Raw genomic sequence first — 67,018 nt, forward strand, 5'->3', positions numbered from 1 at the left:
AAGGAGTTTCCGACTGAGGTATAGAATTGGGTATTCCTCCTCCCCAACCATCTGTGATAGAACGGCCCCCAACCCTACTTCTGATGCATCCGTCTGTAGGATAAACTCCTTGGTGAAATCAGGGGCTATCAGTACGGGGTTACTGCAGAGGGCAGTCTGTAGGTCTGTGAATGCTTCCTCTGCTGCGTCAGACCATCTCACCAGATCAGGTCCACAGGCTTTCACTAGGTCTGTCAGGAGGCTTGCCCTTGTGGCAAAGTGGGGATAAATCGTCGGTAACACCCCACCACACCTAGGAATGCCCGGACTTGTTTCTTGCAACTTGGTCGGGGCCAATTTTGGATGGCCTCTAACTTGTTCACTTGGGGTTTTACCAGACCTTTTCCCACAATGTAGCCAAGATATTTGGCCTCTGTAAACCCTACAGTGCACTTGGCAGGGTTTGCTGTAAGGCCAGCTCGCCTGAAGGTATCGAGGACTGTCTCCACCTTCTCCAGGTGTGTTTCCCAGTCTGGGGTATGAATGACCGCATCATCCACGTAGGCAGCAGCATAACTGTTATGCGGGCATAATAGCTTGTCCATGAGGCGCTGGAAGGTAGCTGGGGCCCCATGTAGTCCAAAAGGGAGGACAGTATATTGAAAAAGACCCTCTGGTGTAGAGAACGCAGTCTTTTCCTTTGCATCTTCTGCAAGGGGAATCTGCCAGTACCCCTTTGTCAAGTCTAGGGTAGTCAAGTACCGGGCATTACCCAGACAGTCCACTAGCTCATCTATGCGAGGTATGGGGTACGCGTCGAACTGGGATACTTCGTTTAGTCGCCAGAAGTCGTTGCAAAATCTTGTGGTGCCATCAGGTTTGGGCACCAGCACGATTGGGCTGGACCACTGACTGTGGGATTCTTCGATGATCCCCAAATCCAGCATTTTTTTTACTTCTGCTTTTATTTCCTCCCTTTTTGCCGCTGGCACCTGATAGGGCCTCATTGTTACTCTGGCCCCAGGGTTCGTGACAATGTGGTGATATGTCTCGGTTGTTCGACCCGGTTTCGTCGAGAACACATCTCGGTTCCGGAAGATCATCTCAGACACCTTATTCTTCTGGTCTGGTGTTAAATCGGGAGACACTCTCACCTGTTTGGAAGGTTTGTTTTCCTGGGTTAGGTCTTTTTGGACCGTTGTGCATGCCTCTTGTGCATGCCAGGGTTTCAGAAGGTTAACGTGATAAATCTGTTCTTGTTTTCTGCGTCCTGGTTGCCGCACCTTGTAGGTTACTTCCCCCACGGGTTCAACCACCTCATAGGACCCCTGCCATTGGGCCAGAAGCTTGCTATCTGCCGTGGGTACCAACACCATAACCTGATCCCCTGGTTGGAACTGTCGCACTTTTGTCTGGAGATTGTAATGGGTTCGCTGGGCCTTCTGTGCCTTCTCCAAATGTTCCCGTACAATAGGGGTAACCCGGGCTATCCGGTCTCGCATCTGCATTACATGCTCTATTATATTTCTCCCCTCATTGGGTTCTTCTTCCCAGATCTCTTTGGCGATATCTAGTATGCCATGGGGGTGACGTCTGTATAATAACTCGAAGGGGGAAAACCCAGTTGAGGCCTGTGGTACCTCCTGGATAGCGAACATAAGGTAGGGTAGTAGGGTGTCCCAATCCTTCCCATCCCGACTTACCACCTTCCTTATCATAGCCTTGAGGGTTCGGTTAAACCTTTCTACAAACCCATCAGTCTGCGGATGGTAGACCGAAGTTCTCAGGGTATGTATATGGAACAGCGTACAGAGGTCCTTCATTAGCTTCGACATAAATGGGGTTCCTTGGTCGGTTAATATCTCCTTTGGTAGCCCCATTCGGGCAAAGATCCCCACCAGTTCTTTGGCTATAGTTTTAGAGGCCGTGTTCCGCAGCAAGTAAACTACCAAGGAGTAACGTTTTTGTTGTTGGGGACGGCTTCTGGGTAGCGAGTAGCATAGTCCAAAGAGTAAAGTTGGGACAAGAAGGACGATCACCAGATAAACAACGGATAGAATTGTTGCAAAAATTACCAGTCCCCACAGATGTAGCTACTTTAAGGTCATTTTTGGGTATGAGTAATTTTTCCAGAGAATTTATAGAGAATTATTTAGAGAAAGCTAGTTCCCTGTATAAGTTATTTTAAAAGGGTAATAACTGGGAATGGGGAATAGAACAGAAAAAAGCTTTTAGGCAGCTCAAGAAAGCATTAGCACAAGCCACACCTTTAGCATACCCAAAAGTAGGACAACCTTTTGTGCTTCAATTGGCTACTACTAGTACTAGAATGAGTGCTGTATTGAGTCAAGACCATGGTACAGGTCTTCGACCAGTGGCATATGCCTTCAAGGTTCTGAATGAAGTAGAACAAGGATGTACTCCTTGTGAAAAAGAGGTATTAGCCTTGGTTTGGACTCTGCAACATTGGGAGTATTTAGTAGGACTATCCCCAGTGCTTCTTAAAATATCCCATTCTCCTGTGTCTGTGTATGTATGTCTTAGCAGGAAAAAATAATGATGGGCATGTATCTAGTATCTATTAGATTAGCAAAATGGAAATTAGCCTTGCTGAATAAAAATGTAACAATGGAAAAGGTTCCAAGTCTATCACCAGTTCCTTGTGGCTTCATAATTGAAGAGGAACAACATGAATGTCCCTTATCAGAGATTCCTCCTGAAGGACCTATATTATTCCAGGGTAGAGCAATTCTAAGTGAGATCATGGATAGAGTAGATGTAATTTGGTTTGTGGATGGGTCGAGCTTTTACGAGAAAGGCAAGGTATACACGGGGTATGCAACTGTAAGGATATTTGATGAAAAGGTCTTCAAGGGACAGTGTTTACCTCATTCAGCACAGGCTGCTGAAATTGTAGTTCTAACAGTAGCATTGGAAAATATGCTAACAGATGAAACTGTGGCTATTTTCACAGATTCTGAATGGGTCTTAATGACTATTGTAGATTGGATGCCTCAGTGGCAAAAGAGGAGCATAAAATCAGCAGATGGTAAATACATTGTTCATGCTGAAAAGTTGATATATTTGTGGGAATTGGCACAGCAAAGGACACAACCAGTATTAATGGGAAAAGTGAAAGCTCATAAGAAAAATGTTGAAGGAGCTCAGTGGAATAAGAAGGCAGATGAACAAGCGAAAGAAGGAGCCAAGGAAGGGATAGTATGGCAGCCACAACTCCAATCGATCCCAGAAGCTAAGATAGAAGGGAAAGAATAGAACAAATTGATTTAGTAGCTTTACAAAGAAAAGACCCTGAGTTACAAAAATTGGTGTCAAAAGAAAGACACCAAGGATGGAAAATCTGGCAACATTAAATCGGATTGGTATTAGCAACCAAAACAGAAGAAGATATGTCTGTATGGATAGTTCCAAAAGAAATTAGAACTGTAATGATCTCACTGGTACATGATAATGGGCATATGGGAATAGATAAAACTCTTGATAGACGGCAAATGGTAGGTTGGTGGCCAAATATGAGGGCAGATGTAGAACAATATGTAAATAATTGTTTACCCTGTGCAGCAAACAATGCAGATACTAAAATAACAAAAGGACCACTAGGATATCAGAGACTAGAGGGTCCAAGGGCTAGGTTGAAAATTGATTTTATTGGTCCACGGGCAAAAACTGCAAAAGGAAAGCAGTATTGTTTGGAAATAGTGGATCCTTTTACTAAATGGGTGGAAGCAATGCACTCAAGAAATAATAGTGTTAACTACAGCTAGAGTTCAGGTGGATCAATTTATTACAAGATGGGGTGCCCTTAAAGAAATAGATTCAGATCAGGGACCTCACTTTTCCTAGACAAATTAGAGGATTGGGCCAAAAGAAACCTGATGAGGTTCAACAAGGACAAGTGCAGAGTCCTGCACTTAGGACGGAAGAATCCCATGCACTGTAACAGACTAGGGACCGAATGGCTAGGAAGCAATTCTGCAGAAAAGGACCTAGGGGTTACAATGGACGAGAAGCTGGATATGAGTCATCAGTGTGCCCTTGTTGCCAAGAAGGCTAATGGCGTTTTGGGCTGTATAAGTAGGGGCATTGCCAGCAGATCAAGGGATGTGATCATTCCCCTCTATTCGACATTGGTGAGGCCTCATCTGGAGTACTGTGTCCAGTTTTGGGCCCCACACTACAAGAAGGATGTTGAAAAATTGGAAAGAGTCCAGCGGAGGGCAACAAAAATGATTAGGGGCCTGGAGCACATGACTTATGAGAAGAGGCTGAGGGAACTGGGATTGATTAGTCTGCAGAAGAGAAGAATGAGGAGGGATTTGATAGCTTCTTTCAACTACCTGAAAGGGGGTTCCAAAGAGGATGGATCTAGACTGTTCTCAGTGGTACCTGATGACAGAACAAGGAGTAATGGTCTCAAGTTGCAGTTGGGGAGGTTTAGGTTGGATATTAGGAAAAACTTTTTCACTAGGAGGGTGGTGAAGCACTGGAATGGGTTACCTAGGGAGGTGGTGGAATCTCCTTCCTTAGAGGTTTTTAAGGTCAGGCTTGACAAAGCCCTGGCTGGGATGATTTAGTTGGGACTTGGTCCTGCTTTGAGCAGGGGGTTGGACTAGATGACCTCCTGAGGTCCCTTCCAACCCTGATATTCTATGATTCTATGATTTTTTATAGGAGAAATTACAAAAGGATTGTGCAAGGCTTTTGGCTTTAAATAAAGATTGCATATAGCTGGACATCCTCAGAGTTCAAGACAGATAGAAATGACCAACAGAACAATAAAAAACGCCCTAAGGAAAGTGGTAAATCAACAGGGTAAAGATTGGGATCAGAAACTACCGCTAATATTGATGGCCATTAGGGGAACCATAGTGTTAAATGGCGTAACTCCGTTTAAAGCTATGACAGGAAGAGATATGAGGTTGCCTGAACAATGGTGTGTAATGGGTACACCCCCAGATGGATTACAGCCTAGGGTGTTAACAGAGCACGGATGTAAAAATTACTAGAATCTATTGCTGAAATACATAAACAACTAGCAATAGCACTTAAAGCAACAGTTCAGCAAACGGATAGGAAAATGGGACCAATCCTGCAACTTCAGGAATGGCAGATCGGTGATAAGGTCATGTATAAACACATAAAAGAAAAAGGCCATGTCCTAAGCTCTATTTGGGAAGGACCAGTTAGAATAGTCAATAAAGCAAGCCCTACAGTATATCAATTGGATATTCAACAAGGAAAAAGAAAGGTGTCAAATTGGTTTCACTCATTACTATTGAAAAAGTGGAAGGGAAAACAAAATTAGATATAATAATATCTCTCATTATAGGATAAGAAAAAAATAAGATGGGAAAAATGCAGAAAGAAGGAGTATTGAACGAGATGTGGGATGAGGAAGATTGGTACCCATCTGCAGCTTCCTCTACCTGAACTGAGCAAGAGTTAGATGAGTTCCTGGAAAATCTGCCTGTAGTGAGTCGGTGTGGCTCCCCTCCTGCCCAGAAGAGGGAGCCCACGTGCCGGCACCAGAGTGGGTGGGACCACCACCGCCTGTCCCCGCCCCCCGGAAGTCAAGGGGCGGGACAGGAAGTATAAAGGCCGGCCGCCAGAGCTCAGTTGGCGGCCAGCCACCACAGGGAGCAGACGTGCGGCCGGGAGCTCCCGGCCAGGAGACCGTCGAAGACCCTAGCTGGCCTGAGCTACCCCGGGCCCGCTACGAGGAGGAGCCGCCGGAGCCCGTTCACGCCCGCCACTGGGAGAACCCCTGGGAACCGAACCCCGCTAACCCTGAGGGTGAGACTGGACCCGAACCCCTCAGCCCCTGCTGCTATCCAGAGGAGCCGCCTGAGGACCATTGGCCGGACTTCCCGGCAGAGCTACCAGACTTGCCGCCGAGCCCGGGCAGAGAGGAGCCCATGCAGGTGGACTGGCCCGATCCCGGCGCAACGACCGAGGTAGGCTGTGAGGGGGATCACGGAAGTAGCCCGGGGGTAGCCGACCCCGGTCCGGCTGCAACTGAGTGTGAGCCTATGTCAGTGTGTTGCGGCCTGGAAACCCCACTGACCAGCAGCGGCAGCAACCGCTGTTAGGGCCCCGGGCTGGAACGCAGTGGAGTGGGTGGGCCTGCGTTCCCCCCCTGCCACCCTCCGTACGGGGGGCAGGCTTCCCCCTCACCCAACGCTCGGCTACAGAAGCCTGGGCCTTGAACTATTTGCCTGCTCAGCCCCTGCAACAAGGGCCTGAGCCTAACTGTGTTTGCCCCGCCCTGATCCAGGGCCTGGCCTCTGAACTATTTGCTCGCTCAGCCCCTGCAACAAGGGCCTGAGCTAACTGTGTTTGCCCCGCCCTGATCCAGGGCCTGGGCTCTGAACTATTTGCTCGCTCAGCTCCCTGCAACAAGGGCCTGAGCTAACTGTGTTTGCCCCGCCCTGATCCAGGGCCTGGGCTCTGAACTATTTGCTCGCTCAGCTCCCTGCAACAAGGGCCTGAGCTAACTGTGTTTGCCCCGCCCTGATCCAGGGCCTGGGCTCTGAACTATTTGCTCGCTCAGCTCCCTGCAACAAGGGCCTGAGCTAACTGTGTTTGCCCCGCCCTGATCCAGGGCCTGGGCTCTGAACTATTTGCTCGCTCAGCTCCCTGCAACAAGGGCCTGAGCTTAACTGTGTTTGCCCCGCCCTGATCCAGGGCCTGGCCTCTGAACTATTTGCTCGCTCAGCCCCTGCAAACAAGGGCCTGAGCTTAACTGTGTTTGCCCCGCCCTGATCCAGGGCCTGGGCTTTGAACTGTTTGCTCGCTCAGCCCCTGCAACAAGGGCCTGAGCCTAACTGTGTTTGCCCCGCCCTGATCCAGGGCCTGGGCTTTGAACTATTTACCCGCTCAGCCCCTGCCATAAGGACCTGAGCCTAACTGTGTTTGCCCCGCCCTGATCCAGGGCCTGGGCTCTGAACTATTTGCCCGCTCAGCCCAGCAAGCAAGGGTCTGAGCTAACTGTGTTTGCCCCGCCCTGATCCAGGGCCTGGGCTCCTGAGCTTTAACTGTGGTTGCTCCGACTCTGCACCAAAGAGACGGAGTTTCAGGACTAACTGACTGCTTATTCCCAGAGTAGTGAGTCGGTGTGGCTCCCCTCCTGCCCGGAAGGGTCGAGCCCCGGCTAGGACCTACTACACTGCCCATTCTTGAACCAGCTAGTCAGAGTTCAAGGGTGGACCAATCATCCCAAAAAGCTACAGTTTTTCAAACAGAAGGATAACCCTTGAAAGTTGTAACTTCGTTAGGAAAGGATCAATGTAGGAGACCAATTGCCCTGATGAAATTAGAGAGAATAAAAATATTGCAGATAGGCTATCTAGACACGGGATCTTCATAGTCTGTGTTGAAAAACATAAATAACCCCTCAGATTTCTTACCCTGTATTTCCTCAGATATAGCTGAAGTGTGAGGAATATTGGGAATAAAAAATGAAGTTCCTGTAACAATCCCATTGAAAGTGAATATAGGGAATAAGGAAATACAAAATATACATTTTGGAGTTATAGAGTTGGGACAGAATGGGACTTGAAATAATAGGCATGGACATTCTTAATGCATTATGATGTACAATAGATTTATATAAGAATATTCTGTGGGCTAAGTTAAAAGAATATTGTCAATAAAATATATGTACATACAAATAAAGTAGAGATTTGTTTTTATTATTTTTATTTGATAGAGAAAGAAAAAGGGAAGAATAGAATGGATAATTAAAATGGCAGCTTGGTTTAAGGAAATCCTGAATATGGAGGAAGATGAAATGGGAGATTTAATGGATGATGAAGAAATAAGAGATTTATTGAATGTAGCTTTGCCAATAGATGAACTTATAAGACTAGAAGCAGCAGTGGATGAAAGAGATACAGATGAAGAAAATGGTATTGAGGAAGAAGAAGAAAGAGCTCCCCCTCTAATTGTGTCCCAGATATATTTAGATCAGTACCTGAAACCGATGGCTCCAATCCAAATTACTGAAGTAGAAATTGAAATGCTCTGCTATATGGATACTGGGTCATTGGTTTCGATAATAAATACAGCAGTAGATATGGATATTATACGATATATGTCAGGGGATATGTACACACTTACGTGACTATTGGAAAAACAAATATTTATTCCCTTAAGCATTCCTCTATCTATTGACATAGATATTCAACAAAAGAATTCTGAAAGAACTCAAATGTGAAATTGCGGAACTATTAACTATTAACCTGTCCTTTAAATCAGCTTCTGTACCCAATGACTGGAAGATAGCTAATGTAACTCCAATATTTAAAAAGGGCTCTAGAGGTGATCCTGGAAATTACAGACCAGTAAGTCTAACATCAGTACCAGGCAAATTAATTGAAACAATAGTAAAGAATAAAATTCTCAGACACATAGAAGAACATAAGTTGTAGGGCAAAAGTCAACATGGTTTCTGTAAAAGGAAATTATGTCTTACTAATCTATTAGAGTTCTTTGAAGGGGTCAATGAACATGTGGACGAGGGAGATCCAGTGGACATAGTGTACTTAGATTTCCAGAAAGCCTTTGACAAGGTCCCTCACCAAAGGCTCTTACGTAAATTAAGTTGTCATGGGATAAGAGGGAAGATCCTTTCATGGATTGAGAACTGGTTAAAAGACAGGGAACAAAGGGTAGGAATTAATGGTAAATTCTCAGAATGGAGAGGGTAACTAGTGGTGTTCCCCAAAGGTCAGTCCTAGGACCAATCCTATTCAACTTATTCCTAAACGATCTGGAGAAAGGGGTAAACGGTGAGGTGGCAAAGTTTGCAGACGATACTAAACTGTTCAAGTTAGTTAAGACCAACGCAAACTGTGAAGAAATTCAAAAAGAGCTCACAAAACTAAGTGCTTGGGCAACAAAAGGGCAAATGAAATTTAATGTGGATAAATGTAAAGGAATGCACATTGGAACAAATAACCCCAACTATACATACAACATGATGGGGGCTAATTTAGCTACAACTAATCAGGAAAGAGATCTTGGAGTCATCGTGGATAGTTCTCTGAAGACGTCCATGCAGTGTGCAGCGGCAGTCAAAAAAGCAAACAGACTGTTAGGAATCATTAAAAAAGGGATAGAGAATAAGACGGAGAATATCTTATTGCCCTTATATAAATCCATGGTACGCCCACATCGTGAATACTGCGTACCGATGTGGTCTCCTCATCTCAAAAAAGATATACTGGCATTAGAAAAGGTTCAGAGAAGGGCAACTAAAATGATTAGGAGTTTGGAACAGGTCCCATATGAGGAGAGATTAAAGAGGCTAAGACTTTTCATCTTGGAAAAGAGGAGACTAAGGGGGATATGACAGAGGTATATAGAATCATGAGTGGTGTGGAGAAAGTGAATAAGGAAAAGTTATTTACTTGTTCTCATAATATAAGAACTAGGGGCCACCAAATGAAATTAATGGGCAGCAAGTTTAAAACAAATAAAAGGAAGTTCTTCTTCACACAGCGCACTGTCAACTGTGGAACTCCTTGCATGAGGAGGTTGTGAGGGCTAGGACTATAACAGGGTTTAAAAGAGAACTAGACAAATTCATGGAGGTTAAGTCCATTAATGGCTATTAGCCAGGATGGGTAAGGAATGGTGTCCTTTATATGCCTCACGGCGCCGTCCTCCCTGCAGAGGAGAGACAAGTTCCCGGTGACTGCACGGCCCCTCTTTCAATCAAGGGGCAAACCAGCGCTCATGGCGCGTCGATCCCCATCCTTGGTGCACCTCTTCCTGGCACGGCCCACCCATGCAGGGGAGCCGCACCGATCCCCGGCCTCTTGGCACTGCTCTCTGGCAGCCCAGGGCACCGATCCTCTGTTGTCCTCCTACTCTGAGACCTCAGACTCTGAGGCAGAGCACTATTGCTCCGATAGGACCAGGAACAGGAGGTCCAGATCCCGCCACGACCACCAGCCCTACTCCGCAGTGGCAGCCTTCGACACAGTGGCCCTTTTGGACACCCTGGGCATATCAACAGAGCCAAGAACAGGTCCAGGGCCCAAGGTCCAGGTCGGCGTTGGTGTCCTCAGTGTCCTTTCTGGGCCCCCCCCAGGCAACGCCAACACCACTGGTAGCAGCACCGCCGACAGAAGTGCCGACACTGCTGTTGCCCCCTATAGGTCCGGCACCGATCCTCCCATCAGCGGCACCGCTGGCGGCTACAGCATTGATTCCACCAGCGTCGACGATATGAGCACCGCCGAACCACCAACTTCAGCACAGCCTGCCTCGGCACCGATGTTTGCGGCCCCCGCGGCACAGCAAGCTTTGGAATACCGCGTACTGTGAGACCCATGGGGCACTGAAGGGAGTGAGCAGGGCCCGCTGCCAGGCCTCTCCTCATCCTCCCCAGATGAAGCTGTGGCGGGGATATCAACGGCCCCAGCTCTGAAGGATAACAGGGCACTCCAGCAGCTCTTACGTCGTGCTGCCCAGAACCTGGGCATACAGGCGGAGGAGGTGGTAGAGGAATCCGACCCAGTCATCGACATCCTCACACCCTCCAGTCCCTCTCGCCTTGCCCTTGATTATAGAGACAACAAAAACCCTGTGGCAGACCCCTGCATCGCTGGCCCCTACAGCTAAGAGGAATGAGAGGCACTACTTTGTCCCTTCTAAGGGATATGAACATTTATACACTCACCCACTCTTCAACTCCCTGGTGGTTGATGCAGCCAAATAGCGGGAGCACCAGGGCTACCATGGCCCGTCCCCTAAGAATAGGGAGGCAAAAGGACTCGACCTTTTCGGCAGGAAGATCTACTCTACCGGGGGACTACAGCTCCGCATTGCAAATCAACAGGCCACTGTGAGCAGATACACACACAACACTTGCGCTGTGATGGCCAAGTTTGCGGAGCTGTTGCCACAGGACTCTCGTGCAGAGTTCTCGGCATTGATGGAGGAGGGGAGCTTCCCTACAGGCGGCATTGGACGCAGCAGATGCGGCCTTATGTACAATGGCCATGGAGGTCTCTGGTCTGCTCCATGAGGTCCAGCAAACAATCCAGAACCTTCCCTTCGAGGGTTCGGCCCTCTTTTCCAATAAGACGGATAAGAGACTCCATAGTCTGAAAGACTCAAGGGCCACCCTTATATCTTTGGGGCTCCATACTCCAGCCACTCAGCATAGGCATCTCTGGCCACAGTCTCCCTCAAGTTTCTACCAACCCCAGAGTTGCCAGAACACTCCTCATAGGAGGAATAGGAGCGGTAGAAGGAGGCAGCACCCCTCCTCAGGCCAGGGCCCGAGCCAGCCCAAGCCAGCACCTGGCCCCAGACCATCTTTTTGAATGATCAGTCGAGGATGGCACACCAGTACTACAGTTGGATCCATCCTCTCTTACCTTTTCATCCCAACTATCCACTTTCTACAGAGCATGGTCCCGTATCGCCTCAGACTGCTGGGTGCTCCTCACGGTAGAGAGAACATAAGAACGGCCATACTGGGTCAGAACAAAGGTCCATCAAGCCCAGTATCCTGTCCTCTGACAGTGGCCAATGGCAGGTGCCCCAAAGGGAATGAACAGACAGGTTATCATCAAGTGATCCATGCCCTGTCACCCAATCCCAGCATCTGGCAAACTGAGGCTCGGGACACCATTCCTGCCCATCCTGGCTAATAGCCATTGATGGACCTCCATGAACTTTAGTTATTTTTTTAACCCGGTTATAGTCTTGGCCTTCACAACATCCTCTGACAAGGAGTTCCAAGGTTGACTGTGCATTGCATGAAAAAATACCTTTTTGTGTTTGCTTTAAACCTGCTACCTATTAATTTCATTTGGTGACCCCTAGTTCTTGTATTATGAGGAGTAAATAACACTTCCTTATTTACTTTCTCTATACCACTCATGACTTTATAGACCTCTATCATATCCCCCCCTAGTCACCTCTTTTCCAAGCTGAAAAGTCCCAGTCCACACCCCAATCAGGCCACGGCTGGCCCTATAAGAGGGCTGAGGGCCAGAGAATGGAAGACACTCTCTCTTTAGCTTCAGAGAGAGAAGGACCTGGCTGCATGGGAGCTGAGAAGGGTACCTAGGGTGAAGCAGTGCTGGGGAAGGGGAAGGGCAGAGGGAGCTGGGGACCTCCAGCCTAGCAAAACCCCAGGTTGCAGGCCTAGTTAAAGGCCTACAAAAGGGTACTGGGGTTGCAGAGAGGCAGCCCAGAGATAGGCAAAGGCAGCAGGTCCTAACCCCCTTGCCGATGATGAGTGGTTTTACAGACTGCAGTCTACCCCAGGGAGCGGGGGTTAGATGATGACTGACAGTAGTCACTGAGGCAAGGTGGGGGTAGAGGTTTGGGGGTTCCCCTGGGAGGGGAGACCCAGAGACAGTGGGTTGCTGCTGGGGGCAGAACCTTGAAGTAGAGGGGCACCGGGGTCCAGGAGGGACACAGGGGCCAGCGGCAGGCGAGCCACCGGCCTGCAGAGGGCGCTCTGGGCTGGAAAGAGCTAATTCCCGAGACAACCAGCAGGAGGTGCCACGCAGTATTGGGAATAATAGTATGCTGAATAAAGTTTATTTTATTTTTCGAAGAATTACTGCCTGAGTATCAATCCTTCGAGCGGAAGGCTGTATCCGTGTCCTCCCAAGGGTCAACAGAGTTAGTCTGCTCTAGGGAGTTTTCCAAAATTCAGAAAGAAACCCCTGGTAAAATCTTGGCAATTCCTCTAGGGTAGGTCATCCCCTTTCACCAACCAAAAACTGACCAAGTGAGGACTGAGTTACTAATATAGGCAGGCAGGCCATTGTAGGGGTGCCTTGAGTCTGATTTTGGGGGGAAACACTGCTGGAATTGATGATGCAGAAAACCACATAAATGTGCAGAAGGAAGTAACACATACCCTCGTCCCGGGAGAGAGCCCCACAGTCATATTTCACAAAGAGAAGCAGCAAGTAGGGGAGAGAGCAGAAAGTTATATAGCCAGGAAGATGTTGGCACTTGGGACAGACAAATGTCAATAATCCAGATTTTGTAGCCCTTCCATTTAGACAGTCCTTGATCCCACGATTCTGTCCCATGATTCATATGGCCCTGGTGAAATATTGAGGATAGGGCATCGCAGGCCTCTGACGTACAAAAAAGATGTTCACCCTCTTAACAGGAAACCTGACAAGGTGGCCATAATAGCCCCTCCATGTAACACTCTCGGAGAAGGCCACAGAGGAAGAGAAAGAGGAGACAGATCTTATAAAGGCAGGATCCTTGACCGAAAAGGGGGGAGATTTGGAAATGGTTCTTAAAATATGTGTCAAAGGAAAAGGTAGACAAACTGTCTACCCCTAACTCCTAGCAAAGCTGGCAGAGCATGAACTGGCCAAGCATAAAGGAAAAAGTCCTAATGTGCCACCAGTTGTCATCCTATAGGGAGGCTGGATGCTCCGAGACTCCCCAATTGTGGCACAATTGAACTCCAATGGGTGGAGGACAGTTTATGTGGAGTTTGCAGGAGGGGCATTTGATCAAAATGTATTGGTAGATTCAGGTGCCACTTATTCCTTAATCTGTACCCAAAACTAGAACCTGTTTGGACCTCCAGCTGGAATTAGAACCTTACAGCAGTTTAATGTGGCAGAAACATTGTTCTCTTTTGAAGGAAAATCCCATATAGTGTGGGGACAAAGAAAACTAGGGACAATTCGCTTGATGGATATGGGGGCGGGGGGAGGAATCCTAGGAACAGATGTTTTGAGGGAATTGAGAGTACTGGTTGATTTTGCTAATAGGATTCTGTGGGAAATGCCTCCTGACACATCCTGGGAGCCTATGGAAATTTCAGCAAGCTATTGAATAGCAGCCCTTAAGGCAGTGGTGGGCAACCTGTGTGGCCTGTGGGCCGCATGTGGCCCACGAGACATGTGACAGCCAATCAATGTGCTGCTACGGTTCAATCGGCACACCCCACAAATTCTTGGCATGCAAGCACAGTTAGCCAAACTACCCTATCCCGAGAGACCGTCTTGGTTTCGACACCGGTGGTCTTGTGTGGTTGTGCTTTTTTATGTTATTTTTGCCGGTAATTTAATTTGTCCCTAATTATATAATGGATCACTTTGTGTTGAAAAGGCATGATAAAAAAGGAGAATCAAGTGCAAAATCAAAAAGTACAGAGGAAGAAGTAGCAGCCAAAAAGAGTAAAATCAGTGACGAGGGCAGAAGGGTAAAAGAGAGCTGGGAGATGGATTATTTTGTTATTGAACAGAAAGGGAGGCCATTTTGCTTAATTTGCAACGAGGTAATATCAGTTCTAAAAAAATACTACATTAGGAGACTTTATGAAACATGCCATTCCTCTCCTGTAGCAAAATTTCCGTTAGGTTCTGCCTGATGTGCTCGACAGCTTTCAAATCTGAAGAAAGCCAGGGAAATGCAAAAGCAGGTACTTAGACGAGCATTAAATGAGAGGGATGCAGTGACCTTGACTAGCTTTCGTATTGCTTGGTTACTTGAAAAAAATGGAAAGCCATTCTCACATGGCGAATTAGTGAAACAATGCATCATCGAATCCTCAGATGTTTTATTTGATGGGTTTAAAAACCAAGTGGAAATTATTAAACGTGTTAAACGTCTGCAACTCAGCAGGCGTACTGTGAGTTGCAAAGTGCAAGATATAGCTGCCGATCTGTCAGAGCAGTTTTTCAGAACTGTACATTCAAGTGTGGCTCTCAGTGTAGCGCTGGATGAATGCAAAGATTTTAACGACATTGCTCTGCTCTGCATATGGGTTTGTTGTGTTGACAGTGATCTGAACGTGACAGAAGAATTTTTAGATCTCTAGGGAATACATTGCCAAGCATAGGGTTCAGTATTTTTTTTGAGGCATTTACTGATTTTTTCAAAGAGCACAAGTTACCTTTGGAAAAAATGGTATCAGTTACAACAGATGGGTGCCCCTCCATGACAGGAACACACCATGGCTTTGTGGCTTTGTTGAAAGCTTGTGTATCTGACATAATTGGTGTGCATTGCATAATACATCAAGAAGTGCTCGGCGCTTAACTTGACAAGGAAGACAGACTGAAAGGTGTAATGGACAAAGTGGTACAGATTGTTAACTTCATATGCGCTCACCCCCCTGCATCACTGTCAGTTTGTGGAACTTGTGGACCAAATTGAAACAGAATATGGAAACCTCATCATGCACACTGAAGTGCGCTGGTTAAACCGTGGTAAATTACTGGACCGCTTCCTGGCACTTCTACCAGAAATCAAGCAGTTTCTTACTCAGAAATCTCAAGTGTACCCAGAGATAGAAGAGGAAAACTGGATTTTGGATGTGGCATTTCTCGTCGACATCACTAGCCTAGGTTGTCCATCATTGCCTTAAGGCATCTGAAGAACTGGAATGTCCCACTTGGACCCCAGAAGTTTTAGCAATTGCAGAAATACACCAGGAGGTGTGGGCCAACAATTAAATAGACTGTCCTAAAATTGATGCAGCAACCCTAGTCACAGGCCCTGATCTCCCACATCAGAAACAGTACAGGTATCCCAAGGAAGCAGGAACTAGTCTAAAAGAAAAAATTGACAGATTTTTAAGTCAAGGAGTTTTAGTGGCACAGACAAGCCCCAATAACATTGCTCTATGGCTGGTCCTTAAGCATGATGGCAAGACTTGGAGACTCGTGGTAGACTTTCAACCCCTTAACTTGGTTACCCTGCCAACAGCCCCCCGGTGGTTGAGTATCAGGTGGTGATGGCTTCCACTGTAGGAATGGCCTAGTGTTTTTGGTATTAGAGTTGACCAACACTTTCTTTGCTACCCCTTTACACCGGGACAGCTACTATAAGTTGGCTTTCACCTTTCAGGATAAACAGCTGTGTTTTGCCAGGGTTCCCACGGCCCGTAGTAATGCCCCAATTATTTGCCATGCTCACGTAATCAAGATGTGGGAGGGGATGCCTGTGATTTCTTATGTGCATGATATCCTGGTCTGCACTCAGACCAGAAAAAGAGAATTTGGAGGTACGGGACAAAGTATTGCAAAAGATTTAGGATCTGGGTTTAAGGTAAGCCCAAAGAAGGTCCAGTTGTGCTGCCAGCAGGAAAATTTCCTCGGCGTAACCCTAGGACAAGAAGGGCACTCCCCTGACCAACAGAGGGTTGAGCTGATACTTAAACTCCCAGCCCACACAGACGTAACTGCTGTTAGATGCTTGTTTTATAACCGTCTCTCCAGGAGGAAGTGGGGGGAAACAGTTTATGTCTGTTTTGTGGCTTGATAATCTTGTTGGCGATGTGGTCCTGTGGGTGGTATGACTCATGTCTGCTGCTGTCTGGGGTCTTGCAAGTCTATTCTGGCATGGGTGTGCCAGATGCTGTCATAATCAAGACCTGGGAGAACTGCATGGAAGACTGTGTAAAGTGAACGATATCCTTGACATTACTCCAAATGCTAGCTTTATTTTTGGAGAAAGGCTCACTCTTGTAGGCACTTTGAATGGATATTACCCCACTTAAGGCTAAAAGGCCTGGATAGAATAAACATCAGAGAGGGACCTCAAAGTGCATTATAATTTGGACTGTGAATGGTAATGTACTGTGGCGGCTACAGAATCCTAGAATGATGGGCAGAAACATCACCATCCTCATGCATTTACTGACACCCCCTAGACTGAGAGAGGAGATTTGGTGGTGGGGTAATTGGGGTTTATCCATGGAGCCCAAATAGGAGATTAGGTTGTCACTGGGTGGGAACAGACTGGCTGTTATACAATTGCAGCCAGATTAAGCCAAAGTGTGCTCGGTTGTGGACTGACCTGCCTAAGAAAACAGCCCCCGGAAACAAAACAGTCCAATTTAAATTAGAATATGCCGCTACTTTAATTGACAAGCAGACAAATTTGGAAAAGATAGAATTGCAAATAGTCACACCTGGAGGGGAATGGCAGATCCTCTTGCCCTTTTCCACCAAGACCTAGTGGCCTCCATAGGAGGACCTCCTGTTTCCACAGTGCGGTGTGCTTGTAAGGATGTTATTAACATGTGGCCTAACTTGATGGGGAAATGGCTTCTACAATGGCCCCGTAGGGTAAAACGTTGCAACTTTTGGGTCATGGAGTCCCCAGTCACCAACTTTATAGGGACCTATGTTGTCTGAACCAACATCAAAAAACAATTGGTAATCAACCCCACCCACTCCCTCAAAAAGGTCATTCTAGACCTGAGCTTAACAAATATCTCAGTAATAAAAACACCGGTTTGAGCAATTTGTCCCACCCTTATTTGAAGGATGGAAAAACTGAGTGGAATTTACATGATATCCCCAAACTGAAAATCTTGGGTGGGGGATGTAGGAGGGTAAAGAGGGACCTATGGGGAGCAGTGGCGTAGCCAGGATCCAAGAGCAGGGGGAGCAAACATAAAGAAGGCACCCCCCTCTTGGCTCCTCCTCTGGCCACGCCCCCTTGGTTCCTCCTCCAGCTGCTCTGCGCCCCCCCCCCCCTTGGCTGGCTCCTCCAGCTGTGCCGCCCACCCCATTGGCTGCCGGCCGCCATGCTGCGCCCCCCCTTTCTCCTCCGGCCATGCCCACCACCCTGGCCCATTGGCTGTGGGCCGCCCTGCTGCGCCCCTTCCCCCCCGCTCCTCCGGCCACGGCTGGGGGCCGCGCTGCGGGCTGCCTTACTGCGCCCCCTCTCGCTCCTCTGGCCGCAGTTGCCAGCCACGCTGTGCAGGCCGCCATGCTGCGCCCCTCCCTCGCTTGCCTCCTCCGCTGCCCTCCCCCATTGACTGCCAGCCGCGCTGCGGGCCGCCCTGCTGCACCCCCCTCACTCCTCCGGTCGTGCCGCCCCCTCCCCATGGCTCCTCCAGGCGTGCTGCCCCCCCTTGCCTGCAGGAGGTCAGTGCCGGCCGGCAGTCGCGCTGCTTTTTAAAAACGTGCTGAGGGGAAGCAGCTGCTTCCCCTGCACCCCACTAGCTATGCTACTGATGGGGAGCACTAGGAGCAGTGCTTAACAGTACTGATGAGGAAGTGCTGGCAAATAAAGTGAATGCAATGGGAACTAATATAAAAGATTTAGCTACTACACCTACCAAGGTATCATTCAACTAATTAAGCTCTCTACAATACCAGGTGGCATGTATCCTAAAGGAGTGAGAGCAGTCCCAAGAAAAAGATCATTGTCACCTTTTGCTGGTTGTCGTCACCCTTCAAGCTAATGTTTCTTTGGCTTATGGCATGTATGCAAATACAAGTGTAGATAATTGCTGTGGTAAAATATATGATCCATGATGGCATAAGTGGGGTATTCCTAATAGAAATAAGAAGCATTATTTAGGAAAATTCTAAATCCAAACTGAAAGGGGGTTACAGTCCTGGTGGAAAAAGGTAAATTTCACCTATAGCAAGGAGTCAGAAGAAATCAGTCTTTGTTTTGCTCATGTCAGAGGTAAAAATAACATGAGTCTCCCCATTACAGCTTTAGGCCTCAATATTAATCAGACTGTGATGGAGCCCATAAATCATAGAATGTGGGTTGTAAAAGATAACCAGAAATGGAAAACAGTGGAATTCGAATTGTTTAGAGGAATCTGTAATTGGATATGAATGTAACTGAAATGCCCTCCACTCATAGGATGTGTGTTTGGAAACAACGAAAGGGAAATACCATTATCTATTAACCCATGTGCAAATAATGACTCTATGCTTGTGTATATAGGTGATCGCTGCATGTGTCTTAAAAGCTGGTGTCCTAAGCGTCTTGTAAACTACCGAAAAAGTAGCTCATGATCCTCTTGAGAATAAATGTTTTTGTTCTGCTGTAGCAATTCAGGGACGTGACCTTGAATTTAAAGTGCCTGAACTTAAAATATAATCAGTTAAAAGTGACATAGACTTTGTACTCTGCTTTAAAACCGGTACCCCTTGGAATGGATTTAAAAGTTCTACACATGTTGCTTTGTAGATTTGCAGAATTTTTTAAATTTTGGCACACAGCAGCTGGTTGCCACAGGGTCACATAATCTTTAAAAGCCTAGAGAAAAAGCTAATGAACGGGGAACTTTATTACAGAATCTGGCCCTTTGGGTTCAGCCATCTAGGAGTTAGTCTGTCTCTAATATGAGCCATCTCCACCAACAGTACTTAGATCTTATTTCGAGCTTGTATGAGATTTTTCATAGACTCTGCCCTCAGCTATTCCCCACTCTGCTTTCCTTCTCCCCCTCTGCTCCTTCCTTTGCTGCTTCCCTTCTCCCCTTTACTTCCCCCACTCCCTGTCCTCCTACCAGGGGGAGCCCGCCAAGGGGAGGGGGGCCAGGCTACTTTCCCAAGCCAGGGTGAGGAGCTCCCCATTGCTGTTAGCAGAAGAGGGGGGGCTGTATTCCCTGCCCCCTCAGTGCCTTAATTACCCCCCGTGCCCTCCCGTTCCTTCCCGCCCCGGACAAGTCTGCTGCGACCTGCTAGTCTGCCTTCCTAACCCCTTTGAAACGCTCCTCCCCTCCCTAGCCAGCGTCCCTCACTGCGCACGCGCTCTTAGTCCCGCCCCGCTAGCGAGTTCTCCTCCTTGCTGCCAGTTCTAGCCCCTCCCTTTAGAATCCCCTGTCGTTCCATTCCCCCGCTGAGACACATCGCGCCTGCGCACCTGTCCGCCTTCCCTTCTTCCTAGCCCCTCCCTCTGGCAACTCTTCTCTGCCCCACCCCTTAGCGTCTATGCAATACGCCTGCTGCGCCTGCGCTCCCCTCCCAGAGCCGGCCCTTCGCCCCGTCCCCGAGCTACTGCGCGTGCGCTAAACCCCGCTGCTTCTCGTTTTGTCCCGAATTTTCGCGAAGGTTTCCGAAGGCTCCGCTCGGCTTTTTCCGGAGAGACTCGAGAGTGAGGCGGAGGCCTCGTCTCTGCCCCGCCGCTTCCTGTCTCCCGGCTCGTTGCTGTTGCCGGCTCCGGTAACCGGCGCTTCAGCTCTGCCCGCCATGTCCCAGCTCTGCTACAACCGGGGCTGCGGCCAGCGCTTCGACCCCAGCACCAACACGGAGGGTACGAGCCGGGGCGGGGGAGGGGGGCTGCGAGGCGTCCCCCGGCCGCTGTGTACCGGGGGCTCCTGGCGTGAGGTCTTAAAGGGGTGGGGGTGCCGGGGTGGCCGCGTCCCATTGGGTTACGGGAGGTGATGGAAGGGGGCTGGCCAGGGGAGCGGGGGCTGGGGGGAGAGTAGGGGCTGCGCTGTTTTGGGGGGGAGCCTGGAGAAGAGCAGGGGCTGTGCTGTTTTTGGGGGGGGAGCGGGGGGAGCAGGGGCTGTGCTGTTTTTCAAGGGGGAGTGGGGAGGCTGTGCTGATAGGGGAGACTGGTCGAGGGGAGCCTGTTAAGTGGGGTGTTGTGTTTATTGGGGGGAGCCTGGTAAGCAGGGGGGGAGAGAGATGCTGATATTGGGAACTTGGCGGGTGGGACAGACAACTAACTCAAGTATATAGGGACAAAGTTAGAAAGGCTGAGGCACAAAACAAGATTAAACTAGCTAGATACATAAAGGGTAACAAGAACGCATTCGACAAATACATTAAGAGCAAGAGGAAGACCAGGGACAGGGTAGGTCCATTACTTAATAACCGGGGGAAAACAATGGCAGAAAAATGTGGAAATGGAAGAAGTTCTACGTGACCTTTTTGTTTCAGTTTTCACCAAAAAAGTCTAATAGCGATTGGCTGTCTAAAATAGTGAATTCCAGTGAAAATGAGGTAGAATTGGAGGCTAAAATAGGAAAAGAACAAGTTAAAAATTACTTAAATAAGTTAATGTATTCAAGTCACCAGGGCTTGATTAAATGCATCCTAGAATACTCAAGGAGCTGACTGAGGAGGTATCTGAGCCATTAGCGATTTATCTTAAAAAAGTTATGGACAACAGGAGAGATTCCAGAAGACTGGAAAGGGGTGAATATAGTGCCCAGCTATAAAAAGGGAAATAAGGACAACCCAGGGAATTACAGACCAGTCAGCTTAACTTCAGTAACCAGAAAATACTGTAGCAAATAATTAAGCAATCAAACACCTAGACACATAGAAAGTGATAAGTAACAGTCAGCATGGATTTGTCAAGAATAAATCATGTCAAACCAACCTAATAGCCTTTGACATTGTAACAAGCCTTGTGGAGGGGAGGAACCGGGGGGGAGGGGGTAGTGGTTGCTACTGTCTCTCGTGACTATCTCATAAACAAATTAGGGAAATACAGACTAGATGGTGCTACTATTAGGTGGGTATATAGCTAGTTGGAAAACCATTCCCAGAGAGTAATCATCAGTGGTTCACAGTCAAGCTGGAAAGGCATATTAAGTGGGGTACCACAGAGATCAGTTCTGGTCAATATCTTCATCAATGATTTAGGGCTGGTGTCATTCAGACGTGCAAAAAAGACATCCCCCAAGTGAGGTAAGTTACATCAATCTAAGCGCTGTCCACACCAACGCTATGTCGGCGTAAGACGCTGTTCCACCAATATAATTTCTGCCTCTCGCAGCGGCAGAGTAATTAATCCGATTGGAGAGCATTCTCCCGTTGGCATAGCACGACTTTACGAGACATGCTACAGCGGCATCAGTGCAGCTGTGCTGATATAGCACTGTGGTGTAGACTTGCCATTAGATAATGGCATTAAAAGTACACTTATAAAGTTTGTGGACGATACCAAGCTGGGAGAGGGTGCAAGTGTTTTGGAGGATAGGCTTATAAGTCAAAATGATGGACAAACTGGTGAAATGGTCTGAAGAAAATAGGATGAAATTCAATGAGAATAAATGCAAAGTACTCCACTTAGGAAGGAACAATCAGTTGCACACATACAAAATGGGAAATGACTGTGTGGGAAGGAGTACTGTAGAAAGGGATCTTGGGGTCACAGTGGATCACAAGCTAAATATCAGTGAAGAGTGTAACACGGCTGCAAAAAAAAGCAAACATCATTCTAGGATGTATTAGCAGGAGTGGTGTAAGACACGAGAAATAATTCGTCCTCTCTACTCTGTGCTGATTAGGCCTCAACTGGAGTATTGTGTCCAGTTCTGGGCTATACATTTCAGGAAAGATGTGGACAAATTGGAGAAAGTCCAGAGGAGAGCAACAAAAATGATTAAAGGTCTAGAAAACATGACCTGTGAGGAAAGATTGAAAAAATTGGGTTTGTTTAGTCTGGAGAAGACAAGACTGAGGGGGGACATAACAGTTTTCAAGTACAATAACTCCTCACTTAACATTGTAGTTATGTTCCTGAAAAATGCAACTTTAAGTGAAACGATGTTAAATTAATCCAATTTTTCCAAAAGATTTAATGTAAATGCTGGTTAGGTTCCAAGGAAATTATTTTGGGGCAGACAAAAGGTATTATATCCTGTACAGTACTGTACTGTGGTTTGGAAGTGCCCCGTCTTACCTCACACAGAGGCAGCCCGCTAAAGGCAAGGACCCTAGGAAGCACCTTCGCAGCAGCGGCGCCGGCTTCCCCCAGCAAAGTCGGCAACTGTTCTTCTCTGGGGATGCTCCAAGCCCTCCTCTTCCTATTCCCACTCCACTCCAGGCCCACCTCTTCCCACTCCCACTCCATCTCCTCTCCTGAGCAGCCCCGCATCCTCGCTCCCCTCCACCCCCCAAAGACCTAAGCTGTTTGGCAGTGGGGGAAGCACTGGGAGAGAGGGGGAGGAGGGGGAGAAGAGGAACTTGTGCAATGCTCCCTTATAAAGTCGCTGCTCTTCCACAGAAGCTTACAAACGTTATAAGGGAGCATTGCACAAGTTTAAACGAGTATGTTCCCTAATTGAGTCGTAACTTTGAAACAACATTAAGTGGGAGGACTTTAAGTGAGGAGTTACTGTACATAAAAGATTGTTACAAGAAGTTGGGAGAAAAATTGTTTTCCTTAACTTCTGGGGATAGGACAAGGAGCAATGACAGGTTTAGGAAAAACTTCCTAACTGTCAGGGTGGTTAAACACTGGAATAAATTGTCCAGAGAGGTTGTGTATCTCCATCATTGGAGATTTTTAAGAGCAGGTTAGACAAGCACTTATCGGGGATGGTGTAGATAATACTTAGCCCTGCCATGACTGCAGGGGACTGGAGTGGATGACTTCTCAAGGTCCCCTCCAGTCCTATAATTCTAAGGTGGGGGCTCACCCATCTTGTTTCTCTCATATAACTAGGACTGACTGGGCTACAACAACAGTGCATAATTGCAGTGTAGACATACCCACAGGTGACAAGTGGTCAGCCGGTTCTGCACATGGCCTGATTATATCCTTGTGTCTCTTTCACCAGTGATGTCCTGAGGTGGAACAAAGCAAAGGATACGTGCTGGCTGTAGCTAGTTCATGGGATGTGGAGCCTTTGGCTTCTAGGACACAGACTTGGATCTGGTTCTGTTTGTCCATTTTAGAGTTTGTGCAGTGAGGGAAACTGATGCTTTATCCTATGATTAAGGTTAAGATTTTGTCTATTATTTTTAGAAAAAGTCATGGGCAGTCACAGGCAATAAACAAAAATTCACGGAAGCTGTGACTTTTACTAAAAATAACGGGAGGGCTGACTGCTGGGCAGGACTGACAGCCTGAACCCTGCCAAGGAGGGAGGGGAATCCAGCCCCTGGCAGCTGACCGTTGTGGGAGCCCTGGCTTATAGATTGTGATCATGCCACCTCTTAACTTTCTCTTTTTTAAGCTAAACAGATGGAGTTCATTGAGTCTTTGGCTATAAGGCATGCTTTGCAATCCTTTAATCAAGTTTGTGAACACCAGATAAGATTTAAGGCAGTGTGGAACCTTAGGTCCCTTAGGCTTAGGAGGATTAAATCCATCTCCCAAACAACTGTAAATAGTCATGTTGAGTGTTGCAAAATTGAGTTGACCAGGCTGACATTTGTCTCCCTTTCTACTGGGATACCAGTTAGGGTTAGCTCTATATGAGTGCTGATCATGGTCCCCAAAAGATCCCCTAATAAATGTAGTAAAGGTAATTTTATTTATGTGCTTATATTGTGGCGTATATGGCCAAAAAAAAAAAAGTTTCTACCTTAAGGAACTTAGTCTAAATAGGCTATATATGGCTCCATATATACTCTCTGGATGCTTGTTCTGTCAAGTCTGAATTTACTCTCCTGGGGAGTTTTCTTCAGTTTAAAAGAGTAATGGGAAAGGGGTGGAAGGTGGAGCTCATGTGCAATGTGAGATTCAAATGTGTGGAGTTCTGGCCCTAATTGTGTTTAGTTTAATAGTTGCAGGGTTTTTTGGTTAATTTAATTTGCATTTTCAATTAGTATGGCATTTTTCTTTTCTTTCAGATTCATGCACATATCATCCAGGAGTTCCAGTCTTTCATGATGCTCTAAAGGTGGGTATGCCAGTGTATAGGTAGTGAAAGGTTCTTTAAATCCTTAGATAGTGTGCCTTTGTATCAGTAGTGCTGTGCTCCAACTCAGTCAATGATGTAGCAAATGTCCTTTCTCTGGAATTCAATCAAAACCCCCCTAAAATGGCATTTATCTAAAGTTGAAAAAGAAACTGAATATTGGCTAGATTCAAGCAATAAGTAACAGGTACATTGTTTGACCACTCACTGCAGCAGGTGATTATTATTTTTCTATTATTAATCTCAAACTGAGCATGTTGTTTAAGCATTACATATCCTATATCATTTTGTGACAAATGTATTGCCTTACCACAGCCATGTAAAAAGCACTGCATGTAGAACTGTTTTTGATTATAGACATTTTAGAATTTCAGTACACATAATTTAAAATTTGTTATTCTTTGTATTCTTTTTGCCTTTTAAAGAAAATTGTCTCTCAAAAACTGACTAATACACTTTGGAAAGGTTAGACTTTTTCTCAGTAGTCTCTTGTTAATATCAGCAGTTCTTAAACTGAGATCTGTGGATCATTGGTGGTCCAGGAAGCATTTGTTGATGGCCTGCAGGGACCAGGCTGGTCATATGTTGTTGATTATCCTCAATTTTGGAAGTTGTTTCATTAAGACAGCAAAAATATATTAAATACTTTTATTTGTCCAGGTAAGCAATTAGTGTAGTCGCCATGGAAATACTGTATGGAAAAATCTGAGAATTCTTGGCTTGTATAAAGGCTAAGGTCTTCATTAAGAAATTCTGCCTATCTGACTCTAAATGAAGTTAATGTGAAGTTTGGAAGAGGCAAAATGATAGCTTTAAAATATTGACTGCAAGAAATAAGGAATGGAAAAAAAAAACCCATAAGAAGAACATCTCAAACCTGTATTTGTGAATGATTATACAGTGTGGGAGAGGACTTGAAAAGAGACTCTCTGGCATCAGCTTGCTATAAGGAAGAGGTGAGAAGCAATAGTTAGTCCCATGAGGAGAAGCCAGAAGGTGGAGGAGTGGAATTTCCTCAAAACCTTCCTCTTTTCCAATTTTGTGCTGAGGCACCATCAGAAATGGCCGTGATTGAGAGGAGAGATGTGCCCAAGATAACTATTCCTTGGTAATGATAGGAGTGAGCAGCACAGCTTACTAGCTGGCTATGAATAGCTATTGAAAAATTGATTGGCTGAAGCTGAATACCAGAATTTTAGACAAATAATATCCAGAATATTTACTAACGGACAACTTATCCTAAATTCTCAATTAGTGAGGGTCAATCTACACTCATTGCTATATTTTGCTTTCCACAAGCTACTCTTAGTATAACTCTTTACGAGTGATGTACCCAAATATTTGGATGCTAATATTTTAACTGTATCGCTAAATGTATTAACCTCTATTTGGGATATTGCAGAATATGTACTATATCTATATATCGATATATATATAATGATTTTTAAACCAAACTTTGTACTTTTGGATAATTTAGGCATTATAGATGTATAGACACTCTTTCTTTAACCTGTGTATTAGATAATTTTAACATTAGCTTTAATAAAAATTTTAAATCAGCACTTGTTACAAAAAAAATACACATTCTACCTCCCTTTTTTCTTCTCCCCCTCCTTTCCTGGTCTCACTGAAAATTTATAGTGAGCCCCATTGGGTATAATTTTCCTTCTAATATGTGTCCTAAATAACCTAAGCAATAAATGCTGTCTTGCTGTTCACAATATATTGCCTGTGTAAAGGATGAATGTTTAGAGGAAACAGGGAGCATTATTTTGCAGTAGTTCAAAGAAAGAAAGTGTCTCCCATCGTCATGTCTCTTAATCTGCTGCAGAAATACATTGTTAGTCAAAGTATCTTTTGTAATACCAAATTAAAGGTTCTCTGAGTTTCCAGATAAGTTGTTTTGTGTAGTGCAGTAAGATCTGTTTCTCTAGCATCAGGACTGTCTCATCTGATATAATAAATGTTGGTTTTGAGTTGACCTAATTTGAGCAGATGACTGTCTAAATCAAAGATGACACTAGAGAAGGGGGAATGAAAGAGGCTGACATAAAATAGGTAGAAGTCTTTACATTTTCAAAAATACAGAGATGATCAGCAGCGTTCAAGGGAGAAGAGAGTGTTAAGACAGGGGTTCTCAAACTGGGGGTTGGGACCCCTCTAGGGGTTGTGAGGTTATTAAATGGGGGGGGGGGTCGCAAACTGTCAGCCTCCCAAACCTCGCTTCAACTCCATCATTTATAATGGTGTTAAATATATGAAAATGTGTTTTTAATTTATAAGGGGGGGTTGCACTCAGAGGCTTGCTATGTGAAAGGGGTCACCAGTACAAAAGTTTGAGAACCACTGTGTTAAGACTATAAAGCAACATATGCTGGAAAGAATTATCACTAACCTTTTGCTTCTAATAAACTGTTACTAATAAGCTGTGTTTGCATTTCTCTCATTATTTTATTCCAAATTTTATAGGGCTGGTCATGTTGTAAGAGAAGAACAACAGACTTCTCTGACTTCTTAAGCATTGTGGTATGTATTGGTGATTTTTTTTATTTTATTTTAAATATTATTGCAGTTTATACAGCTTATCTGTTATGCTATCAAAATGTTTGGTATCAAAAATCATAGAATTAGATGTTACATTAAGCAAATTTTTAAATGGATACGTCTTGTTAAACCAAAATTATTTTGAATCAGAGTGAAGCAAGGCACTCTTTCTCCTTGTGGACTACTTAAATGTTAAGTTTCAATTTCTAAAATTTAGAAATTTATTAATTGGTTCTGTCAAAATGTGTTTATAATATTATAAAAATATGAGGCCAGGAGAAGAAAGGAGGGTGTTTTTACACTCATTTGTCTAAATCAGAGGTTCTCAAACTGTGGTCCACAGACCACCAATGGTCCCCGAGCTCCATTCAGGTGGTCTATGGATAGTTCCCTCTAAGGTGCGCACCTGGGTGGCCCCGCACAAGAGAATGAAGGGCCACCCATCTAATTAGCCATGCAGGATGAGAAGGGTTGGGGTGAATTTGGGATGTTCAGGGCTCCGTCGGCCAGAGAAAGAGGTGACTTTCGCCAGCTCCAGGGCTGCGGCTTCTGGGGAGAGACGGCCCTCCTTCTCAGCCCCAGCTCAGGGGCTGCCATGGTGGGGGAGAGAGGGAGACCCCTCCCCCCCGCCTTCCCAGCCCCAGCTCGGGGGCTGCTGCAGTGGGGGAGAGAGGGAGACCCCTCCCCCCCGCCTTCCCAGCCCCAGCTCGGGGGCTGCTGCATTGGGGGAGAGAGGGAGAACCCCTCCTCCTTCCTAGCCCCAGCTTGGGGGCTGCCATGGGCGGGGGAGAGAGCACATCTGTTGCATTAGAAAGGTAAGACTGCTGATATTAAAAAATGAGTTGTATGCTTTTATCTGTAGAACAAAAAAAGTGTTTTTTTGTTTTGTTTGTTTTGGTTTAGGTTTAGGTTTTTTTTAAAATGGTGCTTTTATAAGGCGCTTTACAACAGTTAGCCAACGGTGCAAACAATATTTGGAAAGATCATTAAGTCGTCCGTCAAGACCCTCGGCGATTTTCAAGTGGTCTGCAGGGGGAAAAAAAGTTTGAGAACCACTGGTCTAAACCATAAACAACTAAAGAGATTTTGCTCAAACTTAAAAAAAAAAAAAAAAAAAAGGCCTCTTAACAAGTGTAGAACGCTTCATATAAGTGTTCCAGAAAGTTTGTTTATGTATCTGAAAACCAGGAGATACGGATGTCAGTTAAACCATTTTTCAACTTTAGTTATAGCATTTGTTACAAAGCAGCCACTAGAACTGAGCGAAGGATGAGGGTGAAAAATCAAATTGCATTAGTTCATTAAACTTGGATAATAGTTTGGTTTTGGACTTTGCACATGAAGTAGGTTTTTTGTTTGTTTTGTTTTGTTTCACATATGTTTCTATGTCATCTACAACAGGGCTGTACGAAGGGTCTCCATAATAGTGAGAAACCCCCTGAGCCTGTGAAACCTGAAGTCAAAACTACCTCTGAGCGAAAGGAGCTAGCTGAACTGAAACCTAAATTTCAGGAGCATATAATTCGGGCACCAAAGCCAGTGGAAACCATTAACAGGCCAAGGTACGGTATATTGAACTGGCATTTGTGCCAAATTTGTTTCCAGTGGCTAACTTAGAACTTGTTTTGGTTATTGCCATTGATTTTATTTGGAAGGTACTATGGTGACAAGCAGCAGCATTAAATCTTAAAATAGATATCCTAACCCTTCATTATATATTACATAATTTTCAAGTGGACATTAATTTATTAAGTCAGACATTTTTTCAAACCTAGCAATGACAATATTTAAATTACAGCTTTTGGTTTTATATGGCGTCTCTTATATTAATTAATTCAAAATATTTTAGTTACATGCTGTGGAAGCATAGGCAAATGAAATGACCATTGTGTACGTGAGAATAGCTTGTACACTGTTTTTAGATGTCTTGGTAGGATAATTGGCAACAATATTGAAGTTATTTCTAATTTTGATCTGGACTTGCCTGAAATATGGACATAAAGGGCTCTTGGTTAACATCTCTTCTGAAGGACAGAAACATAGTACAGAACCGCTCAGTGTTGTCATTGTATAGGAGCCAAAGTTCTAGTGTGGAACTTTGTGGTCAAGAGTACTGATAACTGAGCTGTATTGACATTGTATATTCCAGTAAGAATATCACTATTTCTATTTATTTCTTAACATTGTAATCAGACCTTAACACACACTGAGAAATTAAACACATACGTTAGTTAAATTTGTCAATTTAGTATTCTGCCACAAGAAGTATAGCCACTCTACCAAATCAAATAATGTGACTTTTATCTAAATCACTCTTAACTTTCACCTCAGGTTCCTTAATGCCTGTGATTAAAATATGGGCTGTGTCTACTCTTGGGTTTCAACTGTTCTGTTCTAAGATACCTCCTTGTAGATAAGGTGACAGATAATACAAATAATAAATGTTGTCATAGTGCCTAGGAGCCATAGAGAAGGAACAAAACCCCATTGTGCTAGGTGCTGTACAAACACAGAACAAAAAGACAGACCCTGCTCCAAAGATCTTACAACCTAAGTGTAAGACAAGACTATATAGGAATACAACCAGATAGGGAAGTACAAGGAAACTGAGATAATGTGTTAGCATAAGCAGTGATCTCAGCACACTAGTGGCTTAACTGTTGTCAAGTTTTTGTAGACATTATGGCGAAGGAGAGTTTTAAGGAGTCTAATGAAGTAGCTCTGCAGATGTTTACAGGGAATTGCTCAAGCATGAGGGACAGCATGGGAGAAAGCATGAAGGTTTTTGTTTGAAATTTTTCAAAGTCTGCTAATGAAGGATGGCCTCATGCGCCTATTGGAGGCAGGAGTCAACATCTCATTACTGAATGAGAGAATGGGGAGAGGTCATGAAGGGCCTTGAAAATGAAGACATGCAGCTTTTGTTTGATACAATAAAGAAGGGGGAGCCAGAGGAGAGATTCAAAGAGGGAGTGACATGGCCAAAGCGATGGGCTGGGTAAATGATCTTTGTAGTAGTGTTCTGAAAACATCTTTTAGGGTACAGCTGCTGTGTGATCTTCTGAGTGTAGCCCTGGCTAGGGTGACCAGATGTGAAGAAGAAAATATCGGGACACTGGGTGGGGGGGCAAAAAAAAAAAAAATGCTGAGTGATCCTGGCAGTGTAAAATATCAGGACAAAAATTGCGTCCCGACCAGGGATCGGTCGGGACGTGGGACAAACAGCTCAAAATCGGGACGGTCCCGATTTTATCGGGACGTCTGGTCACCCTAGCCCTGGCTCTAATAAAACACCAAGATTGGGAATCTGAGTCACATGTAGCAGCTGAAGTCCCTCAACCTAGAATACAGATATTGCCTTTGACAACTCTTCTAGTTGATTTTCCCAACCCACTAACATTAATTTGGTCTTGACTGAATTAAGACTCAGCCAGCTTGCCATCATCAATTGTACTATTTCATAATGAGACTTCATTCTCTTCCCTGGAATTATCTTGCGGGGAAGGTATTTTGTAGTGGCTGATTGAGATGGCTTTTTATGTCATGTCAGAGTGATGGTGAAGAGTATTCTAATCTTGTCACAGCAGAAGTTTGAAAGATATCCCTTGTCATATTACATAATTTATTTTGACCAAGATAACATGAATACATTTAAATATTTTAGCCCAGATGAGCCAATGACAAGTTTACAGCTGAAAGTATCAGCTTCCCTGAAACAAGCACTAGATAAACTGAAACTATCATCAGAGAATGAAGAAGAAAAAAAAGGTAAGAATCTGTACCAACAAAATGACATGCCAAAGACACACTTGTTGCCATTAGATAAATGGTAGAATGTCTCACATGCAAGTGTTTCAGAATTAATGACTTTACAAAGGTATTAAAGAAGCACATATTCCAGCAAATTAGTTCCACAGAAGGCAGCAATTAAATTGAAACTGGCACCAGGAGAGAAACATGTTTCCTTACACAGTTTATTCAAACCGTCAATGGTGTGTATTGTATACACCTTACTTCTTACTTCAGGAAATTAGGTATTTGTTTTCCCTGGCATATTTTTCCACACAGTTTAAATGGAAAAACTGTTTTCACTTGGAACAATAGACATTCCAGGTAATTGAAAATAGATTGACCCAGATGATCAAGATTGGATGTCTTTCTAAATGATATTTTCTAGGGGTTGTTTTGGGGGAGTTCTATGGCTCTATGTTTTAGAGGAGTTCAGATTAGATGGTCAATGCTCCCTTCTGGCCTTGGAATCTAGGAATTAAAATTGTATGGTCTCTTTGTAGATGTTCCCATATTGTTTACTCTGAACTAAAGCCCTCTTTCCAAGGGAAATGGACCTGCCTTTCTAAAAAAAAAAATTCATAGAAGTTCTAGTTGTCGAGATAACGTCTACTAGGACTGCTATTTTGGCTGTTTTAAAAATCTGTCACAATTAAATCATTGCATAATAACTCCAAAGAGGATGTATGCGATATATAATGTAAAGAAGAAAGTCCTTTAATTTATCAACAAAATTATTAATTTAAATACTGGAGAGTTTTAAACTCTGGGATAGCCCAGTATCAAGTAATTATATTTCTAATATGGTAGCACTCTATACAACATAGTCACAGTTTTCAGAAAGAGGAGTTCATATTAAGGCACCCCCCACCCCCCAAAGTGCTGAGCAGTCATCAACTCCCAATAACCTCCAGAACTGCTTGTGTAATTCCTCCCTGAACATTCCAGCATGCAAGGCGAGTGCACCCTCTTCTGTGCTCCCTTATGTGGTGCACAATGCTTCCCTCAGCACACCAGCTCAGTGTGCAGATATAGAAGTGTATTGGGGTCATGGTCCTGTCTGATCTCTGATCGCATTAGGGAACATATAGGAAGTAGTTTCTGTATGTATTTCTGACAGGCCTTTGTGTAGGGTGCAGAAAATGAGGGATGCTCCTTGTACTCTTTCACCTACCACCTATGGACATATGGAAGGGTCTGTCAGAATCTAGACTTTAACTTTAAGTAAACTAAATATTTGATATTTATAAAGTGGCATTTTTATATTTATAGTAAGGATATCTATATGCCTTAATTTTACAGAAGAGGACAGTGATGAGATCAAAATTGGGACGTCATGTAAAAATGGAGGCTGTTTGAAGGTAAATAGCTGTTTTATTCCTTCTGTTTACGGTATACCTATAGAATCCTAAGAACATGAACAAGTCAGTATTTTAAAACACATTACAAAGTAATTAAGAGTCCAAACAAGGTCTACAAGTCTGAATAAATAGATACATCTTTCAACATATTCAAAAGGTCAAAATGTAGGTTCTTTTGGACCAATGAGTTAGTAATCTCAAGAGTTGAGGCCCATCACTGAGGTTTCTGGGCCCCAAATTAAAAAACGTAGGAGTTTGTCAGTCTGAGCATCTCTGATACTTTAGTCCAGCAGTTAAAAATTAGGTGGAGTAAGGTGGTACCAAACTATGAAAGACTTTATTGATAAATATTTCAAATTTCTCCTGGCAACTAGTGAAGTTCTGCAGTCTATTCAGTACCTACTTGAAGAACACTGAGTAAGGAAGCAACCACATTTTACACTTCAACCGTAAAGCCATTCTTCCAGTACCACCTAAATTGTCTCAGGACATATCTACACTGCAGTTAAAAACCTGTGCCTGTCCTATGCCAACTGACTTGGGCTCAGGCTTAGGAGCAGTTAAACTGCAGTAGAGACATTTGGGCTTGGGCTGGAACCCGGCCTCTAGGACTCTGTGAGGTCCCAGAGTTCAGGACGCAGTCTGAGAAAGAATGTCTACACCGTAATTAAACAGCCCCTTAGCCTGAATCCCATGAGCCCAGTTCAGCTGGCGTGGGCCAGCTGAGGGGTCTTTAATTGCAGCGTAGACATACCCTCACTTTTTCCCCTGACAACCTTCCATTGAACAGGATGGATGCAAACTAAAAATCTGTAACAACCACAAGGTCTGAAGGATTCTTTGTTCTTTATCATTGAGGCTCTCCTGGTGAGGGTGGTGTTTGCACATGAGTTTGTGATCCTCTCCACTGGATTGCAGTAGTCCTGTCAATTGGATTACGAGGGACTGGTATTACAATAATAGATCCTTGTGTTGCTAAACACCTAGCAGTACATTGGGCTGCTTCCTTTTATGGTGCTTCATTTTGGTGACTTTTTTTCTATCGGTGAATGACCTCATTTTAAGCTTGCAGTTTTTTAATAATGCACCAGATAAATTACTTCATCACCTGTGTGTGTGTGTGTGTGTACATGCACACACTTGGTTCACTTGTGAAAAATGTGAAAACAGAATTGAATAGTTCTGGATTTCTCTTTAAGAAGAGGTTAAACTAGACTTTGAGTACTAATAGCGATACTATCCCGATATCTCAGAGTCAATATAAAGGATACTTTTAAAGCGGATGGGGGGAGGCACTTTTTATGAACATTGAATGAATGTCTCTATTTGAGTTTATTTTGCAGCATAGAGGAAGAAAGAGCCCATTTTTGGTTTGTTTCAAATGTATTAATACATGTTGGTCAGTGTTTGCAATCTGTTTTGCTAATTGTTCTGTTCTAATAGTTTATTTTTTACTTCCTGAAAAGAGAGAGATCATTTTAAAAAAAAAAAATTGTGTTTCACCAGACATTTGAAGGACCACAGAGCACAGAAGAAATATGTATATACCATTCTGGAGTTCCTATATTCCACGAAGGGTTAGTATTATGCAATTAATAGAATTTGCTTACATAAATTCTCTATAATCACTCTTTCTAAATACATATGCAGTTGGTTATTTTTAAAAGGAAAGATGTTTACACTGTTAAAACTGTTGATAGTGCTAAATGTTTCTAAATATTTGACTTGTGTATGTGTTATGGCTAAGGTTAAGATTTTTTGTTGTGGTTATTTTTAGTGAAAGTCAGGGACAGGTCACAGGCAATAAACAAAAATTAATGGAAGGCCGTGACCTGTCCCTGACTTTTACTAAAAAAAAAAAAAAAAACCCTGACAAAATGGGAATCTCTGGGGTCCACCTGCTGCCTGTGAGCTTCAGGGTTCTCCCATGGTGGCTAGGAGCTGAAGCAGAAAATGTCAGAGGTCTGTGGAAATCATGTATTCTGTGACTTCCACGACCTCTGTGACACAATTTTAGCCTCAATTATGGCTTGTTAAATTATTTTCTTTTAAAATTCCTTCAAAGGATGAAGTACTGGAGCTGTTGTAGGAGAAAAACTTCTGATTTTAATACATTTTTGTCTCAAGAAGGCTGTACAACGGGAACACACGTGTGGACTAAAAAGGATGCTGTAAGTAGTACTAACTTTGCCATTGGTAATTGGTTACTTAACTTCCCAGTCATTAAGAAAGTATGGTGCTGGGCTGAATTCCAGCTTTAGTTAAACAAAGACTAATAATTCCCCTACCTCCAGAATTATACAATTTCTTTAATATGTGTTGATGAATGTTGGGAGCAGTTTAATGAGATTAATAATGGAACCAAAACTGATCTGAGTGAAATACTGTACCTGTCTGTATACAACCACACCTTTTATTGAAACATATATTGTGAAATAAAAAAATAAAATAAACCCACTGTTTGTACGCATTGTCATATTTCTAAACAATTCTGTAAGGCTTTTTTAGGTGATAGACTTCCCAACCCAACACTTATAAATGTTACGCATATGCTAACAAAGAGCCCCAAAAAAATTTCACAGAGAAACATCTTTCTAAAACTAGGACTAGAATACATTTAAATAGACTAAAATAATCTTGCTTGCCAAAATCTCATTTACAGTGGATAAGCCACAGAAATAGTGAGTGTTCTAGGGCTGGGACTGGTGGGAATATTACTTTTCTATCCTCTCCAAACACCGTTCTTACACTGGGTTTTATTTTGTTCTAAAGCATAGTGCGTTGCTTGGTTTGATTATTTGTATGTTAGGACACAGAATGTGCTTTTTGCTTATAGCTGTTCCATAGCAGAGCTGGGAATAAATCAGACAGGTTAGTATGGACTTGTATTTTCCTTTGTTTTACTTATGGTAATATTTGAAGAAGTTGTGTGAGGATGCTACAAGACTAGAGTGGTGTTACACTATGAAACAATGTAGCTGAGCACTTTCAAATTTAGAAATACTATCCGGTCATGTTCTGCTCTTAGATGTGTATACTCAACTCCAGTGTCAATATCTTCTCTGCTCCTGACCTACAAAATAAGATCCATACAGTAAATGTAGCATTGTTAAAAGGAAGAAAAGAAGTGTACCTAGATGCTATCTCTTCCCTTAGTCATTTTTTCCCCCCAAGCCCACTTAATCTCTTGGAAACACAGAATTCTTGTCAGTTCTCTGTCACTTCCTGATTGTAACTGTATTCCTCAGTTTTTCTTGAAGTAGAAAAATGAGGATAAAAGGACTTGAGTGTGTGTGCAAGGGAGGGTGGAGAAATCCCTTTAAAAGGAAAAGTTAAACCTCATTTTTAGTTGTAGCAACTTCACTAAAATAGCTGCCTCCTAGCCCACTGGGGCTAGTAGCAAAATCATGTGTTTCATGGCAGTCTGTATTCCCAGCTGGCTGGTCTCTGCTGTGGGAAGGTGGCTGAAATGCTGTCACTAATGCTTTCATACAGCCTAGCAACTGCCTCACTGGGCCAGCCACAGTATATTAGCTGTACTAGATGCTCTAGTCAAGATAGCTATGTTGCAATCCACTGGTCTGCAGTGCTGTGCTCAAACTTCTTTCCTCTTTCTTCCAGCAAAGTGTAAGTACCATTACCTGGGAGTCTAGCATACTCTTTCTCTTCTTTAACTTCACGCTCCCACAAAACAAGAAAGATGGGCCCCTGGGAAAACCTTGGTTTGTTTCCCACCTGGTACCTCTTTCCACATTCCATCTCACCCTAGGTAACTCTGTTTTCTTATTTCTTTAGCAAAGGGATTGGGAGTCTGGTTTCCTTTCCTTCTGTCTAGAACAGAAAGTACCAAATTTGGGGAGCCCAGAGATTTGTTTTTGTTTTTTGTTTTTCTGTCATGCCATTGAATGGATTTAGTCTTTCCTTCTTCCTGGATACTCCTTTTTTAGTGTGTGACTTTCCTCCTTCCCTTGTCCCGTTCTCTGTACTCTTCCCACCAGAGGCCACTGTGGAGTGTTCTGTGACATATTTGTTGCAGCAGTAATATGAAGCCCTCTCTCCAGTGCCCTTTTACTGCCCGGTTCAAGTTTAGATAACAGGCTGTCCAGTCAATTACTGTGAGATTTTTCTTATTCCCACTAATACTTCCTTCAAGCATTAGAAAGGGTATGAATCTGAGCGTCTGATCTTGCCCAATTGGTACTTCATAGATGGTATAAAAAATTGCTCTTCAGCTGGCCTCTGCAAATTCCCAATCTAGGAGATATGCCAATAGTATAGCTTGAACTGGTGGAGCGTTCTAGTAGTAGTGCCCATTGAAATGCTCTTGTATCTCTTTGGCTCTGACCTTCTAGAGGGTGGGACTATATAAGGGATGGGGGTTGTAGTCTATTAGAAAGTTTTAATTTATGTCACTTCTATTTTGCTGGATGGGATGCCTCCTTAATGTTATAGGATGGAGATACTGGACAAGGAAAAACTATATACTAGGATAGTTTTTCTTCACCTGTCATACCTTCCGCCCCATTCTATTATCCTTGCTTTTGTATATACATCTTTATATCTCTAGTATTGTTAAGTTTTGAGTCTGCTTGTCCAATGATAGAGTTAAGAAATGGCTCCTTGCTAAAGAGAGATTTCTCCACTGAGATTTTTTTACTTTTGCCTAGAAGGTAGATCTATAATCCTTTCTGTATGGAATCTTGATTTGTAGGATGGGAGAGGACCCTCAAACACTTACCATTATGTAATTTTTCCTTAACGTTAGTAGGGTTCCTGCGCACACATCTAAATGCAGAATTTAATCCTGTACTAGTTGTATTTATTCTCATTAAAATGTTGTCCTACATAACAATTTTCAGAGCAATTTTTTAAAAATGTATCCTGAATGTAGAGTTCCAATACTGTATTTTTCCAAACTACATCTTTGTTTTGTAGGGGAAAAAAGTAGTTCCATGTAGGCATGATTGGCATCAAACTGGAGGTGAAGTGACCATTTCAATATATGCGAAAAATTCACTTCCTGAACTTAGCCATGTAGAAGCAAATAGCACAATGGTGAGTATCTTTGTTTTATTTTAAATAAATAAATATTTCCTGTTTTTCTAAACTTGATGTTTAAATATAGCAAAATATAAATCGCTTGGATGTACTCTTATGCATAAATATTAAAACACAATCTTTTTGCTCTTTTAAGGAAACAAATAAAATGCTGTAACAGTCGTCTTCTGTGAGACATAATTCTTTTTGACAGTTTCAGTCTTGGTAGACTTGCAGGTTCCTAAGCATTTTGTGCCTTTTGACAAACTTCTTAAATTTAAATCTTTACAAAACATCTTTAAAAAGTTTACATAATTTTATTACCAAAATATTACCAAAAATATTTTCTAAATTTATATTCTAGGTTTTTAAAAGTAAGCAGACTCTCTTATGATATGTAGCTTCACAGATATTGCGTTGAGGTGCAGATTTTTACAATGAAATATATTAATTTATCATTCCGTAAATACACATTTTGGAAAATTGTATTGCCTAATACCGGCATCATCATTGATATCTTCTTCTACAGGTACATCATGTGGTCACATGTGGCTCTGATCCTGCATCAGGAGCCATTTGCGCAGACCTCTGTTTGTGTGGAGTCCTGGTGACTTCAGTGATGTAGGATTAGGGTCCTAATGTCATACTTTTATTTTAAACTTAGTCACTTGACATTAATAAATCTCTTCTGTATTTTTTCTCATTTAGCTAAATATCCATATTATATTTGAAGGAGATAAAGAATTTGATCACAGTGTGAAATTGTGGGGAGTAAGTATAACAACCTTGTATCTTTTGTTAAGACTTTTACTCAGTTTCACCCTCAGCCAAAGCTTTTTTCAGAATAGAATAGTTTTGTTTTTTTCTAAAACTACCACACTTCTACAGGTCTGGATTAACAAAAGAAGTTCATTTGTGCAGGATTTACCAGTCTAAGCATAATTGCAATATGAGTATTGCAGAAAATTTCTAGGGCCAGACCTTTCCAAGTATAGTTGCATATAATTGCATATGCCAAACTTGTGTGTGCATACAGTAGCATGCGTATTCTACATACATATGCATGCCAGTTTCTCTCTTCACGGCTCAGAGGAGGGGTTCTTAATAGATGGACCATGGGTCAAATCTGGACCGTCAGATGCTTTTGAATGGTTTACTTAAAAAAAATAACAATAATAATGATTATATTTTCTCTGGAGTTTGAACTTTGGCTATACCTTGACCAAGAAATTTGGACCTTGAGAAAAAATAATCGATTGCCCCGGCTTAGAGTGTAGAAAAGGGCTGAGGCTGCACAACTTTCCCCGGAACCCAGAGGCAACTGCACTTTAAAAGCTGATCTCTCCCTCCAGTGGACCGCTTCCTGGGACCTCGGGGGCAGCTATGTTTTATAGATTTACTCCGTTTTTTTTAATTTTGCAAATATTTGGGGATGGAACAGTCGTAGGTAAATTCCATCCTATACTGTTGCCAGACCCAAACATTTGGAGACTGCAAAACTCCCATAATGCGTGCTGAGCATATAGTAATTATTTACATATTTCCAACAGTCTTATTCCTAAATTTAAGTGAAACATACTTGTTCTGTTCCAGGTAATTGATGTGAAGAGGAGTTATGTAAACATGACAGCTACGAAGATTGAGCTCACTATGAGGAAAGCAGAGCCCATGTTATGGGCAAGCCTTGAACTACCAATACCTAAAACACAACAAAAACAAAATGAAGATATTACAGATCAAGAATGAATCCTAAAGATATACAGACTGTTTCCTGATTGTGAAAGTGGTGACTTGCTACTGTAATGCATTTCCTTTTAAGACTATTTTATATGCGATCACTTTTTACAATACATCTTGCATTCCAGATCAGGGCAAGCACTCCGTTATGTAAAAACCTAGTGCTTGCCCTGATCTGGAATGCAAGATATATTGTAAATTTATTGGCGCTCAGTCCACACTGTGCATTAACATTTCAAGCATCGTATTTGGACTGGAGCTACCAGAGTAATCGATGTTAGACTACATGCGGTTTGCTATATATCTTGTTGTAATAAGGATACAAGATACGAGTCTATGGAATGATTAGCATGATTCCCATGGTCTAGAATAAAAAAATTTGTTATTCAAACATCAGTAATACTTCCTTTCTGGATTTAGGTGCTACTCAGATTCTTTCCTTTTGTCTTGTGAAAGTGACAATAATGGCTGCATATTCCACTTCTCAGTGGTGAGGTCACTAGTTTTTGAAGGGCTCAGGTAGTTACTAGCTTTTTCACCATCTTGTTGTCTAGATCTGCTCTGAGCAGTTTTAGATTACATTTGGTAAAAGCACTGGTGCAGTATCAACACTAGTACTGTTACCAGTAAAAGTGCAACGGGAGAAGACTTGCCAAAAAAATTGTTATAACTGGAGCCAAGGAGGGGAGGAGTTCATGAAAATTTCCCCCCACTACCACCCCCATTTTGATTTCTAAATTTTAAATAATCCTAAAACAAAAGGAAATGGAGCAAGGTAGTGGTTTGATAGCTTAGCCTCCCAGCTCTGGAAACCTACACATTAGAGACCATCTCAAAACCACTAAGCCAGTTAATGTAAGGGATTTTGCAAGGTCTCTAACATTTGTTAGCTACCACTCCAAAACGCCCACAGTTCATCCGTCTCAAAGAGGGTAAATATTGAAGCAGGAGAGGATAGTGTAGACGGTATTTGATGTGTTGGCTGAGCTGTGTAAGGAAGATTAATGTTTCCATGCAGTATGCCTAAATCTAGCTATTGAGGGATATTGTCTTTCTCGGAGTATTAAATTCACTAAAGGAAAAGTTTTAAAAGAAAAATTAAAAAGTAACAAGCCTCAATGATATACCAGTTTCATTTAAACACAACTGGATTATTCATTTTTTGTTTTTTAAACTTTTTAAAGATGGTTATTTAAATGTTTTTATTTTAAATTCTTTTGGTTAGTATTTCCAGAAGAAAACTAACAGCATATTTTTGTTTTCAGTTCAAGGGTAGAGACCTTGCTGCCAAAATCCTGGGATATTGTGAAAATATGTGACTGAGCTCTAGGCCATAACTGATGCTGAAATTGCATCTATAAAAGTAAGTTCGGGGCTGTAATTTAAAAAAAACAAAACAAACAACTCGATAGATATGTAGATCACTATTCATATCACAGTGTGTGTAGGTCAATTTCTATCTAATTAAAACTTACCATAGAAAACTTTAAAGCCCCAATCCATTTTACAGACTCAGGCTATACACTGGAGTTGGAAGGCATAATGTACCAAGGGTCTTGGACAGGATCGTACTTGGTATGGCTAACCTCTCCTGATGCCACAGCTACACTTCATATGGGTAGGTCAGCTCAAGCTAGAAACTACACCTTCCAGCTCCAGGATAGACACACCCTCTCTCATGCAGCAACATAACCAATTCACTGGGAGTGATATGACAAATGCTTGGAGAATATCAGGGTTGGAAGGGACCTCAGGAGGTCATCTAGTCCAATTCCCTGTTCAAAGCAGGACCAATCCCCAGATATTTGCCCCAGATCCCTAAATGGCCCCCTCAAGGATTGAACTCACAACCCTGGGTTTAGCAGGCCAATGCTCAAACCACTGAGCTATCTTGATGTATAGTTATTTTTCCATCCTGACAGACCTGGAATGGGGAGCCAAAAGAATTTTTACAGTTGGCAAGATGGGAGTGTGTGGTGGGTTTATGTATATAACAGTGAATATGAGAAACATCTTCGAAAGCTTAAGAAGCAAGGTAGTTTAACTAATCTTTAGGGTTTTTCATCTGGGCTTAATTTTTTTTACCTGTGTAGACTTGAGTTCAGGGTTCCGTCTACAGCAATACTTAAAGACATAACTAATGCTGAAAAACGGGTAGGAAATATAGAATAATGCATATATATTTACAGAGAAACTGCCTTAGTGTTTGAGGCTGGGACTTCCAAAGGGGCTGAGGAAGTTAGTTGCTCAACTTTGAAAACCCCAGCTCTAGGTGCTACAAAAATTATACAGTTAAAACAAGGCATAGATAAAAAGTTAATGTAATACCATGTAAAATGCTTTAAAGTAGTAGGGTCCAGGCTTTCAAAAGTATATACATGAAAGTACATCTGTATTCTTTGCATGTGGAAACTTGTGAGAGTTCATCAGGTATTGTGTGTACACACAAGTGCATGCTTTTCTAAGTCTAATATTGTGGCATTACTTACTTCACTGGAGGGAGTATTCCAGAGACCCAAACAGTAGATGCAAGTATACAAGCTATGCTAGCCATTCCTCTGCAACTCTACCGTCTTCATTGCTTTATGTGTTAGGAAGAGCAGTTGTTGCAAGACACAAGCGGAACTCTGAACTTGGATACAACAGGGACGAGCACTGCGTAACCACCAAAATAAAATTCTGGTTTTGGGTGGCAAGTCAATGTGCGTATATCTGTAATATAGTCTTACACACATTCTGTTAGTTTTCTAAATCTTGAACTGAATACCTGGGATTTTTTTTTTTTAAATCTTTGCAGTTCACTGCAGTATTATTAGTTGACGCATCATGTAAAATCCATGTTAGGGAGCTTGTGTCAGCTAATAAAAGACAGAATTGAGCCAAACTCACACTGACTGGAGTGCAGAATTTGGGTCTTAGCAATTATCTTCTTCACCCCAACCATCTTTATACTATGTTCTGGTAATACACAGAATAAGTCGGTGATAGCTAATGCCTTGAGGGAAACGCTAGTAAATATTCCACCTCTGCTCCCCTTTTGCACTCAGCCTGATAATTAGACTCTGAAACACAACTAAGAGGAAAGTCAGGCATTACTTCTTGTGTTCCGTGTCTTTAATAGAAAATTGTAGATCCTTCAGAGCTCGATAATGACATAATCAAAACTTTCCCATCAGTGTAATAGTAATAAATTAGTTGTTTTTTTTTATATTTCTGTTTAAGGAAATTCAAACATAGTTTTTTCTCTTAAAAATTAAAAAAAATAAGACATATATAATGATAGCTTTGCACTGGCCATATGGTTTTAAGAATAAATGGGCCAAATTCTCAACTGGTGTAAATTGGCACAAATCCATTGACTTCCATGGAATTACACTAATTTACAACATCTGAAAATATAGCGCTTTTTTCCTACTCCTCTGCATGTTCACCCAGCAGAATATTATTGAGCTATTATCTTTGCTTGAGAATTAGAAAATTTTGAACAAACCTTGCCAGTGTCCAGAAACTATCTTTGCAACACTGCAGATAGATTGTGTCTTCGAGAAACAGAAAGATTTTGATCTGATGGTTACCTTTTTTAGGGGAATTTTATTAGTACGACACTGAACTCTGTCAGCAAATAGGAAGGGAAGGTGAATCGGTTATAATTACTACACTAAACTATTAAATACTTCAGAAATCTGTATTTAGAAAAAAAACAAAGCTTTTAAAAGAGGTTGAAGAGGAATTATTTTCTAACAAATAGATATTTTTATCATTAAATTATAATGACATTGTAAATATCTGCATAAAGTAAACCAAAATCAGCTTGGTCTGAATGATTCCTGGCAGTCAAGATTGCCAAATCTCAGCTTCATTGTGTTACCTTTAACAGGTTAGTTTACCTGCTGCAATCTGTGGAAATTAGTTTTATATTTTTATAATACACAGAACTCTTACAAAACTATACTGTATTTATTGTATATTTATGTCAGACTTGGCTATACAGTTGCTTGTAAAGCTGTTCACCTCCAAATTCTTAAATACCACTAGAGTATAGACTTACCATTTCCCAAGTGAGATTTACATTTTTCCCTACTGTTTTGCCTGCCTAATATTACATATGATTTCTGTAGTTATCAGATTTCGGAACTATTTTCAAGCTCTGATTAGTGTTTTGAGCACTGGACCATTCAGTTACCATAACTTTTTTGATTCTACAGAATATTAGTGTAATTTTACAAAAAGTACCCATCCACAGATGATGTTTTTTTTGTTTTTAACATTTATATTATCAAGTCATTATTTCAGCAGTTTAGTACTGTTTTACTCGGAACTTTTTGCCTTGAAAAGACATCTACTTATTTTGTGTACTGATGCAATTCTTTGCTTGTATTCTTAAACATGGCATGAGGACTGATGAATACTGTAACTGTTAAATTTGTTGTTTATTTTCCATATTACTACCACAAATTGCACTTATCCACATTCAGAAAAATGATCTTTTACATTAATGAAGTACTCTAGGTGTCTGGAACACTGTTTTAGGATGGTAAATATTTTGCCATTACAAAAAACATGTGCATTACTGTTTTGTCCATGTTTTCTTCTGCATGGGTGTCTGATTTGTCCTATTCATGTAACTTGGTTATGTGAGTTTTTTCTTGGTATGCTCATGTCTTCATGCTCTAGTTTTGAATAAATTCTTACGATACGCTGGTTATACTTTTGTTTCTGGTTACTTCTGTATTGAGGGAGAACTTTCTTTGGCTCTGCTGTGCAGTGACACAATACAGCATTTCTTAGGTACTCAGAAGTTCTGTTTCTACAGTGTTTCAGTATGAAGACTAACTCCTGTGTTGGAGTGTGTTTCTACCTGAAAAAATTCTTTTTTAAACCACCAAAGTAAGCAGTATTTTTCAAATTAAGACTGCTGCTACCAGCTTTTCAGTATGGGGAGTGTAGATGGGACTGGAGGCAAGTGGTCTCTCAGCTCAGCACCAACTTTTTGGAATTGCAAACAATGAGGAATCAATACATGGGCTCTTCCCAAGGATACTGGAAGTACCCTTGCTATGATGCCAGTTCTGAATGGAACACTATCAATACAAAGTTCTGCCATTTGGCCTTTTGACAGCACCTCATGCGTTTTTTCAAAATACTCACAGGAGTGGTGGCACACCTCTGCAAACAAAGTTTCCCTATGTGGATGATTGCCTATTAAAAAACAACCACCCAGGCAGATGTCATGGACACTACACACACAATCACCCTCTTCTCACGGTTGTGACTACACCTCAAAGTACAAAAATTAACAATGACATCTGTGCAGAACCTGGACTTCATCAGAGTGCATCTCGACGCTCTAGAGGCCAAAGCATTACTTCCACCGACCAGATTCCTCACCATAGTCAATCTGACCTCCATCATACTGAAGAGCCCACATATCGGCATGGACCTGCCTCCAACTATTGGGCCACTGGGCGGCAACCACATTTGTGGTGCAACACGTGTATCTTCACATGCATGGCCTTCAGGGCTGGTTAAGAATCGTCTACATACACAAACACAGCCTAAACCAGGGATCGGCAACCTTTGGCACACGGCTTGCCAGGATAAACACCCTGGCGAGCCAGTTTGTTTACCTGCCGTGTCCGCAGGTTCGGCCACTCGCAGCTCCCAGTGGCCGCAGTTCGCCGCTCCAGGCCAATGGGGGCTGCGGGAAGCGGCAGCCAGCACATCCCTTGGCCCGCGCCGCTTCCCGCAGCCCCCATTGGCCTGGAGTGGCGAACTACGGCCCCTGGGAACTGCGATCGGCCAAACCTGTGGATGCGGCAAGTAAACAAACGGGCCCGCCAGGGTGCTTACCCTGGCAAGCCGTGTGCCAAAGGTTGCCGATCCCTCACCTAAACAAACGCCTCGTAATGCTGCTCAAAGTCAAAGACTTGCAATGCTGCTGGAAGCAACCGAACAATGTGTGTGGGAGTCCCTTTCACACAGACTCCACCTTCCATGATTCGCACAACCGACGCCTCTTTGATAGGCTGGAGGGCTCACCTGCATCATCACACAATTCAGGGCAGGTGGTCTCCCGCCAAGAACTGTTACACATAAATCTGGAACTGCATGCAGTTAGCAATGGGTGCTTGCACTTTCTTGCATTGAACAGGAACAAGACTGTATGGGTAATGACAGACAACATTGCCTGCATGTTTTATATAAACTGACAGGGAGGGACCAGGTCACATTTCCTATGCACTGAAGCCATTAAACCATGGAACTGGTGTATCTGGCACAATGGCAGCATCTCAGCCTTGTACCTTCCAAGATGTCAAAACACCCCAGTGGATATGGTGAGCAGGGAATACTTCCAGGACCACAAGTGGGAGCTAAACAACACAGTCCTGCAGAACTTATTCAAACACTGGGGTCACCCATGCATAGACCTCTTCATGACATCTCAGAACTGCAACTGCCCACAGTTCTGCTCAAGAGCAGGATTGGGCTCCCGTTCCTTGGGTGATGCCTTTCTCCTCAAATGGGATGTGGCTCTGCTATATGCGTTTCCCCCTATCCACCACTATTGAGGGTAATACACAAAATAAGAGCCAACAAGGCCAAAGTCATCCTGATAGCCCCACATGGCTCAGACAAACTTGGTGCTCGTACCTGCTGAAGATGGTGGTAAGTGCACAGTGTACTCTTCCACTCTTGCCAAACCTTCTCTCGGAAGATGCCAGAGAGGTTTACCATCCAAACTTAGAGAGACTTCACCTGAGAGCATGGCTCCTAAATGCCTCCAGCACGACAAACTGACCTGCTTGGAACAGGTGAAAAGACATATTAGTAAACAGTAGGAGGACAACCACATGAAATACTTACTGCATAAATGGAAGAGATTCACAACCTGGTGCCAAAACAAACGAGGCTGACCTGTTGTCTCCTCCTTATCAATAGAATACATGCTAGAACTAAAGAACTCCGGCCTATCCCTCACCTCACCATTGTTACTACTTTTCACCACAAGGTGGACGGGATATTGATATTTGCCCATCCTGCCACCAAACGCTTTCTTAGGCGCATCAGAAATGTCTATCCTGAAGTATGAGTACCTACCCCACCTCGGGACTTGAACTTGGCACTATGCTACCTTACCAGGGCCACATTTGAAACATTAGCAACATGCTTTCTAATACATCGGTCAGTGAAGGTGGCATTCTTAGTTGCTATCATGTCCACCTGATGAGTAGGAGAGTTAGGAACTCTCATGGTGCATCCACCATATACCTGTGACGGGTTGAATCACAGAAACCCTCTTGGGAGCTGCCACCTGATGTGCCAAGACTACTTCTGCCCCTGCTTTCCCTGACCATGGCAGAGGCAGTATACCTAAAATTCATTTTTAGGCTTCCCTATGGGGCAGACAATCCTATGCCCCCCAAAAGGGAAAAAGACCCTGATCCAGCTGTAGGCTTACAGCTCCTTGGGGTCTGTTCCCACTGCAGCAGTCACCAGGACCCCAACTTCCAGCTCCAGGATACATGTCTCTGTGCACCTCTTCCACTCCATTACAGCCAGTTTCTGCTTCTGGGTCTTAATTGCTTTGTTTTCTAAGTCCAGGGTTTGGTGGTGGGTAGCCTTTTCTTTTTCCAGGGCAGCCTTTTCCCAGGCAAATTGCACATCAATTTCAATTTGTCTTCCCTTGAGACTGTCACTCAATGAGCTGGGATACCACAGAGAACCCCCTCCTGCCAGAACAGGCACCCCTTCACTCCTGTCTTGCTAAGTTAGACACTCCAGTCAGCTTCAGCACAGACACCAAGATTGGGCCACACCTATCTGCAGTTCACTGAAACTGAGATGCACTCAGCTCAGGAGCTTCTTAGTTAACAGAGATTTTCCCAGCGCCCAGTGTTCAGCCTTTCTGGGCAATTTGCAACCTGTGCAGTTTTAGCTTCTTCTGATCTTCCCTCTTACTTTATTTTGCTTCCTCTTCTGTCCCTACTTCCCTTACCCAAAATAAGCAAACCTGAAAATAACAAACCAGTAACCACTTTGTTCTCCAGCCACCACACTTAAAACTCATTTAAAAATCACTACTAGTACCTCAAAACAATTGGCTGTGCCACTGTGATGGGTTAGATCACAGAACCCCCCTTGGGAGCTGCCACCTGATGTGCCAAGACTACCTCTGCTTCTGCTTTCCCCCCCACCATCAGCACCAGTTCAGTTGGTACTTCAGGAATTCAGACATTCAAGAGAACTTACTGTATCTGACATACCAGAGTCTCCCTTGCTCCCCTTACCAAGTCCCCTTCGGACATGGGAATCTTTACAGGCACTGTGTCACGCACCTCCATTCTCCAGTGGGGAATCAGAAAGTGAGCTGGAGCAGGTCATCTCTCACCACTCTTCCCACGCTCCTTATGGTGCCCACTATCAACTTGGGATCCCTCAGACTGTTCCTCAACTACCATGGTATGGCCAACCATGGGCGCTGTCACTGGTATCTATCCCACCACCCTGTGGCCCTACTGGTATCCCTGGTGGCATACAGTTTCCCTGCCTCCCGAACATCCAGCAAGACCCACCATGAGCCCTTGAGGCATTCTCCCTCAGCCATGGCATGTACAGCCTCCGAACCTCCAGAGGAGATCACGGAGGAACAGGAGGGCAGATTTGAAGAGGAAGTCACACCAAAGACCATCTTTTCCTCCTCTCCAGACAAGGCAGTGCGGCCCCCTCCCAACATAAGCTCTTGGACACCTTGCACTCCTCTTCCTGCAGAATAGCCCTCTCCATCAAGGAGGTTCTTCTGGACCCAGTCAAGCTTATGTGGCAAACCTCGGCATCAGTCATGCCTACCTGCAAACGGGCTGATAAGAAATATTACATCCCAGATAGGGATATGGAATTTATTCTTCATTTCCCCCCTCCTAATTCTATTGTTGTGGATGCCATAAACTCCCATGCCAACACCAAATGAGATCCACTCCCTAAGGGAGGGATTGGAAAATCCTCGACCTACTCGGGAGAAAGGCCTCTTCCTCTGCCACACTGCAATTCGGAATTGCAAACTATCAAGCTCTAACAGCAAAGTATAACTGTCAACTATCCAAAGCTTAACGCTTTTATTGATCAGCTCCCAGAGTCCCGTGAACAGTTTCAGGCAATTGTTAATGAGAGACAGCTAGTGGCCAAGACAGTACTCCAATCAGCACTTGATACAGCCAACGCAGCAGCTCGGTTCATCTCCACAGTGGTGATTATGTGGTGAGTGTCCTGGTTGCACCTATCTGGTTTTCCTAAGGAAGTGCAGACTACTGTAGAAGACCTTCCTTTTGGAGACACCAGATTGTTCACCAGGAAGACTGAGGCATCCCTCCATATGCTTAAAGACTCCAGGGCTGCTCTCTGCTCATTAGGGATTTATACTCCTGGACAAAAAAAAATAATAATTTAGTCCACAACCTCAGCATAAATCCCACACTCGGCATTTTTCAACTCAACACTACTATGAGCCTGAGGAAAAAGTCCAGATTACCTAAACATTAAACCATCAGGCCTCTAGTCTTCCTTTTCACAACCATCCACCTCAAAACATCAGTTTTGACATATTGATCAAGGCACTGATAGACCACTCCCTTCAACACCAACTGCAGCTGATGAACCCATCACACCTATTTGGGTACTGCCTTGATTCGTTCCTCAAAAACTGGGAACAACAAATATCAAACTAATGGGTCCAGGAAATCATCCGCAATGGATACTCCATCCACTTCACCTCCCTTCCTCCTCCTTCCCCCTCCCCACCAACACCCTTCCCTGTCCCTCTTCAAGGACCCTTCTCACGAGAGTTTGTTATCACAAGAAATAGATCTCCTCCGTCTAGGAGCCATAGAACTGGTACCTCAGCATCTACGAGGCAAAGGTTTCTACTCTCGTTATTTCTGGTAGACAATAAAAAGGGAGGCCGGAGACCCATACTGGACCTTAGAGCACTGAAGAAGTTTGTCAAAGCTCAAAAATTCAGTGTGGTCACACTAGCAGTGATTATTCCATCTTTGGAGCCAGGAGATTGGTTTTTGGCCCTTGCCCTCCAGGATACCTATTTCCACATATCAATCAGACCTTCCCACAGACAATTTCTCAGGTTTATCTGGGGCCACGACCATTACCAATACAGAGTACTCCCCTTTAGCCACTTAGCAACTCAGAGAGTATTCTCTACGGTCCTCTCCATAGTGACGGCTCACCTATGTTCCCAGGGGATCATAATTTACCCCGATCTGGACAATTGTCTCCTCAGAGCCCGCTCCTTCAGCGAGGCCCACTGGGTTACCCAAACCTATGTAGACTTGTTCATAGAACTGAGTCTACAGATCAACATTCAAAAATCAACATTCACCCCGTACGGCGCTTAGAGTTTATAGGGGCCAACCTCAACTTGTTACAGGCAAAGGTGCTCCTTCCACAACACAGATTCCACACCCTGGCCATGCTCATAGAGACAGTACAAATCAGCCCTCAAATATCAGCCAGACACTGCCTCCAACTTCTGAGGCATATGATAGCAGGCACATCTGTGGAACCTCATGCCAGACTTCACAGAAGTATGGATTGGATGAATGGACTATCAGGTGGATAGAAAGCTGGCTAGATTGTCGGGCTCAACGGGTAGTGATCAGTGGCTCGATGTCTAGCTGGCAGCCAGTATCAAATGGAGTGCCCCAGGGGTCAGTCCTGGGGCCGGTTTTGTTCAACATCTTTATTAATGATCTGGATGATGGGATTAATTGCACCCTCAGCAAGTTCGCAGATGACACTAAGCTGGGGGGAGAGGTAGATACGCTGGAGGGTAGGGATAGGGTCCAGAGTGACCTAGACAAATTGGAGGATTGGGCCAAAAGAAATCTGATCAGGTTCAACAAGGACAAGTGCAGAGTCCTGCACCTAGGAAAGAAGAATCCAATGCACCGCTGCAGGCTGGGGACCAACTAAGCAGCAGTTCTGCAGAAAAGGACCTGCATCCAGCACCCAAACTCCGTCCCAGAGCCTGCACCTCCACCCCTTTCCCACACACCCCCTCCTGCCACCAAACTCCCTCCCAGAGAGTGCACCCAAACTCACTCCCAGAGCCTGCACCCCTCATCCCCTCCTACACCCCATCCTTTGCCCCAGCCCAGAGCCTACACCCAAACTCCGTTCCACAGCCTGCACCCCTTCCCTCCACACCCCCTCCCATCCCCAAACTCCCTCCCAGAGCGTACACCCCTCACCCCATCCTGCACACCCACACCCAACCCCTGCCCTAGCCCGGAGCCTACACCCAGCACCGAAACTCCATCCCAGAGCCTGCACCCCCACCCCCTCTCCTGCCTCCAAACACCCTCCCAGAGCCTGTACCCCAGCCCTCTGTACTCTCTCCGAGATCCTGTACCCCTCACCCCCTCCTGCACCCCCACCTCTTACCCCAGCCCAGAGCCTACACCCAAACTCCATCCCAGAGCCTGCACCCCAGACTCCCTCCCAGAGCCCAACCTCTCACCCGTCCTGCATCCCAATCCCCTGCCCCAGCCCAAGACCTACACCCCAGACCTCCTCCCCCAACCCCAACTCCCAGAGCCTTAGGCAGGTGGGGGGGGGAGTTTGGGGGTGAAGTTTTTTTTGGGGGGGGGGCTGGCTCTGGGCATTCTGGGCACCATGAAAATGTCTACAAACCTGCCGCCTCTGTCCATGGGACAGGGACCTTCCCCCCCCACCACTATCAAAAGTCCTATTGAAAATGGAAGGACATCAAATGTCATACTGATTGCTCCCACCTGGCCGACACAGACCAATCTCTCTCCCACCCACGCCATACCTCCTATCACAGAACAAAGGACACATTCTCCATTCCAATTTGCAGATACTCCAACTCAGGGCCTGGCTCCTTCATGATTTCAGCACATAGAAAGATCCTGCTCTGAGGAGGTACAAAAAGTGTTACTACACCGTAGAAAATAGACTACCCATCGTACTTACCTGCAAAAGCGGACCAGATTTGTTGTAATTCCAGACAAATTTCCCTGACATCTGCTACTCTCCCAATATTCCTAGATTATATACTGACTCTCAAAAAAACAGGACTATCTGTTCACTCAGAGTTCACCTAGCAGTTGTAGCAGCCTTCCATCAACAAACAGAGGGATACACAATGTCTCACACCCAACCACAAAGCGATTCTTCAGGGGGTATAGTAAACCCTTTTCCCCCAACCCAGACATCCCATCCCACATGGGACCTAAACCTAGTACTGAAAAGCCTGACTAGACCGACCTTTGAACCCATGGCTACTTGTTTGCTCACATAGCTGTCGATGAAGACAGTCTTCCTGGTGGTGATCATCTCAGTGAGAATAGAGGAAATAGCGGCACTGATGGCATACCCCCACTATACAATATTCTTTCGGGACAAGGTTACTCTCAGACTGCACCCAAAGTTCATCCCCAAGGTGACCTCATCTTTTCACATAAACAAATGGATTCATCTCCCAACCTTTTACTCCAAGCCTCATTGTGATAACAGGGAGGCAATACTACACAGGCTAGATATTAGGAGAGCCCTGGCCTTTTACCTGGATAGGATGAAGACTTTAAGGAAGTCTCCTAAGCTTTTCCCTTCCATTGCAGAGAGGTCTAAGAGCGCAATGTATCAGCGCAGAGACTCTCCAAAGGGGTCTCAAACTGAATCAAACTCTGCTATCAGGCTCACAACATAGCATCTCCATCCAGAATGCGCACGCTCTCCATGAGGTCGATTTCCTGCTCTGTCGCTTTCCTCGAGAATGTCCCTATCTCGTAAATCTGTAGAGCAGCGAGCTGGGCATCTGCACGTACCTTCGCAGAACATTATGCAATTACCATTGGAAACAGAGTCCCCAGTATCTTCAGCTCCATAGTATTTTCATCCATAACAGATTTGACTTCAAAGCCCCAGGCTCCCACTGGGGATGCTGCTTCGGAGTCACTTACCGTGGACCACCCATAGGGACACTACTTGAGGAGGTTTCTCACCTTGTGCAGTAATGATGGATCTTCGAGATGTGTCCCCCATGGGTGCTCCATGCCCCCACCCTACTCTACTTCAGAGTTCTCTACTGCAGAGTCTTTGACAAGAAGGAACTGAGGGGATTCGCCCGTGCGCTGGTTAGCCTCGTGGCAGGGCACGGGGGCGGGACAGCACATGTGTGGCCCGAACGGACACTGCTACCAAAGTTCTTTGATCAGCAGCGCAGGAATGCAAGCACACCTACAATAGAGCACCCATAGGGGGACACATCTCAAAGAACCATCGTTACTGCACAAGGTGAATAACTTCCTCTTCCAGGGTTCAGGTTGTCCAGTGTAATTCTCATCCAGTCAACTTTAAAGGTATTGAGACTGGTGATCAACTCAAAGTCTATTCTCTCACCAGTTCAGAAGGTAGAGTTTATAGGGGCAGTACTGGACTGCACCCAATCCAGAGCGTTCCTTCCAAAGGGGGGGGGGAGGGATAGCTCAGTGGTTTGAGCATTGGCCTGCTAAACCCAGGGTTGTGAGTTCAATCCTTGAGGGGGCCTCTTGGGGATCTGGGGCAAAATCAGTACTTGGTCCTGCTAGTGAAGGCAGGGGGCTGGACTCAATGACCTTTCAAGGTCCCTTCCAGTTCTAGGAGATGGGATATCTCCATTAATTTAATTTAATTTAATTTAAAAGGCAGGGTTTTAGACAATTTGATCTATCATTTGAGATCTCAAGACTTCTCCAGTCACAACTGCATGGAATTGCACAAGGCCTCTTGCACATACGTAATCCGGTATGCTAGATGGTGTCTCAAACCTCAATAAAGTTGGCTGACCTCAGTATTTTTGCTGAACCATCACCCTCGGAACACAGCTCAGGGAGCCACCTCACATTTTAGAGTCTCTAGACTGGTGGAAAAACCCTGCCAACATTTGCATAAGCATTCCATTTGTCCGTCCTCAGTCATCGCTAATGTTAGTAATGGATGCGTGTCCCCTCGGTTGGGGGCTCATCTGGGTTCTCTTCAGTCACAGGGTTTTGGGGCCGCAAAGGATCTGACTCTTCACATAAGTGTCAGGGAGTTGAGAACTGTCTGGCTGACATGGCAGGTTTTCCTCCCCCTTATCAAGGGGGAAAGACCTGCTTATTCTCACAGACAACACAACGGCAGTGTTCTATCTCAGCAAACAAGGTGGCACCTGCTCATTTTTGCTTTGCCAAGAATCAGTTCATTTAGGGGATTTAGGGGAATTTTGCATTGCCAAATCGATTGATCTCAAAGCTTCTTACCCTCCAGGAGTGCAGAACAAGCTGGCAAATCACCTAAGAAAGTTATTTACGAGTCAACCATGAGTGGTCCTTTCATCCGAATATAGCCAGTCCATTTTCCAGTCCTGCGAACTCCCCAGGTAGATCTGTTTTCAGTGAGATACAACAGGAAATGCCAGCAGTTCAGTTCCCTATGTAGTTCCAGTCTACGTTCCCTAATGGATGCTTTCCTGATACCCTGGAAGAGCAACTGCCTGCACGCTTCCTCAGTTTGACTCCTTCACTAATAAAAATCAGACTGTATCATGCCTGTGTCATTCTAATTGTCCCAGCATGGTTGAGACAGCACTGGTTCTCCACACTTCTGTCCCTTTTGGTGAAAGAGCTGATAACTGTTTCCATTGGATCGAGATCTAATTTCCCAAGACCATGGTCGCCTGCTCTGTACAAACCTGCAAGCACTCCATCTAATGACATGGATGCTCCAGGGTTAGACCTGTGGAGGAATCAAGATCTGCTGTTGCATAGCAGAAAGCTATCTACTAGTTCTTCTTGCCTTTCTAAGTGGAAGTGTTTCTCTATTTGGTCTCAGTCTGGAGTTTGAAGAATGCAATGGCAAATCTAGCATATTTTGGACTATCTTTTATACCTAAAACAGCAAGATTTGGCAGTTAGTTCTATCAAGGTCCACCTAGCAGTTATCTCGGACCTTCCACCCTCAGGTGGATAACTGCTCTGTCTTTTCCAATAGAATGTCAATAAGATTTTTTGAAAGGCTTTGAAAAATTGTATCCTTAGGTATAAATCCTAAATTTGGTATTGTCAAAGCATGAGAGTCCTCGTTTTGAGTCTTTTGCTCTTTACTGTACCTTTAAATGAAGGTAGCACTTTTGGTGGCCATCACTTGTGCTAGGAAGTTAGGTGATCTGCAGGCCACGATGTCTGGCCCTTTTAATGCTGTTTTCTTTAAAGACAAAGTTTACCTGCATTCTCATCTGAAGTTTTGTCTCAAAAGTGGTGTGTAGATTCAATATTAACCAAGCAGTTTACCTAACTTCATTCTTTCCCAAACCACACTTGAATAAAAATGAGGAAAGGCTATACTCTGGTTGTCAAGAGAATGCTGGTGTTCTACCTCAACAGGTCCAACCAGTTCCTTCCCAGCTCTTTGTAGCAATCACAGACAGGATGAAGAGGCTCCCAGTTTCTGCACAGTGGATATCATCTTGGATAGTCTCATGTATTCGCCTGTACTACAATTTGGCTAATGTTATCCTGCCACACAAAGCAATAGCACGTGCAGCAAGATTGCAAGTGGCTTTTGCAGCCTTCCTGGCTAAGGCTCCTATCCTAGACACTTGTAAGGTGGCAACTTGGTCTTCAGTGCACACATGTGCTCCCATTATGCCATCAGTTGGCAAGCTAGAAATTATGCCAGATTTGGGCGAGTTGTCCATCAGTTTTTGTTTAGATAGACTCCGATCCCACCACCTGTTTTTATGGCTTGTGAGCAGGGCAGGTACCCAGAGGAAAAAAATTTCAACAGCTGTGTTTAGGGCATGCACACACCCAGAGTAGAAAGGACATGTGCAGCATATCTCAAAGAACAACAGTTACTGAACAGGTTAGCAACAGGTTTTGACCAGAAAAGTAAAGACATCCCATTAACTTAGGGGTATATGAAACATTTTAAAATTAACATTTTCTACTTGGCTGCTCAGTATAAATGACCATTCTGCATGATGATTCCCTCCACCGCATGCAGAGACACCAGTGGAACCAGGAAGATGGCAGGAGACAAGGGCTGTTGTCGGGAGCTGGCCAGGAAGAGGAAGAAGTTGCTAAACCAGCCATATGCTGCAGGTAGAAGGTACCATGTCCTCCTCACAAACTACTTAAAAATCTATATTTGAAAATTATTCCATGTTTAAATATCAAAATTACAGCCATTGTTATTCAAACCTGAATCTCAGCATAGCCATACCTTTTACTTACATAACTTTAGGCTAAAAATATTTTAATTATTTTAGGACAGCTTTTGGCTTTGATAAACATATTGTAAAGCATCAAAGTTATGGTGACTTTACTGCAAATATCATTTTGGTATAAAATGTTCCATAACCTAACAGCCTATATTTTTTTTTTCTAGAGAAACTGCAGTCATGTATTTGTTCAAAAACAAAATGAGCCTTTCTGCTTTCAGGAGTTTCCTGTGTAGAGACTTCTTTATAGCATCTAATGCTTTTTAAATAAATTGAATGTTTTTTAATCAAATGATATTGTGCTTAATGGAGAAAACATTTTAACCAAAACTCTACATGTCCTTCATTAAATTTCCTTTATGCCCACTTTTGTGACAGTAATTAACATTAAGGGCACCCACTAATGAAAATTACCTATAGTAAAAGCACTTGGTTCAGAATTATTCTTTAATGATAATGGCACAAATTAATAGGATGTCAGCACTTGCATTATGAACTGCTGGCTTCAAAGAGTTTATAAATCGCAATGAAACACTCATTCCAGCCTGATATCTGCAGTATTAACCATTTAGGGAGGAGTGATATTAATATGCTGTGCAAACAAAAAAGCTATAACCATTGGAATAATTTATCCAGAGTTGTGGTGGATTCTCCATCACTGACAGTTTTAAAATCAAGATTGAATGGCTTTCTAACAGCTATGCTGTAGGAATTATTCTGGGGAAGTTCTATGGCCTGTGTTAGGGAGGTTGGACTAGATGATCACAATGGTCCCTTCTGGCCTTGGAATCTATGAATCTATTTCCAAACTTTTAAGTGGCAAGGATTTTCAAACATAATTACAGAACGATACAATGGAGTCTGAGATAATGTGCCAATGTTCAAGGTTAATACAGTAGAATGTAACTGCTCCAGAAGGAATAGTCTAAAGTTTAAAAAACCCAAAAACTTCAATCATATATTGTCAGGTTTACAAAACTATTAATAAAACTAAAACTCTTCCCTCTCTTGTTTTATGTAGCTATATAGCACTGCCACACTTAAATGCATTGTACATGCACCTTTTAATGTAATGATGCTACATTTTTATGTATGATCATAGGAGCATTGAAGTAGGGATGAGAACGAGTCTGACATCCCACTCGAAGCAAGGAAATCTTGTCCAAATGTAAGCCTGCTCCATTGTGCTTAGGAATTGCAAATATCTCTAGACAATAAAAAAAAAACTGACCTACCTTAAATGTAGACACAGTGAATTAAAGTGACTACATAACTGATGTCCTTTCCTTTGTTATAATTTCCTCCTCTTTTAGTCTTGTTATATTTTAGATTGTGAGCTCTTTGGGCAGGGAATCCAGCTATTGTGTATTTTAAGTATCAGGCATACCTAATGCTATATAGAATCATAGAATATCAGGGTTGGAAGGGACCTCAGGAGGTCATCTAGTCCAACCCCCTGCTCAAAGCAGGACCAACCCCCAACTAAATCATCCCAGCCAGGGCTTTGTCAAGACTGACCTTAAAAACCTCTAAGGAAGGAGATTCCACCACTTCCCTAGGTAACCCATTCCAATGCTTCACCAACCTCTTGGGGAAAAGGTTTTTCCTAATATCCAACCTAAACCTCCCCCACTGCAACTTGAGACCATTACTCCTTGTTCTGTCATCTGCTACCAGTGAGAACGGTCTAGATCCATCCTCTTTGGAACCCCCTTTCAGGTAGTTGAAAGCAGCTATCAAATCCTCCCTCATTCTTCTCTTCTGCAGACTAAACAATCCCAGTTCCCTCAGCCTCTCCTCATAAGTCATGTGTTCCAGCCCCCTAATCATTTGTGTTACCCTCCGCTGGACTCTTTCCAATTTTTCCACATCCTTCTTGTAGTGTGGGACCCAAAACTGGACACAGTACTCCAGATGAGGCCTCACCAATGTCAAATAGAGGGGAATGATCACGTCCCTTGATCTGTATAAGTAGGGGCATTGCCAGCAGCCCAAAATGCCATTAGCCTTCTTGGCAACAAGGGCACATTGTTGACTCATATCCAGCTTCTTGTCCATTGTAACCCCTAGGTCCTTTTCTGCAGAACCACTCCCTAGCCATTCAGTCCCTAATCTGTAGCAGTGCATGGGATTCTTCCATCCTAAGTGCAGGACTCTGCACTTGTCCTTGTTGAACCTCATCAGGTTTCTTTTGGCCCAATCCTCTAATTTGTCTATGTTCTTCTGTATCCTATCCTTACCCTCCAGCATATCTACCACTCCTCTCATTTTAGTGTCATCTGCAAACTTGCGGAGAGTGCAGTCCACACCATCCTCCAGATCATTAATGAAGATATTGAACAAAACCAGCCCCAGGACCGACCCTTGGGGCACTCTGACCGGCTGACCGGCTGCCAACTAGACATGGAGCCATTGATCACTACTCGTTGAGCCCGACGAGCTAGCCAGCTTTCTATCCACCTTATAGTCCATTCATCCAGCCCATACTTCTTTAACTTTCCGGCAAGAATACTGTGGGAGACTGTATCAAAAGCTTTGCTAAAGTCAAGGACTAACACATCCACTGCTTTCCCCTCATCCACAGAGCGAGTTATCTCCTCATAGAAGGCAATTAGGTTAGTCAGGCATGACTTGCCCTTGGTGAATCCATGCTAACTGTTCCTGATCACTTTCCTCTCCTCTAAGTGCTTCAGAATTGATTCCTTGAGGACCTGCTCCATGATTTTTCCAGGGATTGAGGTGAGGCTGACTGGCCTGTAGTTCCCCGGATCCTCCTTCTTCCCTTTTTTAAAGATGGGCACTACATTAGCCTTTTTTCAGTCATCCAGATTTTATTATTCAACATTTATATTGAGAGCGTGCCTGAAGGCCTCACCCAGGTAGGGTCCATTGTGCTAGGTAGAGTACAAACATACAGTTCACTGCTCAAAAGCTTCATTAACACAAAGTGAAGGTTGGAGCCAGTACCTCAGACCCTTGCAGAACACTGAGGGTATTTATTGGAAAACACAGACTAAAGGTACACAACAGCAACTTTCACTTTGCCACCTGGAGTTGGCAAGAGCCACTGAAAATGTACTAAAGGATTATTCGGTCAGGACTATGCTATAGTAAACAGACATGAGGAATGCTGAAGTACATATGCCATTGCGTGTGGTATGTTGTCCACAGAATTATATTCTCTTGTTCCTCTGTATGCCTTCCCTATGCTAGGGCCAGATGTATTGACTGGTGCAGGGATTGTTTGGAGCAGGTTGCCATAGCTCATCAGTACATGGACCTGTCATTTCTGTGCTGAGTTACACAAGTTGAGGAGCAAACAGTCTTTTCTTGCCATGGGGATTTGTACACTCTGGTACAATAGTGCACTGGGAGATAGAAGTGCAGGTCACACTTCAGAGGGAATCTTTAGGACAAGGATTAAGGAGCAATAACATCTGGCAACACTTACAGTGCTGCAGCGGCACTGCTGTAGTGCTTAGTGAAGATGCTACCTATGCCTCTCAGCATAGATACTCCACCTCCCCGAGCACTGTCTACACCGGTGCTTGTGTCAGTTATAACTGTGTCGCCCAGGCAGGGGTGTGGAAATTCCCTGGCCAACGTAGTTATACCAACATAAGATGGTAGTGAAGACTAAGCCTCAGGCAGTTTGTGTAAAGTACATCAAGTGGTTGAGTACAGACCAGGCATAGCCAGCTGCTGTTCACTAAGCATGCTCCAAGGACAACTTCTGAATTAATGAGCACAAAATCTGCCAGTTTCTCCAACCATACCCATCTGCTGTGCCATCGCAGTACACCATCTCATCTGGACTGACAGAGTTCTGGGATGTCTGTTGGAGTGGGTTGGGGAGTGACTCAACGTGCCTGTCTACACTGCAAGTGAAGGTATTATAGTAGCACGGATAGGCGTACCTGTGCTAGCTTTAATCTAGCTCGCACGTGTGACAGCAGTGAAGATGTGGCAGCACAGGGTAGCAACCTGAGTACAATCATGTCAAGGAGCCTGGATATGTATGTGGGTTACTAGCCCATGCCATGTATTCACTACTATGGTTAGCTATGCCAGCTAGATTCAAGCTAGAAAAGTAAGTCTACACATGCTACAATCACACCTTTTGTTTGCAGTGTAGACATACCCAAAGAAGCTGGAGTTAAAGCTGAGGTTTAGGACTACTGTGTTCATTAACATTATAAGTGGTTTGAGCATTGGCCTGCTAAACCCAGGGTTGTGAGTTCAGTCCTTGAGAAAGCCACTTAGGGATCTGGGGCAAAATCAGTACTTGGTCCTGCTAGTGAAGGCAGGGGGCTGGACTCGATTACCTTTCAGGGTCCCTTCCAGTTCTATGAGATAGGTATATCTCCATATATTATTATTATTATTATAAAAATCACAAATTTTTTATGTCAATTCGATGGGCTCTGTATACCCCAAACCCTTGCTCATACAACCTCAGATTTTAGACTACTAACCCTACCCAGCTCCCCATGAGGCACAGCAATATCCAAGCCAATCTGGCATATGGATTTTAGAACAATTAAAAAATATAAAAAAACAGCTGTTAAGATTGAAATTAGTTGACTGTTTAACTACAGTGATGTTACCCAATAATAAAGGACAGTCTCTGCTCCTAAGAGCTGATGGTCTAAAAGACAAGATAGATTTTTATCCAGGCCATAGTTATCACAGGTCTCCATTTGCCTAGCCGTTATCAGGATGTGGTTTATTGGATGCGTTAGGGAAGAGTGGAGATGTGGGCAGCAACTTGGAAACAAGGTTGGTGGCTTACAGATTTTGATCTGGAGTGTTTCCAACTCATAAGGGGTGGCAAAGGAGAAAGCACTTGTCAGAGACATAGGCATTGGAGGTTGAATATATATGACAACTGGTTGAGTGGGTAATTTGAACGTCACATTTGTGGGTCTTCTCAAAGTTGCAATAGATTGGCTAGGTGGAACGGATAGGCATTTCACTTTAAAGTGTGTCACTGCTGCTCAATCAATTGGCAAGTGGAGTATTGCTGAAGTGTAACTTTGGGTGCTCCCACACACCCCACTACTAGCCTGAGGAGCAAGGGACTGAGATCTGGACATGAACTCTTTTGCCACACACACGGACAGCTCCCACGTCAATCTTCAACATTATTTGAAAGTTTCCCAGTAGAGTTATATTGCTCATCAGGTTTGGTCATTCTGAACCTTGTAAGTGGCGGGAGGCTGACATTGTACAAATTGTGATGAGCACTACATCTAAGAGTTTGATTATGTACAAGTGAAATGGGTCTGATGGTTTTATCTATGGTGAACATGTCTCTGGTTCTGTTTGGGACAACTACCAGAGCATCCATGAATGTTGTCCCAGTCTTTGAAAAGCAGAGTGCTAACAGCTGCAAACTGACAAATATGCATAGAGCAATGTAGCAAACCAAAAGCTCCCCCCTCAAGTTGCTACACCATTATTATTTGTGCTAGTGGCCAGGCTCTGCTAGAAATGTTCCATGAGTATAATTTACAGTAAATGTGGGCAAATTAAGTTTTCATCTGCTTCTCATATGAGGGAATATGAAGTTGAGTTTAGGTTAGTTTACCCACTTGTTTTTACCACTACACTACTGTACTCTTCATCTGCACCAGAAGGAATGTTCCTGCCCTGAGGAGCTCACAATCTAACAATGGACAAATAGGTGGACATAAGTCAAAGAAGGGGAGCAACAAAAGTGGCTTATTGTACAATCAAGACTGTATAAGGCAGCTGTAATGGGGTTTGCACCCACCTCTCATGAGTGCCCCCTTCTGATTGGGCGTGCTTCTGTTCTTTAGGTCTGGAGATCCCTTTCAGTGGTTCTCAGGCGGGTTTTCAGTGACTCGGCCGAATCACACTGTCTGCACATTAGCCAGCACAAATCCTTTCCAGGATATACAGGCCACATAGGCCTATCTCAGTGCCTCTCTGGTAGTGTCTCTCTCTAAGCTCTCCCTTGAGCTTCAGTCTTTAAGTAGTCTAGCCCTAGTATGGGGCTGTATCCCCAGGGCTTCCTCCCTAGCAACACTATCTTTACATAGCCCTCTCCAGGCTCAGTCCTTACTCAGTCCCTAGCAGCCAGCCAGGAGCCTCTCGCTTCCCCAGTCCCTGCCAGCAGACTTAGCTGTCCGTAGCCCTGCTGCTCTTCCAGGCAGCCAAGCCTGCAGTCCATTCTTCTCCTGCTCCATGCAGCAACTAACTAGTACGCTGTTCTGCAGCTCCTTTTATATGACCCTCCTGGGCCCTGATTGGCTGCTTCCCCTGCAGCCACTCTAGTCTGCTTGGAGGACCTCTCCACTGCTCCTGGGATGGGTGTGATATAACCCTGAGGCCTCCAGCAGGGGACCTTTGGGCCTAGTCCACCCATTCACACATGAAATGGATTTTTGAGGACCTAAAAGTGGAAAGTGCAAGGTCCATGTCTATGCTCAGTGTCTTGTTTATAATCATAAGACTCACTCTCTCCTTTCTTCTTCTCCACTCAGCCCTGGTCTACACTATGAGTTTAGGTCAAATTTAGCAGCATTAGATTGATTTAACCCTGCACCCGTCCACACGATGAAGCCATTTTTGTCGACTTAAAGGGCTCTTAAAATTGATTTCTGTACTCCTCCCCAATAAGGGGATTAGAGCTGAAATCGACCCTGCTGGGTCGAATTTGGGGTAGTGTGGATGCAATTCGACGATACTGGCCTCTGGGAGCTATCCGAGAATACTCCATTATGACCGCTCTGGACAACTCAGATGCACTGGCTAGGTAAACAGGAAAAGCCCCGCGAACTTCTGAATTTCATTTCCTGTTTGGCCAGCGTGGCGAGCTGATCAGCACAGGTGACCATGCAGAACTCATCAGCACAGATGACCATGGAGTCCCAGAATCGCAAAAGAGCTCCAGCATGGACCAAACGGGAAGTACTGCATCTGATCGTTATGGGGAGACGAATCCATGCTATCCAAACTCCGTTCCAAAAGATGAAATGCTAGAATATTTGAAAAAATCTCCAAGGGCATGAAGGACAGAGGTTATAACAGGGACCCGCAACAGTGCCGCGTGAAACTTAAGGAGCTCAAGCAAGCCTACCAAAGAACCAGAGAGGCAAACGGCTGCTCCGAGCCCCAGACATGCCGCTTCTATGATGAGCTGCATGCCATTCTAGGGGGTGCCCCTACATCTACCCCATCCCTGTGCTTCTGTCCTCCCTCACCCCTCCCTGGCTATCTCGGCAGTTATCCCCCCATTTGTGTGACGAAGAAAGAATGCATGAATTTGAAACAACAATGATGACTATTGCCTCTGCAAGCGGAGATCAAAGGGGCGGAGGGAAGGGTGGTTGGCTTACAGTGAAGTAGAGTGAACCCAGGGGGTGGGTTTTTATTAAAGAGAAACAAACAGAACTTTCATACCATAGCCTGGCCAGTCATGAAACTGTTTTTCAAAGCTTCTCTGATGCACAGCGCGCTCTGCTGTGCTCTTCTAACTGCCCTGGTGTCTGGCTGCACGTAATCAGCAGCCAGGTGATTTGCCTCAACCTCCCACCCCACCATAAACATCTCCCCCTTACTCTCACAGATATTGTGGAGCACACAGCAAGCAGTAATAACGATGGGAATATTGGTTTCACTGAGGTCTAACCAAGTCAGTAAACTGCGCCAGCGAGCTTTTAAACGCCCAAAGGCACATTCTACCACCATTATGCTCTTGCTAAGCCTACAGTTGAACTGTTCCTTACTACTATCCAGGCTTCATGAGCCATGGGAACAAGGGGTAGTTTGGGGTAGTTGCGACCACGCGGTGCTGCCGACTGGGAGAGCAGCCTGAGGCAGAAGCCTCCAGCTGGCATGATATTCCAGGCAGGACTGAATCTCCATTAGACGAAACTTAAAGAAGAGAATGACCTGGAGTCGTACCCATTTTTGTCCAGGCGCCCCCAACCGACCTCACCGAGGCCGGCCAGGAGCACCCATGTCTGCCCAGGCGCCCCCGACCAACCTAACTGAGCTTGGCCAGGAGCACCCACGGGACAACGACGATGGTTAGCAGTTGTATTGCACTGTCTGCCGCCCGCAAGACAAGGCAAGGCAAGGCAAGGCAAGGGGATACTGCTGTTTAGCACTGCAGTACTGCGTCTGCCAGCAGCACCCAGGACACATACGGTGACAGTGAGCTGAGCGGGCTCCATGCTAGCCGTGCTATGTCATCTGCATGGGTAACCCAGGAAAAAAGGCAAGAAACAATTTTTTGCCATTGCTTTCACGGAGGGAGGGAGGGGGGCCTGACGACATGTTCCCAGAACCACCCATGACAAAGTTTTTGCCTCATCAGGCATTGGGAGCTCAACCCAGAATTCCAATGGGCGGTGGAGACTGCGGGAACTGTGGGATAGCTACCACAGTGCAACGCTAGCCTCGGTACTGTAGACGCACACCGCCGACTTAATGTGCTTAGTGGGGACACACACAATCGACTGTATCAAATCGATTTCTAAAAAATTGACTTCTATTAAATCAACCTAATTTCGTAGTGTAGACATACCCTCAGTGAAAAGCATTCTGATTTAAATATTAGAAAACCAAGTTAATTAGAGTGGGTTTTAACATCAAGAATGAATGAGACAAAATCATCAGTGTTGTAATCCACTGAAGCACCAGGAATTACACCAGGATCAATTTGAACTATTATTGTTTCTTCCAAAGCCACTCAAAATCATTGACTGACATCCATCCATCAATCCTTGTGTTAGAAATATGCTAGTTTTGACTGTCACCAACTCTCAGATAACACACAGGCTTCAACGTCAGACTTTTTTCCTTGGGGCACTAGTAGCTGGTGGCAATTCTTTCCTACCCTGACAATCTGCTGCCTACAGATTAAGGAAAGGGGGGTTATAGCCGTAGTCACAGTTCAAGGGCTGTGCTCAGGTTTCACTCTAAAAATATGGCCTAGTTTAGAGATGATGAAAATGGCTGCATAAATAACATCAGTAGGTCATTGTAACTAAGTGTGACTTTATACGCCTATAGGGCAGAAGGAGCTGGTGCAAGCAAGAAAAGCATCTGTCAGTAGGATATCAGATAAAAGAGAGGGAGCCTGTTCTTGCTGACAGCCTCCTGTGAGCTGCTTTTCCCACTACTCTCTCTTTTTCTGAGCTGTGTTTATTTAGAAGTATATAACTCCTCTCCGAAACACCACACAATAGATTCAGAAATAATTAGCCAAACCCTGCAAGAGAAATAATGAACTATCTAATAATGAATTAGATTATTCGTTAAGGTGCCCAGAAAACCTATAGTTTTCAACCCTCACCAAGGAAAGAGATGAGCCTTAGACTGTGGCCTGATGGTCAATGAATTCAGTCTCTCACAGCCCACAGGAAACATTTTAATGTAGAGAATTCATCCTGGGGACAATCCCCTGCCAACAACCCCCCCTTTTTTTAAACCAGAGAATTAATAGGTTAGCAACCTACCTCCATGGATCAGCACTGGCAGTAGCAGGTACAGACACAGGCTGTGTGGTACATAGGTACAAAACCATTTAGGGCATGTAAGTTGCACCTGTTTAAACTGACTTACTGATGTAACTTAGGCCTGGTCCCACTAACCCCCCACTTCGGACTAAGGTACGCAAATTCAGCTACGTTAATAATGTAGCTGAATTCGAAGTACCTTAGTCCGAACTTACCGCGGGTCCAGACGCGGCAGGCAGGCTCCCCCATCGATGCCGCGTACTCCTCTCGCCGAGCTGGAGTACTGGCGTCGACGGCGAGCACTTCTGGGATTGATCCGGGATCGATTTATCGCGTCTAAACCAGACGCGATAAATCGATCCCAGAACATCGATTGCCTGCCGCCAGACCCTCCGGTAAGTGTAGATGTACCCTCACACTGCCTCTGTATGTGGCTTCAAACCTGATTTCTTACTAGATTTACTGTTCTGTCGCTCCACTACTTTGATGGAGCTACTTTTGATTCTCACCTGTGTGAGATAGGAATGGTTTTAGGGTTAAGATGCAGTGGGTTAATCATTGGTGAAATTCCTAGAGGCTTCTGTGAAGTTGATCCAAGAATAAATTATTGCCCAATGGCTGAATGTGTTACCACTTACTAGCTATTGCTCTGTGGGACACAGAAATCGCTTTGATAAGGCTCAAAAGATGCAAAAGTATCAGCAGCAAAGCGTTCAATAATGAAATGCTCCCACTTAATTTAAGTATTGTGTCTCATAGTTAAGGGGATCAGCCAGAAAAATTGATCTGAATAAACTAAAGATGTAAATTTGAAGTGATTTAGTGAAATCTCTGCAAGCTGCATGGAAACTTCTTAAAGACACCATAATAGAGGCTCAACTTAAATGTATACCACAAATATAAAAACCTAGTAAGAGAACCAAAAAAGTGGCACCGTGACTAAACAACAAAGTAAAAGAAACAGTGAGAGACAAAAAAGGCATTCTTTAAAAAGTGGAAATTAAATCCTAGTGAGGAAAATAGAAAGGAGCATAAACCCTGGCAAATGAAGTGTAAAAATATAATTAGGAAGGCCAAAAAAGAATTTGAAGAACAGCTAGCCAAAGACTCAAAAAGTAATATCAAAAAAATTTTTAAGTACATCAGAAGCAGGAAGCCTGCAAAACAACCAGCGGGGCCACTGGATGATCAAAATGCTAAAGGAGCACTCAGGGATGATAAGGTAATTGAGAGAAACTAAATGAATTCTTTGCATCGGTCCCCATGGCTGAGGATGTGAGAGAGATTCCCAAACCTGAGCCATTCTTTTTAGATGACAAATCTGAGGAACTGTCCGAGATTGAGGTGTCATTAGAGGAGGTTTTGGAACAAATTGATAAACTAAACAGTATTAAGTCACCAGGACCAGATGGTATTCACTCAAGAGTTCTGAAGAACTATCATTTAAATCAACTTCTGTACCAAATGACTGGAGGATAGCTAATGTGACGTCAATTTTTTTAAAAGGGCTCCATGAGTGATCCCAGCAATTACAGGCTGGTAAGCCTGACTTCAGTACCAGGCAAACTGATTGAAACTGTAGGAAAGAATGAAATTGTCAGACACATAAGATGAACATAATTTGTTGGGGAAGAGTCAACATGTTTTTTTGTAAAGGGAAATCATGCCTCACCAAACTACTATAATTCTTTGAGGGGGTCAACAAGCATGTGGACAAGAGGGATCCAGTGGATATAGTGTACTTAGATTTTTCAAAAAGCCTTTGACAAGCTCCCTCACCAAAGGCTCTTAAGCAAAGTAAGCGGTCATGGGATAAGAGGGAAGGTTCTCTAATGGATTGGTAAAAGATAGGAAACAAAGTGTAGGAATAAATGGTCAGTTTTCAGAACGGAGAGAGGTAAATAGTGGTGTCCCCCAGGGGTCTGTACTAGGACCAGTCCTATTCAACATATTCATAAATGATCTGGAAAAAGGGATACACCATGAGGTGGCAAAATTTTGTAGATGATACAAAACTACTGAAGATAGTTAAGTCCCAAGCAAACTGCAAAGAGCTACAAAAGGATCTCATAAAACTGGGTGACTGGGCAACAAAATGGCAGATGAAATTCAACATTGATAAATGCAAAGTAATTCACATTGGAAAACATAATCCCAACTATACATATAAAATGATGTAGTCTAAATTAGCTGTTACCACTCAAGAAAGAGATCTTGGAGTCATTGTGGATAGTTCTCTGAAAACATCCACTCAATGTGCAGCGGCAGTAAAAAAAAAAAAAGCGCACAGAATGTAGGGAATCATTAACAAAGGGATAGATAAGAAGACAGAAAATATCATATTGCCTCTATATAAATCCATGGTACGCCCACATCTTGAATACTGCTTGCAGATGTGGTCACCCCATCT

The 67,018-nt window shown here is 44.0% G+C and overlaps 1 protein-coding gene across 1 annotated transcript; it reads left to right on the forward strand.

Annotated features, from left to right (window-relative positions):
• The first annotated feature begins 19,842 nt into the window (after positions 1–19,842).
• On the forward strand, positions 19,843–43,546 carry CHORDC1 (cysteine and histidine rich domain containing 1). Its single transcript, XM_054015673.1, has 11 exons — positions 19,843–20,022; positions 24,306–24,355; positions 26,843–26,899; positions 28,319–28,479; positions 30,582–30,685; positions 32,009–32,067; positions 33,574–33,644; positions 34,133–34,238; positions 37,003–37,122; positions 37,813–37,875; positions 38,698–43,546. Exons 1-11 carry the CDS (start codon positions 19,959–19,961, stop codon positions 38,848–38,850), a joined length of 1,008 nt encoding a protein of 335 aa, XP_053871648.1. The 5' UTR covers positions 19,843–19,958; the 3' UTR covers positions 38,851–43,546.
• Positions 43,547–67,018: the final 23,472 nt, after the last annotated feature.

The sequence above is a fragment of the Malaclemys terrapin genome, chromosome 1 (genome assembly GCF_027887155.1).
Source record: "Malaclemys terrapin pileata isolate rMalTer1 chromosome 1, rMalTer1.hap1, whole genome shotgun sequence".
Lineage (NCBI taxonomy): Eukaryota > Metazoa > Chordata > Testudines > Emydidae > Malaclemys > Malaclemys terrapin.

Coding starts and splice junctions, on each gene's coding strand:
- CHORDC1 (XM_054015673.1), top strand. CDS start 19,959: ATGTCCCAGCTCTGCTACAACCGGGGCTGCGGCCAGCGCTTCGACCCC. Junction 32,068..33,573: donor AAAATGGAGGCTGTTTGAAG/GTAAATAGCTGT, acceptor GTGTTTCACCAG/ACATTTGAAGGACCACAGAG. Junction 37,876..38,697: donor ACAGTGTGAAATTGTGGGGA/GTAAGTATAACA, acceptor GTTCTGTTCCAG/GTAATTGATGTGAAGAGGAG.